General features: G+C 42.1%; 5 protein-coding genes across 10 annotated transcripts in view; 3 read left to right on the top strand and 2 right to left on the bottom strand.

Annotated features, from left to right (window-relative positions):
* Positions 1-17,311, top strand: part of crebbpa (CREB binding protein a) — a 52,138-nt gene extending 34,827 nt beyond the window's left edge. The window contains exons 13-32 of one of the 6 annotated variants that reach the window (XM_034856787.1): positions 633-845; positions 1,182-1,508; positions 1,868-2,047; positions 3,033-3,207; positions 3,548-3,666; positions 3,833-4,072; positions 4,367-4,455; positions 5,389-5,469; positions 5,987-6,043; positions 7,542-7,619; positions 7,723-7,790; positions 8,165-8,315; positions 11,366-11,512; positions 11,596-11,709; positions 11,871-12,036; positions 12,366-12,533; positions 12,928-13,089; positions 13,271-13,552; positions 13,839-15,044; positions 15,426-17,311. In XM_034856787.1, the coding sequence (XP_034712678.1) occupies positions 633-845; positions 1,182-1,508; positions 1,868-2,047; positions 3,033-3,207; positions 3,548-3,666; positions 3,833-4,072; positions 4,367-4,455; positions 5,389-5,469; positions 5,987-6,043; positions 7,542-7,619; positions 7,723-7,790; positions 8,165-8,315; positions 11,366-11,512; positions 11,596-11,709; positions 11,871-12,036; positions 12,366-12,533; positions 12,928-13,089; positions 13,271-13,552; positions 13,839-15,044; positions 15,426-16,049 (4,647 nt within the window). In that variant the 3' untranslated portion in view covers positions 16,050-17,311. Of the gene's footprint in view, positions 1-632; positions 846-1,181; positions 1,509-1,867; positions 2,048-3,032; positions 3,208-3,547; positions 3,667-3,832; positions 4,073-4,366; positions 4,456-5,388; positions 5,470-5,986; positions 6,044-7,541; positions 7,620-7,722; positions 7,791-8,164; positions 8,316-11,365; positions 11,513-11,595; positions 11,710-11,870; positions 12,037-12,365; positions 12,534-12,927; positions 13,090-13,270; positions 13,553-13,838 lie in introns of all 6 variants that reach the window. The other 5 variants (XM_034856769.1, XM_034856743.1, XM_034856760.1 and 2 more) reach the window with 5 other exon arrangements.
* A 2,452-nt stretch (positions 17,312-19,763) lies between these two features.
* Positions 19,764-30,581, top strand: slx4 (SLX4 structure-specific endonuclease subunit homolog (S. cerevisiae)). The gene is made up of 13 exons (XM_034883706.1): positions 19,764-19,875; positions 20,402-20,600; positions 20,683-20,892; positions 21,263-21,501; positions 21,745-22,040; positions 22,304-22,529; positions 23,643-23,812; positions 24,090-24,236; positions 24,694-24,863; positions 25,528-27,908; positions 28,665-28,764; positions 29,000-29,323; positions 29,979-30,581. The coding sequence occupies exons 1-13, from the start codon at positions 19,764-19,766 to the stop codon at positions 30,355-30,357; spliced, it is 4,953 nt and encodes a 1,650-aa protein (XP_034739597.1). The 3' UTR covers positions 30,358-30,581.
* Positions 30,582-30,771: 190 nt separating this feature from the next.
* Positions 30,772-36,228, bottom strand: mcrip2 (MAPK regulated corepressor interacting protein 2). The gene is made up of 5 exons (XM_034856825.1): positions 35,605-36,228; positions 35,355-35,424; positions 33,854-33,987; positions 32,803-32,910; positions 30,772-31,227 (listed from the first exon to the last, which is right to left on the bottom strand). Exons 1-5 carry the CDS (start codon positions 35,657-35,659, stop codon positions 31,157-31,159), a joined length of 438 nt encoding a protein of 145 aa, XP_034712716.1. The 5' UTR covers positions 35,660-36,228; the 3' UTR covers positions 30,772-31,156.
* A 2,735-nt stretch (positions 36,229-38,963) lies between these two features.
* gde1 (glycerophosphodiester phosphodiesterase 1) lies at positions 38,964-42,076 on the bottom strand. Its single transcript, XM_034856800.1, has 6 exons — positions 41,627-42,076; positions 40,980-41,155; positions 40,570-40,675; positions 40,067-40,159; positions 39,349-39,560; positions 38,964-39,173 (listed from the first exon to the last, which is right to left on the bottom strand). Exons 1-6 carry the CDS (start codon positions 41,876-41,878, stop codon positions 39,026-39,028), a joined length of 987 nt encoding a protein of 328 aa, XP_034712691.1. The 5' UTR covers positions 41,879-42,076; the 3' UTR covers positions 38,964-39,025.
* A 167-nt stretch (positions 42,077-42,243) lies between these two features.
* Positions 42,244-44,113, top strand: tmem186 (transmembrane protein 186). The gene is made up of 2 exons (XM_034856811.1): positions 42,244-42,471; positions 43,349-44,113. The coding sequence occupies exons 1-2, from the start codon at positions 42,469-42,471 to the stop codon at positions 44,006-44,008; spliced, it is 663 nt and encodes a 220-aa protein (XP_034712702.1). The 5' UTR covers positions 42,244-42,468; the 3' UTR covers positions 44,009-44,113.
* Positions 44,114-70,657: the final 26,544 nt, after the last annotated feature.

Raw genomic sequence — 70,657 nt, 5'->3', positions numbered from 1 at the left:
ACATTGTTGACTCTTGTTCCTGCTGACAATTATGAACCATATTTATACACACATATTTAAGCACTTATTCTTTTTCTTTCTTGGTTGATTGTCTTTTTTAATTCAGTTGCTTGTTTTATGTGTTATGCGTTTGACTATGTAAAGTTGTACAGTATGTTCCTATTTATTTCTCTAGCCTCTTGGCCAGGTCATGTTTGCAAATGAGAAGTGGTTCTCAAACAGTTTACCTGGATAAATAAAGGTTAAATAAAAATAAAAAATAAACCTAAGTTAGCTGCGGTGAAATTTGCAGGGCACTTTAAAGAAAGCACTAAGCTGTTCTTTTGTAACAAAAACAAGAATTGATAACTCTCGTGATTTCAGCACTAGACAATATAGACACTAGCTGGAAGACTGTGAAAGAAACGGGTGACACACTAAACACTAAACTTTTTTTTTTCTAAACTGTTACAAGCACTTTCATACAGTCTTATTGTAGATGGAAGGAATTCATTGTAAACCGTTACTGCATTATTATAGAACTGGAATGCCTCTAATGTGATTGATCTTTGCCATGGCCCATGCATCTGGTTTGGTCAGTGGAGACTCCTGTCACTCTACTTATAGTAACATCAACATTTCCTGCCTTGTAGATGGGCATGTCACCCTCCAGGATGCCCCAGGCCAAGGGCATGATGGCCGGGCATGGTGGTGGTAACATGGTAGGCCAGACGGCCAACCAGGGGCAGTTTCTGGCTCAGACCCAGTTTCCTCCAGGATCAACTGCAGGCGCTGCAACGGGTGCCATGAATATCACCGTGGGGCCTGGCATGGGCCAACCCCCTGCCCAGGCGGCCGTCACCCAGGTGAGACATGATGAGAGATGAGTGGTGTGGAGCTGTACAAATCCATTTGGATAACTGATTGGTTTGGCTGTTTTCAGTGATGCTCTCCTTAGAGTTGCTGCATACTGTTTGTGTGCTAATTCCAACCAGCTGCTGCGGAACTAAAATGCCAACTACTTCCACCATTCATACTACACACTAATTCTTAAATTGTTCTCGTACCAATCCCAGAATGCTCTCTAAACTCAAATTGTGTGTATGGTGTTGTTTGACTGGTTAACCTCATGACTGTACGTGGGTCTGCTAAACGTGTGTGCACGTATGTTCGCCTGTCCTTGTGTGTGTCCTTTTCTCCAGCAGCAGCAGCAGAGCGCAAACCTCCCCATGAATGCACTTGGCCTCTCGCTAGGCCCTCAGCTAGCCTCCTCTCAAACCCCTTTGCACACCACGCCTCCGCCTGCTGCCTCCTCCGCTTCCACGGCTGGGGAGGCCACTAACCTGCCACATCCCCAGCCCTCCAGCCGCAGCTCCACCCCTACCCTCCCCGGCCCTGTCCCTGCCCGGGGTGCCACCCCACCCCACCCCACCCAGCCCCAGCCCCAGTCCCAACCCCAGGCGGAGCTCCCTGCAGCAGCACAGGCGCAGCCCCCGCCGCAGCCCCTGCCTCAGCCCCCTACCACGCCGGTGAGACTGACACCCTCAGCATGCTCTCCATTCTGACCCCCTCCCTGCAAATTCCCATCCCTCTGACTGCCATGTACCAACCAGTCTCATCCACGTCCACCTTTCTGTCTGATAACTGCATCTTCAACACTGTTTGTAGCATCCATCACAATGGGAATGTTACATCTTTCAACTTAAGGGAACAATCAAATAAACATGGAAAGTGTTCATCTTTTGGTGGATTCCACCCTGCATGTATAAAAGCAATTGAGCTGATGCCAATACCTCATTTGTTTTCTCTGTCGCCACCTCTATCCCCCCCCCCCCCCCCCCCCCCCCCCCCCCCCCCCCCCCCCCCCCCCCTCCCCCCCGTGTTTCAGCTGTCTCAACCAGGGACCAGCCTGGATAACCGGGTGCCCACCCCGGCCTCAGCTGCCAGCGCTGACCTGCACTCACAGCATGTCGGAGCAGACCTGCCAGTCCAGGAGCTGAAAGCAGAGACACACCATGACCAACAAGAGTTTGAGGCCGCTGGTGGCAAAAATGAGCCCAAGATGGAGGTGGGTTGAAGCAATATGTTCAAAATAAAAAAAACATGATTTTTAATGTCCTCGGTTTTGTCATTGTTAACATAATTCTTACTCCATTACCAAAGTGTTAAATAGATCTAAACAATAAGTAGACTTGAACCTAAACAAGGCTAAAAGCCAATTATCTTTTCATCTGTGGACCATCACCCTCAGCCAATTTTAGTTAAGTCAAAAAAGAAAGTTGATTTGAAATAAATTTTGTGATTTTGAGAAGGGATGCTACGGTACATCAGATCTGCTTTGTCCTTGACACAGAGCGCTTTTTAAACAGATTGGCTTTAACCTATGGCTACATTAAATACATTTTAATTGTCAATGTTCTTATAAAGTTGCTCCTCTTGTTGTTTTGCTGGTAGTTTGCTCCTGATATTGTTTGTGAACTTCATTCATTGCGATCCTTTTTATGAGTGATCAAATTGGTGATGTTGAAGGATTTGACACAGTCACCTTCTCGCATTACTTTGACCTTGCAAGTATTGCATAATCTTTTTTTTACTGTGAAAAACATCCAAACTATACAACAGCACCGCCCTGACACACAACGCGGCTAGATGAAAATAATCAACAGTCTAGTTTTGCTCAAACAAACCAAACAAAAACTAAAAGTGGCAGATAACAAAATGAGTGCATGTTTTTCAAAAGGTGAATATTAATACATTTTGTGACATTAATGCTGTTTTTTAGCCTGTGATAGCATATAGTTATAATCCTTTATCCCTAATTTGAGAACTTAACATTGTCAAAAGAATGAGAATTTCATGGGAGTCACACTTAAGCTCCTCCGTGACCCACAAACTCGCACCTCAAGTAACCACAAGGAAAACATGTTATCCTGCACAATATCAAGTTTTTACATATTAGAGATATTTTCAGTTTTCAGTCATCCAAGCCTTTGTAGTGTCAATTTTTAAAACATGACAGTGGTATAATGAGTCATTTTACGTTTTGTCTGTAGACTGAGAAAGACTTTGCTTCAACGGTGGTGGTGAAGAAGGAGGTGACAGAGGAAAATCCGGAGCCAATGGATGTGGAGGAGAAAAAGCCGGAAATGAAGGCAGAACCCAAAGAAGAGGAGGAGGGTGGAGCCGACGGCACAACCTCCTCATCCCCCTCTCAGTCACGGAGGAAAAGTAAGTCTAATGCCAAGGGATGAATACAATCTTTGCAGAGTCTGCAATTGATCCACTCAGTAAGCAAAGAGGGTTTCTGTCATTGCCGCTAATGTTAATACAGCCAATATTTGCCAACGGTGAGACAGTCATGACTTATGACTTTCATTTAAATTTATGACAACATTTTTAGTCTGGCACTGACTCTTGAAACCATTCTTTGATCTTGATACCTGACAAGTCATGATACCCATGACTGTTTTTTTTTTTCCCTCTACAGTAAACCCTGCTTCCCCCCCAACAATCTTTTTTTTAACTTATATTTTCTATAGTACTTACCCATACCTTACCTTTATTTCAGTCTTTAAGCCCGAGGAGTTACGCCAGGCTCTGATGCCAACTTTGGAGTCTCTCTACAGGCAGGACCCCGAGTCGCTGCCTTTCAGACAACCAGTAGACCCTATGCTTCTGGGTATCCCTGTACGTAGCACACATGCACATAACCTTTTGAAATTATGAAAAGTGTTGCTCATATGATGTTGATAGAAGTTTGGTTTTGTTGGATGCACATACTCAGATTAAGGTGCTCTCGTTTAGCTCTTTTGTATGTAATAATACAACTTTGTATCTGCCCTTTTCTCTCCAGGACTACTTTGACATTGTCAAGAACCCAATAGACCTGTCCACAATAAAGCGCAAGCTCGACACGGGCCAATACCAAGAGCCCTGGCAATACGTTGACGATGTCTGGCTGATGTTCAACAACGCTTGGCTCTACAACCGCAAGACATCTCGTGTCTATAAGTACTGCTCCAAGCTGGCCGAGGTGTTTGAGTCAGAGATTGACCCTGTCATGCAGGGCCTGGGATACTGCTGCGGGAGGAAGGTGAGATTAAGCCAAATTACCAAAAACCCAATGTTTACTTCCTCTTTCACTCATGATCCTTGTTTGGTAAAACAGAAACTGTTGACTCAGTAGGATGAGCAGACATTTTACTTCTCACCATGCGATTGTAAATACTTTAGTAATGGGTCCTCATCACCCAGCACTAAGATGAGGCAGATTTAGATGCTGAAGAGTTTAATTCAAATAACTCTGGCTGATAATTTTCCTACTCCTGAGGCAAAGGATTCGTCAGAAGTTTGTTCTCCAGCTTTGTCATCTTGCTTTTGTCTGCAGTACGAGTTTTCCCCTCAAACCCTCTGTTGCTATGGCAAGCAGCTCTGCACCATACCTACTGGAGGCACATACTACAGTTACCAGAACAGGTTTGTGTGTGTGTGTGTGTGTGTGTGTACATTGTTGTTTGTCTGTGTATATCTTTGCAGTTATAGAAGTCTGTAAACTCAACTATGTATCGGGTAAAAAATAAATAGCTCTAATTGGAATTTGAATCTCACTGAATTGTCTCATGCGTGTTAAACATTTGCATGAACAGTTGTTCATTAAGTGTTTTAATGGGCAATAAATGCAGCCATTTGAACAGTATTAACCCCCCCCTGCAGCCTGGGATCTGTTCCTCTGGAGCTCTAGAGGGACCACTGTAATTCAGGCAGTGGTGTCATCCTGACAGCTTTGGCTTTATGGCTCTGCCTCCAGGTCGTGACATGGCATGAGACAACAAAATGGTTTTGCTCACAACCTTTATTATCAGCCAAGTTCCAGTGTTGCACGTACAGGGAAACACTCGGAGGACTAAACCCAAAAGAGTGTTAGCCACAGAGCAACAAAGCAGTGTGTTGATTGTGTTTTGCTCAGCATCTATCGAGGGACTGAGGGAATTCAGTGTTGCGGCCCCCGCTCCTGACAGATGAAAATATATTGCGTTGGCCACAAGCAGTGTTGCCGACCAGTGCCCTTTCCTCTCAATTGAAAGCAAACAGATGACTGCTTGCACCAAGTTCCTTAAAAGTATAAATTATTAGTGGCCCCTGCTGTATAAGCGTGGTTACTGCAATCCTTTTTCACACTTAAACTGGGCACTTTTGAGTGCAGAGCAGCACAGAAGCTGTAGTGATACAGCACAGCCTGACAGACATGAGGCTCCTGCAGCGCAGGCCATTTACACTCTCAATGGGAGCTCAGGGATTCCTCACACTGTTACAAAACAAAGAAGACAAGTGTTATATTGTGCACTCTAGTATTGGGCACACAATAGCTGAATACTAAATGAGTGTTGAATGTTAAATGTGTTTTTACAGGTATCATTTCTGTGAGAAGTGCTTCAACGAGATCCAGGGGGAGAGTGTGACGTTAGGAGATGATCCTGCACAGCCACAGACGTAAGTAAACTGCCTATTGATAAACCCACTATAAAAAAAGTTAAAAGATTGGGCCTCATTCGGTGTTTCAATTTTTTCAAATGTTAAATTTGTTAAAATATTTTTGCTTTCTTGCTTTGGGGGCCATACTTCTCTTTTATAATTACTAGCACAACAACAACTACAACGTTACCACTTTTTCCGTAACACACCTCTCGGCAAATGTATTTCCTTATATAGAGAAATAGTGGTGTAGCAGTATACTGTTTGCAAATAGTGGGCCTCTCAATTTTTGTGCACGAAATATGAAATTTTCTGCGCATGTAAACTTCCTCCCTTTTTTGCCAGCCTCAATGTTTTGTAGATGCTTTTTATCTAAGATGAAAGAATTGTTATCGAGGACCCCCATAGACTCGGCTGTCAATAAGAAATTTCAGAAATATAGAAGTACGATACGACAATAACAATAAAACGTTATTGTGTGTGTGTTGTTTATCTCACTACCGCTTATTTTTCTCATTCTTTTCTTTCACACCAGGATGATATCAAAAGACCAGTTTGAACGGAAGAAGAACGATGTACTTGACCCAGAACCGTAAGTAGACACAAACCCTACACCATCTCAGAGATAAGGACTGATACTGACATAGAAGCATGTTCTTTCTGTACTTCTTTTCAGAACTTAGTCTCATATGTGTTGAACAATCAGTTCCTGACTTAAAATTATTTTCTGCCACCCAATTCTGGCTTTGTTTTTGTGCTTGCTTATCAATTATCCAAGCTTCAGTGAGGCCTGAGGACAAAACAACAGCGCCACCTGCTGATTGGAACTGTCAAAACTCCCTTCCCAATGAGAGTTTTTCCATTAGAGATTGCAGGCTCTTAGTTCTTTGATATGCAGTGATTGCCTTCCACATTGTGACTTAGTTTAATAGGATGTCATCCTACAAAGGCACAGTTGCATTTGTTGCTTGTTGTCTGAGCAGTTAAGATAACAACATATATACAAATGATGGCCATCTAGAACAGACCGTTTTGAGAATTGGTAGTGTTTGATAATTTTCAGTTGCATTAAATCACCAGTGCATCAGTCATCCATGTCAAAGCACATGTAGAAGTGCTACATTAACAGTAACTGGCTGCCTAGCACCGCCCATAACAATTGTGATTGGTTTAACCCTGGGGACCCGAAAGGCTCGTCAACGAGCAAAAACAGCACCTCTGATTTATAGCTTAATCATTTAGTAACCATAAAAGATAGAAACTTGCCGATTGTTGCCGCTAAAAGCTAACAAGTTAGCGGTTACAGAGGTCTTTTTGGGTTCTTTCTAGCCTCTACAGGTGATTTTCTATCCAGCCTGGAACTTGTGCCCTCTTTCAGGGTCATTAACAAACTGTTACATCCGAGATTTATCCACTTGTTGTCCATAATTCATCACATTTTTGCTCATTTCTGCCGCTTGCTCCTTTCTCTGTGTTTCCTCTGTGTGTGTCCGAAGTGAAGGCAAGCAGTATGCCCATATATGAGAGACAACGTGACCAAAGAGTTCAGTGGGAAAGATATTAATCTATCCAGTCAAACTAGTCTAGTGTGCGATCAAAGATACACAGCGGACAAGATACATGTCTACCATTTTACAGAGGAGAATGGCGTCACTGGTTTGAGATTCGGCATATATTTGGGCCTTCTTTTGAAGAAATGTAAATAGTATGTGCTTTATGAATTATGTTCATTATGTTTTTTTTTGCATATAGGAGAACTGTTTTAGACTACACAAATGCTTGTGTAGCATTGCTGTGGGTGTAATATTATTATTATTGGCATGAGTCCATAATCCAGACGGACAACGAACTGTAAAAATGACTTTAGGGTTCAGGGGGTAAAAAAATGTCAATATGCCGGAGCATGTTTTTCTCTCATCCTTCAAGGCTGTGTGGATTAGCTAGACCGGTCTGGCAAAGTGAGACTAGGCAGCGTTAAATGTTTTATTTAGCTTGAAAGGAGACAAGTAATGCAAGGACTTTTTTTGAGATCTGTGATCTCTTTAGCTGATTTTAAATTCATACTGACTGTATACTTACTTTTCTTTTAGGTTTGTTGAATGTAAAGATTGTGGACGGAAGATGCACCAGATATGCGTCTTACACTACGAGGTCATTTGGCCATCTGGGTGAGATGTCAGCTTGTACTTTAAGTAGATTCACATAATTGTTTTTGCATATTTTGTCTGTTAATTGTAGCAAAGTCTAAAATCTCTGTCTTTCTCTTTCCAGATTCATCTGTGACAATTGTTTAAAGAAAAGTGCGAAAACGCGGAAGGAAAACAAGTTCTCTGCAAAAAGTTAGTTCACTTCTCAACGTTTGAGTTTCAAATATCAGGTCCTTGAATCAGCTTTCTTTGTGCTGTCTTGTGCACTTTTCAAAAAATCAACAGATTATTGCAGTTTTGTCTCTCAAACAATGAAGACTGAAGCTAATATAAACCTCCTCCTCCTCCTGCATATGTCTGTTTCTGTAGCTTTCCTGCAGTGACAACCTTGTTTTTTTTCTGTGGCCTTGTGGTCACAGATATTTTTCTTTGCTATTTGTAGCCCTGGAGAACAATGCTGAACTCTATGGCATGCGGTGCTAACAGACTTTGCAGGTTCTTTAAGTATCCCAAAAAAAAGAATTGCCATTTTTCAAACATTTCTCTTGTGTGTTTGTACACTGAAGGGCTGCAATCAACACGATTGGGAATGTACATAGAGGACCGTGTGAATAAATACTTGAAGAGACAGAACCACCCGGAGGCCGGAGAGGTGTTTGTGCGAGTGGTGGCGAGCTCCGACAAAACAGTGGAAGTTAAACCAGGCATGAAAGCCAGGTGAGAGAATCACTGACAGGAAGACGGGAGAACTGGGTGTATTTAATGTATAATTTTTTATAATTTTTCGAGAGGGCTAGAGGTGGGGGATGGAGGATGTTTAGAGGGTTGCAGCAGGTCTACAGTTGATTGCACATATCAGGGGTATACAGAATTTGAATGCAGGGAGCTGAGGAATTGGGTTTTCTTGTCAAAAATTGGTAATAAATATTAATTGATTAAATTGTACATTATGATATGAGTATGTGATGGCCATTCTCATGCTCACTTATGTTGCACAAGTTAAAGCAGTTTTTGGGTTGATGCTATATGTTAAATAGACTTGGAGTCAGGTTAAAGGTCCACTGTGTAGGAATTTTGTCCCATCCGGCATTGAGATCATATGTCGCAATCAACTCTCTTGCGCCACGCAGTTCAAGGTACGTATTACAGCTAAGGTAGCCTTCACGGTTCCAAAAAATGCTCTTATCAATACTGTCCTTTTTCTGGATGAAGAAGACAACTTCTGTTCCTGAAATTTGGATTTTTGATAACTGGGATGCGACAATACCTAAAAGCAGCACCTGTGAGTTTAACATGTGACATTGAAAAGCAGAGCAGTATATCCTATACATCCCTTGCCCGCTAATGCATTACAAGATGGCGAATGAATAGGGAGCGTCTACCCAAGTTCATGCAAATGGAAAATATAAAGCAAAAAGGACTACTTGGAATTGGTGGTGGTGGTAAATATTCATGAAAACGGGCAACCGATTATTAAAAATGAACAACTAAACAGGATACACAGTAGATAGGCCTGGACGATTCAGGGAAAAACACGCTTAGAACTTCTTAGAAACAATATCAATGTTGCCTGCTTTGATTTTTTTATTTTTTATCTTTTTACCATAAAACAAATTGGCTGTACCAAATCAAGGTTATTTTAGTTTAGCATTTTTCATTTGTTTTTATTTTGTTTAGACTCTTTGTTTTCAAGTTCAGTTTTAGTTTTTAAAGCAGGTTTGGTACTTTCTTTTTTCTTTTTGGAAAATGCTTAGTTTTAGTTTACTTTTTATTAGTTTAGTCTTTTTTTGTAATATGGGTTATTTGTTGGGGTTCAAAAATGACATAACACTACTACAAACAATGGACATATGATGAGGAGCACAGATATGTAAACAGTCAACACGACGCAGCACTAAGTGCAGAATGTTTGACATGTTCCAGGAACAAACCGAAATAGTCAACAGACTAAAGACAGACATCAACAGGTGTTTTGAACTTTAGTTTGAGTAAAAGACTATTTATACGGTCTGTTTAAAACTCACAGGAGAAAGTAGTAGCATTTGTAATGTATTCGGTTCAAAAAATTTAATTAAAACCAAAATGAATAAAATGAAACATCTTTTTAAAAATGGAAATTCAATTAAAAATTAAATTGTGAACAGGGTGAATTGAGATTAATAAGAACGATTAATCGTGAAGGCCTGACACTGGACCTTTTAACCATTTTCTACCACTCAAATTACTATTAAAAATAGACGCCACAGAAAGATCCATGTTGTGAATGGCTATAAAAAACTTTTGAAATTTGCAGATTACTGCAAGAATTAAATTTTTTGTTTGTTGGATTAGGAGCACCCATGTTCTTGGAAACTGGTCCAAAACCCCCTTACGGTCAAAATACCTAGAAAAGCCATACTTCCTCTAAATGTCCTAAGTTTCAAGTTTGTGGTTGTAAAGTTGCATGAGGCTGTGATTAACCCTAACCCTATCCTAGAACATGTTCTTTTATACACTGACAAGTTTCAGAAAATTCTCACTAAATTTGAATGGTTATTGTGGGGACTACAATCATCACATATGAATACACTTTTCATTGAATTCACTAGTCTCTCTTTCTATTCACAATACTACATGTGAAAATGCATGAATGCAGAATGCATGGGAGTAGCATATAATGGGCATTTCTGTAAAGTTGAGGTACCCATATAACTTGTTTTCCTTCTTCATTCCCATATTCATATTGAGGTGATGGGACCCTATGAAAATAGCCACGCGGGTCTTCCCCTTGCTAAAACTTAGCCAAACTTTGGAGCATTATTCTGCCACCTCACTGACAATGTTGCATGACATGGTACCATTTGATTTTAACATCTAGTTTCATATGATACCAATATCTTCAAATCTGAGCATGCTACAGCCTCTGAAAGACAAAAAGTCGGCCAGGCACGCCTAAACTAAATCAACAAAAATGACCTTGATCAAATACAGGAACAACCAAAGAGCCAACAATCGAGATGAGGGTAAGCCATAATGTTGTAGACAACCAAATACCTGTCTCCCCCCCTTCGCTGATTTGTAGATACACTAGCACAGCTCTCATTTGTCTGGAGCATATTTTATGTTGTCCCTGACACACAAAGCTGAATGCCCTCTATAAAGCGTTTATACCCACTTAAGAGGGATTGTGGAATCGGCATGTTTGACAAGATGGAGTGCACACCCTCTCTGATTACCTCAGAAGTTCGTTCACTGTTTCATCACACACGATCAAAGTCTACTTGTCCCGTCAGTGCAGGGAGGAGGCCCTTGTCCAACGACCTGTTATATTCAATTTGACTAATTTAAGGCTGTTTGCTTTTTATTGACTCAAGGCCACTTGTCTGAATTGTGCCAATATGATCTTGAGTGTTGCTAAAAGCAGCGTCACACAAGGCAATTTCTTGGGCAGCTCGTGACTCTTTATTATAGTCACAGTAAAATAATATAGGGCTTTTTAAACTGTTGACGTGAAACATGTATGTACTGTATTATATTCTTATGGAACTATGGAACATGTTTAAGATTTTAAGGGTTTACGATGTTTTGGGGGCAACATACCTTTACACCCTGTGCAAATAAGAGAAACAGTCATATCTAATTTATATCTTGACACAGTCTGCACATAGTGTTATGGGGTGTTGTGTTCGTAACAGGCCCTCCCAACATTATGACGTGTTTCAGCTAGCAATAATTCCAAGACTGACTAGAGATCACATATAATATCTGATTTTTCTTGAATACCACAGGTTTGTAGACACGGGTGAAATGCCTGAGACCTTTCCCTACAGAACCAAAGCACTTTTTGCCTTTGAGGAAATTGATGGCGTTGATGTGTGCTTCTTTGGCATGCACGTGCAGGAGTACGGCTCTGAGTGCCCATTCCCCAACACTAGGTATGTACTACATTGCAATAAAGGACTGGCACTTCAGGTGCTTTTTATGCGTGAAATTGACCATTCCCCCCCTACCTCTGCAGACGGGTCTACATATCATACCTTGACAGTATTCACTTCTTCAGACCTCGGGCTCTACGAACAGCAGTGTACCATGAGATCCTCATTGGCTATCTAGAATATGTTAAGAAACTTGGGTAAGCCTTGCTCTAATACTTGTTCTATGCCTCCCCTTTTGAAAGATAGAGGGAAGAGTCTCTGGAGGGAACTTCGTGGTGGAATTTAGTTCTAAGAAAGCAGATTTCCTAACTAACATATCGTCTCTTTGGTCTTATTTCTGATCTGTGTATACCCACAGGTATGCCCAGGGCCACATTTGGGCATGTCCTCCGAGTGAAGGAGACGACTACATCTTCCACTGCCATCCTCCTGACCAGAAGATCCCCAAGCCTAAGAGGCTGCAGGAGTGGTACAGGAAAATGTTGGACAAGGCATTTGCAGAGAGGATTCTGCATGACTACAAGGTAAGGCAACACTTTCTGACACAAGGCGTACAACTTAATATGCAGTTGTAATATTTAGAACAACGGACACATTTACATGTGCATGCAAAACGTTGATTGATTTGTAAAGCGAGACTAGTGTTGTTTAGTAAGGTTTTGATTTGCTATGACCCTTATCCCATTTCCTGGTAGAATTCTAAATAAGTAGCTTGTAGAACACTTCTGCTACTTTGTCGATATAAACAGGCAAACACATTAAACTTGTACATGCTCAGCATGTTAGATTACTGAAAACATGTCAGAAGCATCTTGAATAGCTTGAATCAATTGTGTTTTTGTCCTCCTCCCAGGACATCTGCAAACAGGCGACAGAGGACCGTCTGACCAGCGCTAATGAGCTGCCGTACTTTGAAGGTGACTTCTGGCCCAACGTGCTGGAGGAGAGCATCAAGGAGCTGGAGCAGGAGGAGGAGGAGAGGAAGAAGGAGGAGAACACAGTTGTCTCTGAAACTCCAGAGGTGCGAACATTGTGGCACGGTTTGATGTTGTGGCACTAGCAAAGTTATAGACATGCAACTCCACTTTGTAGTCCCGTTTTATTTGCCTTTGACAGCAATTTAGCACTTCAAGTGTCTATAGATAATGTTGTTCTTTCATATACCAATATCATAATTAACACTTTTTAAATAGAATTTGATGAATGTTAATAATCTTTTAATGAGAAGTTGAATTAAAATGACAACAAAGAGTAACACAGTGTAACTAAAGTGCTCATGGCATTTTGATGATTCTAAAATCCTCACTGTTATGAGTACTAACCTGACGGTTTGAGAGATTCTGTCAAAAAACAATGTAGTGAAAATATGAAAAATGTAATAAACTTATTTTTCTGTCGTTGTGTATCTCCCACAGGGTACACCAAGTGAAAGCAAAAACGCTAAGAAGAAGAACAACAAGAAAACCAGTAAAAACAAGAGCAGCGTGAGCCGAGCCAATAAGAAGAAGCCTGGGATGCCGAATGTAGCCAATGATCTGTCCCAGAAGCTATACGCTACCATGGAGAAGCACAAAGAGGTCTATTTCTATTTGATATTAAGCAGTTTTAATGATAGGCAGGCATTTAATGAACATTTTTGTATTGGATAGTGAATTAAATGTAGTAGTTTAGCACGTAAATATGTTTTAATACCAGTTTCAGATTTGCTTGTGCTTTTCTAATTCTCAATTCGGTGTGTTTTTTCTCTGTCTGCTGAAGGTGTTCTTTGTGATCCACCTCCACTCCGGGCCCATGGCCAATGCCCTGCCGCCCATCATTGACCCTGACCCCATGCTCTCCTGTGACCTGATGGATGGCCGCGATGCCTTCCTGACTCTGGCCAGGGACAAACACTGGGAGTTCAGCTCCCTCAGGAGGTGCAAGTGGAGCACCATGTGCATGCTGGTTGAGCTGCACAACCAGGGACAGGACCGCTTTGTCTACACTTGCAATGAGTGCAAACACCACGTGGAGACACGCTGGCACTGCACTGTGTGCGAGGTAAGTTACTACTGTTAGTATGCTGTTGGGTTTAACACTGGAATCACGTGTGTGTGTGTGTGTGTGTGTCTGTGTGTGTAAACTGTAGAATCAAGCATCACACAGTGTAAGATAATACAAATGAAAGTCTGTCTGTATTATTACAGATGAGGATAACTTGTAACAATATATATGTACCACATGAAATATTAAAATTCTTAACAGGAAGAGTACATTTTTTTAAACTTTGGACAGAACAGTTTTTCGGACTTTGTAATTATATTTCCCCATCTGCCCTTTTCTGCAGGACTTTGATCTGTGCATTAATTGTTATAACGTGAAGGGCCACGAGCACCAGATGGTGAAATGGGGCCTTGGCCTGGACGATGACAGCAACGGCCAGAGTGGAGAGGCCTCCAAGAGCCCACAGGAGAGCCGGCGCTTAAGTATCCAACGCTGCATCCAGTCCCTGGTCCACGCTTGTCAGTGTCGCAATGCCAACTGCTCTCTGCCGTCCTGCCAGAAGATGAAGCGAGTGGTGCAACACACCAAGGGCTGCAAGCGCAAAACCAATGGTGGCTGCCCTGTATGCAAGCAACTTATCGCTTTATGCTGTTACCACGCAAAGCACTGTCAGGAGAACAAGTGTCCTGTCCCGTTCTGCCTGAACATCAAGCACAAGCTTCGCCAGCAGCAGCTGCAGCACAGGCTCCAGCAGGCCCAACTGATGAGGAGAAGAATGGCCACCATGCAAGGCAGAACCATGCCGCTACCGTCCCCACCACCCTCAGCTGCTCCCAGCACTCCCACTTCACATGCCCAGCCTAACACTCCACAGACGCCCCAGCAGCCGCTCTCCAACCAGCCCCAGACCCCCAACTCAGCAGGCGTCATGTCTCCCTCTTTTCCCAATGCACCTCGCAATGGCCAGCCTCACACACCAGTGTCCCAGGGCAAGCCCGGGCCCCAGGCTTCCCCTCTACACCAGCAGCAGTCCCCTCTCCCCCAGCCGCCCCAGCCACCTCAGCAGCCTCCCCTTGCTGCAGTCAAGATGGCACGGCACATCGAGATGATGGCACAGGCCCAGCAGAACCAGCAGAACTACCGGGTCAACTTAAATGGCTTACCCATTAACCCCCAGCAGCCACAGCAACGTATGACCGGACCAATGCAGCCGCCCATGCAGATGGTGCCAGGGCCCCGGGGACCACAGGTCATGCAACCGGCCATGCCCCCAAGTCAGTGGTGCCCTGGAGCTGCAGGGCAGATGCTGACAGCTCAGACTCAACAACCAGGCCTTGTCCCAGGCCAGACCCCCCAGCAGGCCATGACCATGCAGCGGGCCATGATGGTCCCAGGGCAGCAAACTCAGCAGGGCCAAAGGCTGCTGATTCCACAACAGCCTGGTGCCCGGCCACAAACAACCCAGAGACCTGGGGCTATTGCACCCAATGCCCTGCAGGACCTCCTCCGCACCCTCAAGTCTCCCAGCTCGCCCCAGCAGCAGCAGCAGGTCCTCAACATCCTCAAATCAAACCCTCAGCTAATGGCTGCTTTCATCAAACAGCGAACAGCAAAGTACCATGCAAACCAGCCGCAGCAAGCAGGTCAGCAACCGCAACCCGGCATTCCCACAATGCAGAACATGTCCATGCCAGGAGGTGCAGTGCAGAGGCCCGGGATGCCCCCACAGCAGCCTCAGCAGCCGCAAGGGCAGGTGACAAATGCAGCACACACCAGCTCCCAGATCCAGGATCTATACCGTCTGCAGCTCATAAGACATCAGCAGCAGCAGCAGCAACAACAGGGGGTGATGCCTCAGGCCCATCCTGGCCAGTTCCCTGCTCAGGCGCAGGGCACAGCAGCAACGTATTCCCAGCTCCGCATGCAACAGCAGATAGCCATGCAGGCAGGTTCAGGAGTCGCTGGGGGACCCATGGGCCAGATCCCACCCATGGCTCAGATAGCCCAGCCCAACATGGGGATGGACTCCACCAAGAACTTACTGCATCAACGAATGCTTCAGCAGCAGCAACTTCCCCAGCAGGCCGTCCTCAAGCAGCAGATGGGCTCTCCTGCCCAGCCTAGCCCCATGAGCCCCCAGGCCCACCTGCTGGCTGGCCAGCCCCAGGGTGGAGCCCACCTCCCCGGCCAGCCCACACTAGCAAATGCCCTCAACAACCAGGTCCGGTCCCCCGTGCCAGTCCAGTCCTCCTGTCTTCCCTCGCAACAGCAGCCCCAGCAGCAACGGCCACATTCCAGTCCCTCGCCGCAGGTCCAAAACCAGCCCCAGCCCTCGCCGCAGCACCCACACCCACCCCACTCGGGTTCCCCCCACCCGGGACTTGGGGGGGGCCCGCTGTCAGGGTCCATGGAGCAGGGACATTTGGGGACACCAGAACAAAGCGCCATGCTACCGCAGCTTAACACGCCCAACAGAGGGGGGCTGAACAGTGACTTGGGGATGGTGGGAGATGCTACAGGGGACACTCTGGAGAAGTTTGTGGAAGGATTGTAGCGTTTCTGCTTGGAACTAAAGAACCCAATCTCTCTCCCAGGGACCCATCCTCCCACCTCTCTTTCTCCTAGTTTCCCCTCGGAATCTTTATCCTGTTAGAGGGCTTCGTTTGTTCTTTTGTTTTTTTGTACTGACATGTAAAAAGTTTCAACTGTTGTAAAAAGAAAAAAGAAACTTTGGTTGAAAAGACAAAAAAATCAACACTTATTGGGAATCTAATTGTTTCCTAAAAGTTGCTTCGTATATGAAATTTAAATCACAAAGAATATATTTTTTGGTTGAGACCAAATGTGTTCAATACTCGATTTATTTTTGGTTTGTTTTTGGTATGGTTTCATGCCTTTTTCGTTCCCTTTTTTCTCAAAGAAAATGTACAATTGCATTATATTATTCATATCTTTTTATTTTGTACCTTTGGAAAAGAAACTTAAAGCATTTTGTGTTGAAACTGTAAAATAATTTTGTGTGGGAATTGGGCCAGGTTTTTGTTCTCTTCTCAAGCTGTCATTCCTGGCTGTCATTGTGATCTAGTGTTGTACTGGGTGTACTATTACTCCAAGACGATGCGTTCAGGGACCGTTCCCCTCCTCTTTGTGTATATGAAGAGAACTCAGTTGTATTGAAATAGGACATGGACCGCAGCAGTTGTGTATACACAGGCATGTATACAGGCACACATGAAGACACTGACAAAACCCCTCACAATCACTAAAGTAATTACAGCTCCAACTGGTTTCACAGACACCAAGGACTGCAGTCTACATCTCTATGGCTTGGAATTTGGAAAATTCGTCTTGCGGGTGTAGATCATTGTTGCTTTGACATTAAAAAGAATTTGTCATACTTTTTTGTCTTACAAATGTTGTAAAGTGTAGAGTGTGCAAAAGAGACCAGTCCACTAAGCTGAATGATCACCGGTTGTTTGTAGGCCACATCTCTGATGACGCCCCATCCTCTACATTTTACACTAAGCGGTGTGCTATCTTGGGATGAAGGGCACATTTGAGATTCACCCTAAGGAAAACTAAATGTTATAATCCCTCATTCCTCTGTAACAAAAACTTGAATTTGGGGGGGGGGGGGGGATTTACTATTTCTCCTATTGTAAATCAAGTTCTAAGCAAAATACTATAAATATAAAGAAGAGAGAATGACATCACTGTATAAACTGGTTAAAAGACTCATTTCTTACTTATATACCATATTGTTAAATAAACTGTGTGCAGCAGAAGAACACCAGTACTCTGTTGACTAAATAATGAGGCATCACTCCTGTGTACTACTTTCTGTGAATTTTTTTTTTAAGCTCAGCAGTGTTTCATTATCCAGTCACAATTCATTTTGTGTTTAGAAAAATAAGTGATTGTGGTCAGGAAAGTGACTGTATGACTGCTTGAAGCCTTCTTTTTTTTTTTTAGATATTCCTCTTTATTATTTAACTTTATTATGTATCTAAATGTATGCTAGTATGGTGTAGGACAATTGATGCAGCAATTTTACATAGAGATCACAAACTGATAAAGGTTACTATTAGCCATTTTATTAGCAATGATGTGGTGGAGGGTAAATATCTTAACGGTTACCTTTATTTGATAGTCACCCACTTCTATTGTAAAGCATTAACAAATCAAGTAAAGGCCTAGAACCCAGTAAAGTTAGACTGACTGGTAGCAATGGAACAACTGATTTCAAACATACTGTATCTTTACTTATAATTCACTAAATTTTCCGGTCATCAACGTGTAATAGAAATAAGTTTAAGTAGGGCTGGGCGATAGGGAGAAAATCAAATACCACAATATTTTGGGCCAAATATCTCTATTGGTACCGCAACAACATTGTAGTGTTGACTATTGGTGCTTTCACAAAATATTGACACAATGAGATTTTTGATTAATTAGGAGTAATGAGGATATAATGACTAAGTGGGTAAAAGCAAATAATAGAACAGTTACAACAGTCCGGGGGTTCAGAAAATTTCATAACTTTAGTATAATTGAGCCTTTAAAACCAGAATAAGACACCACATGTGCCACGTTATATTTAGTCTCATCGCAAATCTCGATATCAATATATATATTGCCCCGCTCTAAGTTCATATATTTCAGTCCTAACCTCAAATTTAAGCACAGAACGTTTCTATAAAAGTACTGTTTTATGAGAAATATGTATTGCTCAATTCCTGTCTGGATATGAGGCTCATAAATACCTTTAGACAACAATAGTTAAAGGATGAAAGCAGGATTGAAGTTTGTATGTTTATGTGTCTATATACTTCTAGCTGTATTAATCTCATTTTAGTCAGACATTGCCAATACCCTAAGATTAGGAAATATAAGAAATACGTTCTAAGAGTCTGAGTAAAGTTAGCAGACACACTCCCTGTTCCCACATATCTTGAGATGGTGTGAGACACTCAAAGAAGTTAAGGCAGTATTCTATTCCACAAAATAATGGCTCGTCTTTTCTCAGTGGACTTAAAATTTACAACCTCTCAGATCATAAAGGGACTGTAATTTAGTGCTTTTACAAAACATGTACGTACGCGGTTAAAACAGAGCTGTGCATCAGGAAAAATATGGATTATTGGGGGTTAAAGACACTGGCAGGTGCCTTGGTCACAAACATTTCTCACAGCAGCAAACATGTACATTGGGTTTTATGCATGGAAGTAGTGTCATGAATCAACATGGTGCTATTGTTTCTTAAGGCATTTATAAATGATTCTTATAACAATATCAGCATATTTCCGTATATGATTTTAGTTTTACTTTATTTACTCTGTTTTTCATTACGCTATGACACCAATGATATAAAGAAATCTAGGGATAATATATCATACATGTTATATACTCCGGTACAGTAGGTGGCGGTATGCACAATGTGAGTAACGTTGCAAGCCGCAGTAAAACCGGAAGAAGAAGTTTGCTTTTGAAATGATAACAAACCCCATAGCCTTTTGGCTCTTTTATTAACCATATAATTGATACATAATGCTTATGTATTTTAAAATCAAATTCGTGAATAAGCAGCATTGAGGCGGAAAGATAAAAGCTGAATTCATCAAACCTGGGTGAGGATAACATTAGCATGACCTGCTAACGTTGGCTAGCTAACGTTGCTAACTGCTTTCTGTCCAAATGATATGTCCACAAACATAGCTACGCTTTCAAGCATTATTTGTCAGTGGGTTTATCCCGAATGCAACATAATTTGTCACTGAACTGTTCATCTGTCACAGGGACTCTTATTGGTCCATAAAACCCAACTTGGGACACCAATTGCTCCAACTTTAACCAGCTCTCTTTGCAGGCTGGTTGTTACAGCTGGGGACATGCTGGGACATGCTTGGCCTTTTAATGTGAGACAAAGTGCATCGTCATGGATGACTCGGACCAGGATTTTGTAGATCTCTGTTCAAAGCTGCTAAAACGAGTCCGGAAGAAACCAACTGAGTCCAGACAGTCGCGGAAAGCAGAGCATCAGCCCTCGAGTCAGCCAAGCGATGGAGACAGAAGAAAAAACAAAAGAGCTGCATGCGCTGGGTCTGCGTGTGCTGGGACCCAGCCTGGTTGTACTGAAGCAGAGGCAGATGGTCGTGGGGTCTGTGGAGGGACTGGACATGATTCAGGAGATGCCGAGTCGTCCTCTGCGCCAGCAGCAGGACCGAGTTTGGAGAGGGGTTTGGCGGCGAAAGACAAGGTACTGCAAAGGATGCAACAGTTCAAGAGAGAAAGTCCACAGAGAATGGTGCACAAGGACAAGAGCAGGACAACAAAGCATGAGAACGACCGTGTCCCTCCTCCGCCTCTGACACATAGACAAGGTGATGATGCTCTTAGCACAGGTGGTTAGTATGTAGCAGTGTTGCCACATGAACAGAGGGAGTACAGATGTGGTTTTCTCTTTCTGCTTTTTCAAGGCTTATAAAAATGTCATTATCATCCATGGCTGAGTTAATACAAGTTGCTTTGGTGAAAGCTGGGGGTGTGGCCTTGACCAACTGCCACTTGAAAGCCATGTCTCTCTCTGGGTGGGCCAAATTATCTGGGCAGAGAAAGGGGAGGTAAACTTTCCCCTTATGAGGTCATAAGGGGAAAGGTTGGCCCGTATTAATTTTCTCAAAGGCAGAACAGGATACCCAGGATCCTATCACCATTTCTAGCCACTGGGGGGTCAAAGGCATGCTGGGGAAACTCATATTAATGTTTAAAAACCTAAAAGAGAAAATTTTCATGCCATGGGACCTGTAATATATAATCATTCCTAGTTCTAATATCCAGTCCAAATGTAAGTTTAGCACATCCTTGTATCCGTATGTGACAACCCCCGTCTGTACCCACATACTCCAGAGTCTTTCAGCCCAGATCTCCACCCTGAGTCCCTGGACAGCGATGAAGCTCTGGCCCTGCGGCTGCAGCAGGAACTGGACAGGGAGGCCGCAGAGGCCCAGACAGTGGACCTGGAGGACGAAGGCCTCTTCTTCTGTCAGATCTGCCACAGAGATCTGTCACATATGACACCTGAGGGGCGAACACAGCATCTCAACAGGTTGGGACATATATATTGTAGGCATTTTGAAAGGTGCTTCTACCAGCATTTGAGCTTTTTTGAGCATGATGCCTTTTTGCAGGTGTTTGGATGAAGGTGCCCCAGCCCCCCCTCCTCTGCCTCCTGGTGTGCCCGACTGTCCCATCTGTGGCAAGAAGTTCAAGTCACAGAAGAGTCGCTTAGCCCACCTGAAGCGCTGTTCCACAGATATGGGTGTCGCTCCGTCTGTGCTGCTGCAGGCTCTGCAGAGACAGACTGAGGAGACCCACAATGTCCCCACTGCTAACACACTGTGAGTCCGCCTCGGTGCTTCAGTCCACCAAGTACCTTAATATACTGTCTGAGTATACTGTCAGTGGCAACAGTTGATGCACCTGAGCTGTGAGCATTTTTAGGATCAAAATTTGGTTGTTGATGATGATGATGATGAGGAGGAGGAGGATCATCCACACATGGTCCAAGTTAATCTGATAGCCTGGGTCTAAAGGTTGCATGTGATTATATTAGAGAGAATGTTGAACTTAACCTGATCATGTTTCATTGCTTGCCAATCTTTTTGCCGTAAAAGTAATAGCTTGCCTATTACCTCTGGTCAGTAAATGTGTACTTACAGGGCGTAATCACACCTCTTTCTAGATTTTGATTTTTTTTCTTTTCTTCAGCACACAGACTGGTGGCACTAAAAGAAAATGCCCATCCAAGCCGGGCCTACCAGTGAGGAAGAAGCCCAGGAAGAAGACTGCACCCCTGGACGAAGACACCATGGTGGCCTTGGCTCTGTCCTCCTCCCTGTTGGAACAGGAGCAGCAGAGCAAAAGGGAGTCAGAGAGGCACTCACAAACAAATACGGCTGCTTCTCACATCTCCATGAATTCAGCGTTGAAGGGGAAGCCTGACACGGGTACAGTAACATCCCCATATTATCTGTGTGTCTGCATGCATGTGTGTTACCTTTGGCAAGGCCTGGAACAGTGTATTCACCACAACATAAAATGAAAGGCACAAACTATTGAAATTATTGCTTTGATTTTTGAACAAAATCCACTTATTCAATAGACAAAGAATTTAATGAGTATATTTCTCTGTGAACGTCTCCGGGTACATCATCTGACCTCCTCACTCTCCTCTGTTCATCTTGGTACAGGTAAGCAGCGTGGAAAGAGGAAAAAGGGTGGCATCCCTCGTCCTCCTCCGCTCCTCCTTGTTCAGGATGCTGAGGTGGCTCTGGCGAGACTGCAGGAACGCGTTTCTGCTCTCCTCCTACACAGTCGGCCCCCCTCTCCCCCCACCCCGACCCGCTGCCCCAGCTGTCTGCCCGGCTGGAGCGGTGCTGCCCCCCTCTGGCAAAAGAGCACACTACAGGACCAAGCCTCCACCTGTCTGTCTGATTTCTACACTCCAGAGCTCAGAGAGTTCATTACGCCTTGGGAATCAGCAACGGTAAGAGAGACCAAAGACATGTTTGCATACTCTGTTTTACTAATGCCATTCAAGATAGAGAACCGCACGCTGTCTGGTAGTTCTGTCCTATCCTGGGTGTGGGTGAGGGGCGTCTTTGTCACCTTTTTCACCCCAGATGAGTTTGCATCCCTGAGGTAACATGTGTGAAACTCTAAAAGGGCGATAATCAGTATCAGTATCAGCTGCCGGTGGATCAAATCCCACAGCCGTGTTTAATCAATATTGTTCTCCTCCACTTCTAGACGGAGGCAGCCACGTCCAACACCATCAACAAGCCTGCGTCTTCTGTCCAACCTGTGAGTGAAGGAACTCCTGTCCCAGTGACCAGGGCCTCCATGATGCCCTCCTCCTCTCAGACGGCCCCCTCCACCCCAGGGACCGGGCAGCTCCTGATGGACCTGATGGAGCTGGCTGAAGACAGTGTGACCCTCACCCAGTATGGTCACATTGCTTCGGACCCTGACAAAGGTACACACACAAATCCGTACAAATGTATCGCAATGGTAAATCAATTTTCATTTTATATTTAAAGGTCCCATGACATGGTGCTTTTTGGATGCTTTTCAATAGACCTTAGTGGTCCCCTAATACCATATCGGAAATCTCTTTCCCAAAAGTCAGCCTTGGTGTAGTATTACAGCCGCTAGAGCCAGTCCCACCATGAGCTTTACTTAGGACCATTTCTGTGTCTGTAGCTATTGAGGAGGAGAGGGGGGGCCTTGACCAACTGCCACTTTGCTCGTTTGAAAGACATGATGTCTCTCTCTCTCTCTCATGGGCTGGCCAAATTCTCTAGGCGGGCAAAGCAGAGAAAGGGGAGGTGACCCAGGGGAAGATTCCAGATCGGCCCATCTGAGTTTTCATGTTCTTGAGGGACAGAGCAGGATACCCAGGGCTCGGTTTACACCTATCAACATTTCTAGCCCCTGGGGGACCATAGGCAGGCTGGGGGAACTCATATTAATGTTAAAAAACTCATAAAGTGACATTTTCATGCCATGGGACCTTTTTAAATGCACAGGCTGAGAAAACTGACATTTGCTAACTGATTTCATCTGCAATGTTTTAATGTCCTGTTGCCGTGGTTGTAGACCCTTAACCATGCATCGAGAAATGTTTGCCATGTGCTTGTCTTACGAGCATAGTCAGTTAGGTGTCAAATAATCCTTTTCCTAAAAGTTATGTATTCTTTGGTATATACAATACATCTAGTGTTCATTTTTGTTTGTTTATATTTGTACCCTCTGAATATTGTGAAGTCCGTGTTTATTTTGAATATTTAAAAAAGAGTGACTAAGTAAAACCCATTTTTTTGTTTTCACTTTGTATTACAAGAAGCATTTCCTGAGCTGTACTTGACACAAGAGGATTACATTCAAAGCCTCTGGAGAATATGGATGAAAATCACTCTAAAACAGCAAACCTTGATTATATATCCCTCTAAAATAATGTATTTGTAAATTTCAACTTTTGAATTCAAGTGTACTGCCACACTGCGACCCATGGGAAACTCACCAATCCAAGTAGTTAAGTAGTGACTTAATTGATCAGTTTGGGCCCTGATTGTCTTTGTTCCCACAGATGAGCATGCCCGTCAGATCACAAACATTCGTCTGAGCGGCTTCGTGGGGGAGGAGTCGGAGGAGCAGGCTGACCTGCCAGAGACGACACATTTAGAGGCCGCTCGCAGCCGAGCGACGAGGACGCTGGATCAGCCGGTGGCAGACAAAGAGCGAAGCAGCCTCCGATCAGTGAGAGCAACCTCTGTCACACTTATTCTGACATTTTGAACCTGGATCCCGATGTCTCATCTTTTATTTCTTTTTTATCAGTTGCATTTCTGTAAAGTAGCTCTTGTCTTTTTCAGTCCTGTAAGTCCTTTTGTGTTCTGTGTGAATTTAAATTTTTTCTTAGGACGGCAACAAAAGTTTTCCAAACAGAGAGGACACATACAGTATAACATGTCTTGTCTTGTGCCTTTTTACGTATTAATTGTGCAGTGCACTGAGCCCAGTGTTTCCCCTGTAGGTGGCACTAACCAGACTGGCAGTAGAGCTGAGCAGCATGGTGAACAACGCTCAGCTCAGTGACCTGCAGCTCCAGGTGGACAGTGGAGAGATCTACTTTGCTCATTCCTTCATGGTGTATGCTCGATGCCCCCTGCTGGCAGAAATGGTAAAATGTATTACTGTGCGTGTTTCTAAGAACAGCCCTGATAATATACGAACCAGGACTGCATACTTACTGTATTTAGAAATCAATTAATTAATTAAATAATAACAGGAAGAGGATGTTTTAAAAAGATATAAATACCAAGATCTTTCACAGTACTGGACAGCCAGTAGTTCAGCTTCTCTAATTAAGCCAAGCAGAGGCTTTCCAGCGGATTTGTGGCTTTCCAGTTTTGTTGAAAGGATCTTAGCAGTGATTTGTGGACCTGTTAGTTTTCATAAAAGGGCAGTGTTGTTTTTTGAGAACGTTGTACTCAAAGGACTGTGTAATGTACGTGTTTGTTTTTTTACTTACCCCAAAACACTTTGTAATGGACAAGAATGAGTTTTTTTTCCAAATCCTAGTTGAAATACTATTTTTACATGATCTACATCATCGACATCCTCTGCTTCTCTCACAGGTTCATGAAAGTGGTTTTGGGGTGCAGGAGGCCGGCGCGCCTGCAGCCCAGAGGGTGCTGATGAATGACGTCCCGGGACAGGCGGTGTTTGCTTTACTGCAGTATCTCTACACAGCTCGCTGCTCCATCCCCGAATCACTTCGGCCTCATGTACTGGAGCTCGCCTCCAGGTGCGTACGCAGTATATGAGCCAAGACATTTATACATTTTAGTCTTAGAACTCAAAACAAATTTGGTAAAGCTAATTGGCAGACCTTCAGTTGTCTGTGCTGATGTTTTGAACAGCATAATGTATTGCTATTGGAAATAAATCACAGCTATTACTTAACAGCAGGGCCGGGTACTGAATTGTCTGCTTTTTAGGCACATCATCAGTTGTTTTTTTCAAAAATTGTGAAGCTGATTTATCTTTGCTAATAATATTGCAAACTATATGTTGGATTCATGTTAAGATATTTAAATTTTCTAGGGAGGTGAAAAGAAAATCATTTTGCCTCGTGCAGGAACTCTAAGAAGTAAATCTCATTAGCATCAGTGAGTCAATAAGCAAGCAGCGGGCTTCTGCCAAGATCGTACACTGCTGGTGATTGGCTGTCTAACGTTACATGTTGTAGACGCAGGCTATGTTACGCACAGAGACACATTGTAGGAGCTGAAAATATATAACGTAAAAAAGTATATTGAATAAAGTATTTTTCAGAAGCCGGTATCAAAGTCCCGGTATTTGTATTGGTACCGGTATCAAAATATACCCAGCCCTATTTAATTGTTCATAATAGCTCAAGTTCCAGATATATATAAAAAAATTGTTGCTCCTTTTTTGTGTTCGTTAAGGTTTTACTTACAGGAGCTACAACAGCTTTGCCGGGACGATGCAGCGACTCGGGGAGACGCGGATGATCACACGAACCAGGAGGAGAACATGGACAAGCAAACACAGCAGGCCCTCACGGAGCTGCTTCGCTCCATGTGGGACGAAGAGGACGAAGACGGTGAGGGCGCGGATACCAATGGAGGAAGGGACGAAGAGGCAGAATTGGAAGGGGATCACCAAACCGATGGCCTCGCATCAGGTGACGGGGAGATCCGCGAGGAGAAAGTGAACGAGGAAGAGCTGGAGGAGATCTATGAGTTTGCCGCCACGCAGAGAAAGAGAGAGGAGGAGGAGGAGGAAGACAGCAAGGAGGAGGAGGAGGAGAAGGTAGACAGGGATGAAGAAGTGTTCACCAATCCCAAAAGAAGCTCAACAGGCTTCAGTGGAAAAAACCTGCAGTCGGACCCCGGCCTGGACCCCAGCTACACTCGCCTCTTCTCCGACTCCTGGGGGGTCTATGAGGAAGAAGATCCTTCCTCTTTACCTTCAACTTCCCGGCCGGTGAAGACACACACCCCTCAATTCCAAAACCACCAGTCCCCTGATGAACGCGCTTATAAACCTTCGGGCAGAACTTTGCTTCATTCCTCAGCGAGCGTAGTTGACGAGCTTTCTCTCAGCCCTCCACCCAGTCCATCCAACCTACCTCTCCCGGGTCAGTCCCCTGGTCCGATGGGTGACTGGGGCGGCGGTGGAGACAAGGGAACAGATGGTCTGGCTTTGAAGCGAGACAGCCAAGGACCTCGACATACTTGTGTCCCTCTTTCTCCCGAATCGCCTCGGGAAAAGAAGGAACCCGAGCTCATAGTTTTGTCCGACTCAAGCGACGAGGTAGTTCCTCGTTCTCGCAGTCCTTCGCCACATTCCCTTTCTCGTGCCGTCCAGAAACGGCAGAGCTACACCCAGGTCAAACCTCAGCCAATCCCCAAACCTACTGAACCCACTCTGGAGAATAAACAGTCCAGTAGCTCCGAGTTGAGTCCTTATGATCCATCTGCAGTGCCGGTTCACAGTCCTCAGGGTCCCTGGTGTGAGCAGGATCCAGCAGACTGTTCTCCAGAAGTGTCCTGGCTGATCCCCTCCACACCGCTCCAGCCCGCAAGAAGCACCATGACAACCAGCTCTACTCAGACTAAAAGCAGCATGTGCAGGACACAGCTGTTCCCTAAAGGGGGCACATCCTCACCGTCGCACTCTGTTTTCTCTTCTCCTGCTTTACCGTTGAACAACAGACTGCAGACATCCAACTGTCCAGCCAGAGTTCCTGCAGAGGACAGTGTCCCCGAGTTAAAGCTGGACAAGACCAGTAGCTCCAGCTTGGATCGCAACTTTTGTTCTAAAAGAACAAGTAGTTGTGATGTCCAGAGTAGAGGGAGAGGAGTTTCTGCTTTCCCCCCGTGCCAACCTAACGTCACAAAGAAGGATACACCTGTCCACATCCAGCCCCGTCCTTACAGCAGCACTCCTCTGCACACAGAGCTCCACAAGGCTCCCGTTCTTTCTGCCACCTCCCCGCTCCACAAGAACCTCTATAAGAGCTGGACAAGTCCAGGAAGGGATGGGGCGCCATCTGAAAGCCCAGAGAAGACCGAGTTCGGGAGCTTTTATCTTTCCCCCATGTCTGACCCTTCAGATCCACCCTCGTCTTCTTCTCACAAAGGTCTTCAAAGTTCACAGAGGCTCAGCGTGTCCTCCAGTCACAGCCGCCGCTCGGTTGAGTCCAGCAGTCACAACAACTCAGGGCCTGAGCTCAAGAGAAGGGCACTGAGAAATGAGAAAGTAGGAGAGATTGAGTGTGAAAATAAAGACATGGGTGATGAAGGAGGGAAGGATAAAGGGGAAGTTGCTGAATCCAGTTTCCAGCAAAGCTTCATGGCCATGGACGAGCCTCCCATAGCTTTCAACGACTCGTGGGGTTTCGACGGCTGTGTAGACATGGCGGCAAACCCAGGTTGCTTCAGCCTGAGGCTGGAGGACAGCGGCGCGTCCAGCCAGCACGGCGAGCGCAGCCTGGGACACGGAGATCCTGCCGGGTCATCCTCCTCTACCGGTCGCCAACCTTCCCCATCCCGTCCCAGTGTCCGTTTATTGAACAGCCATGGCGCTGTTGCGGCCTCCTCTCCATCCAAAGGCCACAGTAGAACACCCCCCACCAGTGTACAGGCTCTTACGACCCCCTCTTTCCCCCCTCCACCACCTGACCCCCCCACCCACACCACACCAGAGAGGATCCACAGCCTCCTGGATTCCAAAATATGGGACAGCTGGGAGGAAGAAGAGGAGGAGGAGGCTCTTCCTCTCACTCAGAGGATGAACCCTGCCACCCAGCTCAAAACACCAGGTAAGGAGTTTGTTACTCAGCTGTAATTAACTAGAATGCAGAATCTGAAGGTTTTTAAAGCGACATCCTACTAGGTATGTATGGGTGTGTGTATATATATGTGTATATGTATATGTATGTATGTATACATGTGTATATATATATATGTGTATATGTATGCATGTATACATGTATACGTATGTATATGTGTGTATATATATATATGTATGTGTGTGTGTGTGTGTGTGTGTGTATATATATGTATATATGTGTGTGTGTGTATATATGTATGTATGTGTGTATATATATATATATATATATACATACATACATACATACATACATACATACATACATACATACATACATACATACGGAACAGTCTTCCCACTTCACTCATTGAGGTTTCTAAAGAACAGTTTAAACAGTGAGTCAAATTGTTGCTCCTAAGTTGTCTGAATTTTCCATATGGGTTTGTGCTCTAAATGTAATTTTAAATCTTTTTTTTTTCATAATAATATAGAAATTGTTAAATGTAATTGTTTCTATGGAGATTGCCACTTATTAAGCCCCTTGAGGGTTTTTCAGCAAGTGTTTTTTGTGAAACATCTAATACAGTTTCAATGTTTTTGTTGTGAAAATAAATCAAATCAAACCTAATGATTTCCAGATCCTAAAGCCTTTGAGTAAAACTGTAGCTAATGGAGTCCCATTTCCTTCGTTAATAGGCACATTCCTGTGGTCTTGACCAATGTCTTGCTGTTTGTGTCTCATCAGAATCATCACACGATAAAAGGCGTCGTACCTTGGTGGCCATCACCCCGCTGCCCCACTACTCTGACATGGACACACCGGAGCTCAAGAACAAGCTCACCAGGTCAGTCGGTTAACCTCCATCCCCGACGTCAAAGAGAGGCTGAAATAAGGGCCACATGTTTAGTTTTTTCTTCTGCTAATCAGGGCTATTAACCAGGAAGCTATCCAATGACCTCCCACGGCGTCGCTGTCGACGGAGTCCGTCCGGCTCGGCTCTCTGTCTCAGGCTGTTTGTCTCCCGTCCATTTGTTCAGTACGTCTGTCCTTCCTGACCCCTCCTTCTCATCCCTGTGCAGGTTTGGTGTTCGGCCTTTACCAAAGCGCCAGATGATCCTCAAACTGAAGGAGATTCACCAGTACACACACCAGCTGGTCAGCTCTGACTCTGATGGCGAGGCACCCCCGGCGGCCCGTACAGATCGGACGAAGCAACCGCACACCGGTTCAGAGGTTCCTGGCAACAGGCCGGCCTCCTGCGACCAGAGAGTGACTTTTAAAGAGCCCAGAGCGCCCGCTGCCGTCTCCCCTCTGAAAGCCCACAGAGAGGAGGAGGCAGAGCTGCTGTCGGCCTCGCAGGGCTCCACCACCTCTTCGACTGCTGCCAGTGAAGAATCTGAAAGGTATGTCTACTCAAGTGGGTGGATCATCACAGCGGTTTCAAAACGGCACACTTCGCACATGCGTTTTGTTGCGTGACATATTTTCAGAGGGCTTAATCAATATTTTGTACATGCTCAAAATGACAGCATCACTAAACATTCTGTCACACCCGCCCAGGTTGGTCTGTGATGCTTAAAAAATACATTGAGGTTTTTATATATATATTTTAATAATAGTCTCTAAATCTTATCTCTAAATTTGAGTATTTTCAGATTTTTCTTGGTTGTAATAATTGTTTAAAAATTTTGTTTTGTTCTGTTGGTCAAACAAAACAAGATCTAATATGCAAATGTTATGGTAGGCTCTGGGAAATTGCGATGGTAATTTTTCACTATTCTGTCATTTTGACCAAAAAAAATGGTTATAGGAACACAGTTGGATAAAGCTGTAGTTTGCAGCACTCATTTATGATTATGACAATTTGGAATAGTTTCTATTTGTCACTTGTTTTTGTCTATTTTGTAGAGCATATTTGAGATTTAGTAAGAGAAACACTCGTTCCAGCTTCATACTGATTGGGGTCAAAAGATATGTTGTTGTAAAAATATGGTATTTTGAAAAACAAAAACTTCCATAGATTGGTATGTGCATTTAAGCGCTTCCCTCTCTCTGCAGGTCCAACCCAGAGCTGTGCCTCTCCTCCGACTCAGACAGTGATGGCGGCATCTCTGCCTCCCAGGCAGTGAACCGCCTCCAGGATCGACTCCGGGCGGTGCGCTCCTTCATCCTGTCTGACTCCCAGCTGTACAGTCAGATCCTCGAGTACCAGCCGCTGGTCTTGTCCCAGCTCCAGGAGCGACTCAAAGCAGCAGGGATCCGCCTGGGTGCCGCCAAGCTGGTGGACTACCTGGACTCTCAGTGCATCACCTTCACCACAGCCAAACCTGGCCAATCGGCACCCAGCCGCCGACGGGGCAAGAGGACAGCCAAGGGGGCAAAAGCAGCAGGGGACAAAGGAGTGGGCCGGAAAAGAGTTGTTACAGCCATGATTTAAAAGAAAAGGTCTACGTAAAAACTGGGATGAAAGGCGGCAGGTTTTTGGCAGAAGAGGCCGGAAGAACATTTGTGGTTGTTCTTGGACAGCTGGCACTCGAGTGGACTTTAGAACATTTTGAACCACGTATAATACAAATGTTTCTTCAGGACAGGTTTTGTAATTTTACTGTTTTAAATGTTGCGTTATAGCCTTCTGTGAAAATAAAAAAAAGGTACATGTTGCTGTGGTCCATGTTCACAAATAGTTCTTTTTGATAAAAAAATGATTTGGGGCCTGATGTGTAAAATACACTTATCTTATGTATAAAAATAATCCCATTGAATGAACAGAATATACACTTCAATCAAATCAGGTTTCATGGAAAAACTCTATAAATATATGGCCTAATTAATAATAAATTCCATCACAAAAACATTTTTTTTAAACATTTTACTTTTTTGCTCTTCAATAGATCTGTATCCAAAGATCAGCCAAGACGTACATACAGCCGAGAACACTTGGGAAAGAATGCAGGGTTCTCTCAGATTCTATCAGATACGTCGTTCGTGTAGAGAGAGACGGCTCCTTCACAACAGCACGACCTCGAGTCAGCGCTGTCCCAGTTCAGTTCGGTCACTGTTGTTGCATCTACAGCAGCATGAAGCACAGGGCATCAAATCTGATTCCAAATTACGCACGACCCTTTCGCCCCGCAGATACTGGAGTTTTGCTGGCCTCTTCTCCTCCACCCACGTGACGCCCTCACGACGGAGCATCAACGCCGTTGCTTCGTGTCCCGCCTCAAAGCCTCAGCCAGTCAGGATAGGTTGGCAATGTTGGCAAGGAAACGCTGAGCCCACCACTCCTCCAGGTCAATGGGCACAAAGTCTGTACAGAAACAAAGATGGAGGGGACATGGAATTAAAGCGTAATCCATGTTCTATGATTGATTGATTGATTGATTGATTGTGTTCATTAATTATTTCGTCAAATGGGTCCCAAATTCATTTTAGAAGAGAAACAAGGGATGATCTGTGCAACCAAGTATGGAAGAGAACTCCTTTACTGAGTTACTGATCGAGTTACGTATTCCTGAACGGTTACAATTGGTGTTATTTTGCTTTTCATCTCATCCAAAAAAGAACTGGACATTTATATTAGTTTAAAGAAAGTCTAAAGCCATGCTTGCAGCTCTGTTAAGCGTATTTGCTAATTAGCACCAAAAAAAAAAAAAGACAGCTGATGGGAGTAGCATTAGTCATTCACCAAAGTATTGGACTAACTGAATTTCTAACCAGATGATGCCACATTCAAAATCAAAGGATCATCAAAGTTATTAGAATTCTTTCCGAGGAGAACATGCATGTTTGTACCAAATTTAATGGTAAACCATAATTGTCAACCTCATGGTGGCACTGGAGTTAGTCATCATTCCCTGGGGATCAGGAATGTCTGTACAAAATATTGAGGCAATCCATTTCTTTTTTTTAACCTTTATTTATTCAGGGAAGGTTCACCTGCCCCTCTTTTGCAGTAACGCCCTGATCACACAGTTACACACACTGCGGTCCAACCACAGTCTGATCTGCTGGTAACTGAGCAGCTTCACTTGAGTGGTTTTGAGGATAAGGGCCTTGCTCAAGGGCCCTTAGGTGGCGGTAATGAGGGAGGGACAAGCACTGCTCTTTCCCCACCCAGATCTTTATCTTGTTGAACCAACGACCTCCCGGTCACAAGCTCTCTTCTCTAACCTCTAGGCCACCACTGAGTCCATGCAAATGTTATTGCAATGTTTCAGTCTTGGTCCAACAGACAGAGCCGTCCATAGAACCACAATGTGAGAGTGGCTAAAAAAATTAAATAAAAGATGACCAAAGTACCGTCTATAAAAAGTCAAGATACACATATATTTTTAGATGTTTCATTACTCATATTGTAACTACCATTTATAAAAAGCAAATGCCTTAAATCCTCACATCAAATCTGTCATGACCTTTGAGGGCAGGTGTGTGTGAGTAAAGACGAGACACACTCCCATCAGCAGTCAGGGTTGGTTTATCTAGAACAGCCTGGTCCTCAATAACCAAACAAGAGTTAACAATTAAAGTGGACCATTACAGTCAACCTCTGGCAGTGGCTACGGATAAAGTTGAGCCAAAAACATACTGCATGTGATTAGTGCGGAGAGATGAAGGCTGCAATTCTTTTTTTTTTTTTTCTCTGGTCTTTTAATAACCAGGAAGGACGAAAACTTACTGGATTACTAGTTCAAAGTTCACGGGGGTTAAAAAGGCAGGAGGGAGGTAATCTGTTTGGATGCCATAAAACGGAGTAGTGAGATCAAAATTTGATGAGATTTACTTCGGTGTTGTATTCTTTGAAGACTTACTTTCAGCAGGTGAATGAATGGATGGCACTCTAAACAAAGTGATACCTGTGTTAAGTGGAGATGCAGGTACTTACTCTTCATCGCAGCACTGGGGGTCTTCTCAGTGTACTGAACGGGCCCCTGGCTGCCAGTTGCCTCCCCACCTTCCCCGTCTCCCATCTTTCGCTCCACCTCCTGCCATGCTGCATGCAAACATACACACACACACACACACACACAAAATATACGCTGAATTAACTGCAATGCATACTCTAACAGGAGTCTGATTTAAATTGTTACTTCCATGTAGGCTTTTATTAAAAAAAAAAAAAATAAATAAAAAAAAAGGTATAAAAACTAATTCAGTTCTCTTATTTTTCTACATTTGTGAACTTAGCCCTCACACTCAAACATTTCCAAGACATCACTAAAGAAAGCTCCCACTGCAACGCAGCTGACTTTGACCCTGTCCATTTTTAAAATAATGTAATGATGAAAGTAGTGAGAAGGCTAAACTGGTCCGTGGCGTGTGTTTTATTTGCTGTGGGTGAAGGTTTTCCAGCTTCACCCTGCGATAAGCCTCAAGGTTTCGGCTCGGTCTAAGGGGTTTAAGGGGTAGTTGTGTTCAGCTGGAGTGAGACACTTCAGGTTTTCCATCTTAAAACAACTGGATAGAATGTGCCGGAGTTTTTTTTTTTTCTTTGGGTGCAAACAGCACAACATTCACAGAAAAGTCACAAAAGGACGCCACAACGCAGTCTGTCCTGGCAGCGGTCCAATAGTAACACAGATAACTAGTACATGCCGATTCAGCTCTGCAAGTCATTCATTCCCACCAGGGCATGAAGTATTGGCTAGCACTGAGGTATGCTGGGTAAACTTAGACAGGGTGAGTGGTGCACAGCTGGGATTTTCAATCATTGTTGGGTTTAATGAAGTACTGTCTCTTGACAGTTTATGTGAAATTCTTGCAATCGTGCCACATTTTATTTCTTTTGTGAGGCTGTTGTTCACAGTGTGCCGGTATAAATTCAGTCTTATATCCCTTCTGAGGAGCTATGAGGGTGTAAACTGTGAGTTAATATGAGGCTGTAAACAAAACGTGTCTACACTGTATCAAAATGTGCACAGAAATGCGGCCCTCACCTTCATGCACAAATCGGACGTTCTCTTCATGTGCAGGAGTGAATCCCTCGGCCGGGCTGGCGGTCTTCTGTGTGGCTGCGCCGTGGTAACGCTTCCCATTCAGACGATTGAACACGATCTTTGGGGGCGGAGAGCTGCAGAGATCAGACCGAGAAATAAAGATATATTACAAAAATAAAGAAATATGTCAGCTCGGGGACTAAGGTAGCCTGCATCACAACAAAACCCAACGAGGTAAATCTCATCGTGAAAATATTAGGCTGGTTGCCATTTTTTAAAACGTCATGGTTGACAAAAAAAGATGATCTGTGTAATCGCTTTAAATCTCAGATTTAGTGTTTAGAGGTTTAATAAAGATACATTCTTGCTTTAGCTTGTGCATAGATGTGTTGGTCCCTTGCCTTGTGTGTGTGTGTGTGTTTCTGCATGTGTTGTTTTGTCTCCCTCTTCCTCGTCTTTCCTCTCTATGTTTTTTGGCCCTGGGACGCATTCCTGAGTCTAATTGTTTGTCACCGTTTATTTTTATAAATATAAAATATAGTTTATAAATATAAAAAGAAAAAGATACATTCTTGGTATTAACAAACATTACTCAAAGCTTTGTCAGAGATTGAAACCGGATTGCAGTCTTTCTCATCAACACACTGATATGATTACTGAAAGACATTGTTAAGTTTTCACTTTGTTTCATTGTGCCCCGATGCTTCCTTCTTTATCCCAGAATGTTAATCTAGAACTCAAATTTGGAATATGCAATAGTAGGACCACAAGAGGTTGGAACAGTGGAGAAAAAGCCAGACTTGCAACCTTTACTCAAAATGCAATTCCTCTTGTCGTTGCAATGCAATTTGCCTTTTCTTCTTCTAGAATGGATTTCATCCTGCAAAGCCACAAACTCACTGTTGATGCATTACCTTAAGGTAATGTTTATCCCTTACCTTTCTTTACTTGATCCTCTGACACTAAAACCTGATAGTAACGTTTACTGCTTACGTTATAAAAAGCAATTAATACTTTCCCTGCTGTCAAATTCACCTGAAGTAATTTAGTACTGGAAATCCACTAAGTTGCCAGTGTTAAGGCACACCAAGCAAAACTGTTTAAGAGGCGTTGATTCAACTGTTTATTTTGGAGGGTGCTGTTGGATTGTTCTGCATTACACTGACAGGGGTGTCTAATAAATTTGTCCAACTCATTTCCATAAGTGAAGTAGAGCTGCAGTAATAGACTTAATCGGTTTTTGATAGGTGCCCCTATTAAATGGCAAGTGCGCGTAATCTTTCGGGGTGTTGCTGGTATTTCCCAGCAGCACATGAAGGCTGGTTAGGTGTCCGATAATGGATGCACAGACGTTACCCAACTAACCGAAGTGTTACATGACCGCACTCCAGGCGCACGTGTTAAATACTTTGGGCCAAGTAGCTCAAACAGCCGGCACAGCCATTCTTGCAAATTCCTGATGAAAAACTACTCTAAAACAGGACTTCGAGCAGATACTTACTTCGATGAGAACCAAGACGTTGGCTTCAACTTCAACTCGCTGAATTTGCTCTCGATTTGTTGTGTGGGACCTTTTGAGACAAAAGTCAAGTTAAATAGTGTCCCTGCTCTGCGCAGGTTACCTTCAAACGCTGCGTGTGAACTCTGAACCCTTTTAACTGTTGCAGTGTCCCTAAACCTCCCTCGTGGGCCTGAAGGCGACCTGATGTGATATTACATCATGCTTAAGATAACGAGATTCATTCACTGACCTGTCCGCCGTTGTGTAACAAGTTTGCTGGGACCTCTGGTGATTGTGTACATCATGTGAACGCCAAGATATTCTGTAGGGTCTGTGTTTGAGGACCTGTCTTGTCTTCTTATGTATCAGGTGCGCACATTGACTCTCAACTCCAACTTTTAGTCCGCTGTCCGCTCCCCCCCTGACGCAGCCACGGTGTGGAAAAGAAATTCGCGACGGGTCTAATTTTGTTCCCCAGATCAGCCACTGCAGAGTCGGCCTGACGCTTACAAGACACTCGCTTTGCCTTGTTGTGAGTTGTGTATTAACACGCAACCCGCTGAACCTCCTATAGCCAGCAGGTGTTCAGCTGTACGAACCGACGGCCGCTGCTCCTGCGAGAGGTTGCGTGTAGGTCATCCAAGGAGACAGCGGCTCCACGAGCCGGGGATCAGTCAGTCAGTGGTACGGGACGTTCTCACTCCTGACGTCCGATGACAGTGACACTCCAGGCCGGACACTTTAAACTCTCTCTCCGGTACTGACTGCGACACCTCCGCTCTCTGACAGAATACAAGGACACTGCACACAGCGCACACTTTGCTATTTTCATTAGGACGTGAAAGCTACGGTGCTTGGCTCACCATCAAGCACGCGACAATACGGAGCAGTACTTCCGGTTCAAATTTTCAAGATAACGTCTTGTTGCCAAGTTGACAGTTGAGATTACAAACGTTACATCACCGAGCACCGCTTAAAACATTTATACGTCTAGTCTTTAGAGTAGCCTATATGTAATCTTCAATGTTATAACGCACATTGTGCTATTATTAATGACAAAACTGGGATTTATTTATGTGCTATTTGACATCCTTTAAATGCAAATACAATGCACATAAACTCGAAAAGTTGAGCTTCTCTTTAAAAACCAATAAGGTGTGGGATAGGAAGTGAGTGCTACATTTCATTTACTATTCATTCACTATGAATATTTTATGGTGTTCAACTTTCACTACGGATGTTTTGGTCGATGTGATATCTTAACAAGTTTTTTTTTAATTTCTTCAGCAGGCAGTAGGTACAATCAAAACATGAAGCATCTAGAGTGATGATGATGATCTTGGCATGGCAAACAAAATGTAATGTATCATATAGAGTTAGGTGTTCCAAGGCCTAGGCAAATGAAACCCACACTTTTTGTATTACTTAATAATGAGTCAAAATATACAGTATATTCTTACTTAGTGTGTGTGTGTTTTGATTAAATGTGTAGTGTGACATCAAATTTACTTATTTATGAGGCACATTTTTAATTTAACCATGCGAAACGACAGTATTTTACAACGTTTTTAAAGTTATTTAGAAGATGCTAGTTTTCGTGGCTTTTACTTTGAAGTTAGTCTCTCTTTAATTCCGCTCTCGTCGTCTCCATTAGTCTGTGGTCGGTGGCTTTACGGAGCGGGGCAACCCCCCTTAGTGACGTCACTGCACGCCCCTCGTGCAGGAGTGATCACCTTTCACCTATTAATCCGAAGGCGCAGATAGATATAGTGTGGACAGTACATGACATACAGTTAAATAAAACTGCCCCTTTTTTGCAGTTTGGAGGAGAGCCTGAGGAGAATGTACAATTTAACACACATTTCTGAAAGCGCGCATGGTGTGACACAACTTATAATAAAAGTATTCTTTTTTTTTTTCTCAGAATTATTACAGGTAACCTTTGTCTTTCAAGGGAAAATCACCTGAGTGACTCCACGATGTGAGCTGACAGTCCGTGTTTAGTAACTGAAGATCAGCCGGGACAAGAAGTGGCTCAGACAGGCTTATCCAGGGTGACATTTCACACTACATCTCCCACCCCCCCCATTCATCTGTACTATCTGGGTCAATCACCTGAGACTCCAGGCCACGAGGCTAATCATCAACCGCCCACACTACATAGGCTTAGCTCTCGACACTGACAAAGATGAACCAAGCTGAATTAAAAGCACAGGCCAGAAGTGTCACATAAGTGTCCTCCTAACAGAATTACTTTTAGTGTTGATCTATTGAATAGTTTCAGCAGGTCCACCATCAGAAATTATAGGCAGGGGGACACAGTTTCCCAAATTGGGCCCCTCCTCCACGCTCTCCAACAACCATAGACCTTTGCATGGGCCGCCCCTGGGCCTCGGACAACTGACAACAGGCCTGAATGCAGTCCTGCGTAGCTGCAGAATATCAGCTGAAACAACATGGTCTTTGGTGACCCCCAGCATTTTTTTTTTTTAGGATTTTAGGCCTTTATTTTGACAGGTCAGCTGAAGACAGAAAGGAGAGAAAGAGGGGGAATGACATAGAGCAAAGGGACGCGGGTCAATTCGAGCCTACGGCCACTGCGTTGAGGAGTAAACCTCTAGTTGTGGGCACGACTTCTACCCACTGAGCTACCCGGGCGCCCAACCCACGGCATTTTATACGTAGGTCCGTTCCACCACCACATAAGGTATTCAATCAAATCTTCATAGTTCTATTCTTTACACTTTTAAAACTAACAGTATAATAAGCTTTTTCCTTTTAAAATACTTTTCAATTATTCTTAAATTGTTATGTCTGGTTAGATTAAATAAAAAAAATTAAAAAAAGCAGATGAGGTTAATATTTGAGTCAAAGAGTTTATAAATTAAATGAATCTAGCAGTCTTATCTACATAGTTCAGAGAACTGTCGAGTCTGAAAACCTCTCCGATGGTGAACGTGCCTCTGGTCAAACACAGATGCCAGTAATTAATAATAATGGCTGCATTTCATTTAGGTTTCCCGGTCCAGTTCATCTAATATTGCAGATGATGCCTCACTGGCTTCCACACCTAAATGCAACAGAGACATTCTTAGTTTTATTAGTTTATTTTATGTTATTAGTTCATTTGGTGGACTGTACTTCAAGCAGCCATAGCTTCTTTTCGGAACCTAAAGAACAGTAAGTCATCTGTATCCATCTAATTCATATTAGTTCTAAATATGTATTCATTTTTTATGAGTGACCAAAATCATTTCTAGGTGGTTTACCTAATCGCTTTTACTGAGTAAAAAGCAGACAGTATGATGCAATATACATATATTGTAGGTCTAAGACAGTAAGACAGACACAATTATAAAGAAAACAAACATGCAGTCCTGAGTTGGTGAATACAGTACACTGATTAGGATCTATTACAGACACTTATTGCCAAAATGTCAATACATGGCATGTCTTGCCTCTTGTTATTAAGTATGGAAACCAGTCTGGTCACGTTGATTGGCTCAAATAATCATACACACATTTGCAATAATGCATAGTGCATGGGAATAAGAGTGGCATTTTTATCTTACCTGAGGCCCCATTATGAGTGACAAGTAGACAGTGAAATGGATTTGATCTTTTTAATGACTGTATGTGGGAACACATCCTGTGCTGGGTTTACGTGGGTCTCAGTAATGGGGTTCACAGTCTTCCACAAGGCTGTCTGTGATGTAGTTGACTTGCAGCAGTTCCTGGTAATACTCTTTCTCCACTTTTGTGTTGACTGTCCAGGCCACCACTTCCACCCCCCTCTGGGCCCAGTACTGCACATAGTCCCTGCAGACAGCACACGCAAACACAGTTATTCAGTTACTCTTGTTCAAGAAATTTGTAATGTTCTTCCTGAGCAGTTCAAAAAAGGAATTTCAATTTGTTAAGCAAACACCCTGTGATCCCAAAAACTATTCTCAGTCTTCTGATGAGAGAATATAGCTGTATGGTCTCAACTCACACTGAGACAAAGTTCTTCTGGATTAGGCAGGCTGAGATGCCGCACAGCTTCCACAGCACGTGATGGTGCGCCCAGTCAAACACTATGTCCATTAGTGTCATCCAATTGTGTTTCCATAGCGATGAGAAACGTGGGGAGCCATCTCCTAACCGACTCAGGCTCCATGGCCGGTGGGTCAGTGCTGTGACCACTTCTGGGTCACTCTGCCTCATCTGGGCCGAGAGTGGATCCGAGATGTAGATAAAATGATGGTGAATGTTAGCAATGTGAAAGATACAATGGCAATGCCACTCAAGACAGGGATATAAGCCAGTATTTTTGCTTATTTAATCAGAACCAGTGTGTTAACTATGAGACAGTTGGGAGAGAAAAGTGACACAAACACAATAGACATGTTTATACTAATGGTATAAAATATGTAATTTACGTTTTTGCTCAATCACTGAAAACATGGACATTTTGCTTATGGCCAAAGTTCTTGAGCCCTGCTTTAATTTAGTGTTGGAAAGATTGGCCCAGAACAAACCATTTCATTTGGAGGTTTTTGCAGCAATGTGTGCAGGCTGGTTCCCCTAATGAAATGTCCACAGTCTCATAGAGTAACTGTCTCCTTTTGTTCCACAGCAGTTTGACAGTCAAACAGCGCAAATCTGACTTTGTTCAGTTACAGTATACCACCAAACACTCACTTCCAACAAACTTCCAAGAGCCCTCTTACCTTGTAGATAACTCTGGGCTCGAAAGAGCAGACAATGCTGCTGTTGTAGAGGACTGGGTGTTTTTTATACAATTCTTTGAGGGCTGCAGCTGCCTGGGAGGACATGAGAAACACATGGTTATTGTAGGACAGTCCACTGTTTAGAGTTTGTGTGTGTGTGTGTGGGGGGGGGGGGGCTTAAAATCATTGTGTGTGTTCCTGTCCAACCATTTGGTGGTAACTAGCAGCTGTGTGTAGATGTACTGCTGTGAAACTCAAGAATTCTACGGCCTAAGACAACAACGACAACTGCAGCTTTGCATTTCTTACTCATCGAAAAATGTGCTGAGTAAGGAAAGTACACTGATGGACTAGGGGCACAGTAAAGGCTAACTTTGGACCGTAAATAATCACTGTTCTCTTTATCATGCAATGCTGATTAACTAGGTACACGTTTATTAACTATGACAGACAGATTGCACATCATTAACAGTTCATTTGCTTGTTAGTTTTGTCGGTTGCACCTCATCTGGATGACCTTTGACATCAAAATAGATGGTGAGCTGCAGCTTAATACATTCCTCCACCGCCTCGTCAAGAGTTGGGATCTTCTCTCCAGCAAACTTGTCCCTGGTGGTGAAGGACACAAATGTTTTAAAAACTAATTTACTGTTTTGTACAGGGGAAACATTACACTCAACTTTGATCAGAGATACACCTAACTTTTCCATGCCTGGATTATGATAAAAATGCATGCGATAATGTTCATGACTCTTTGTATATAAAGGCTTCTAGCATCTGTCTGACACTATATTTAGATAGCACACATTTTTCATCTGTAAGGCTGGGTAATATAATAACTACAAGAGCCCCTAGGTAATATGCATGTACAAGGGGTGCCCGCTCTACCGGGTGACCTACACCCATTTCTTACTTGAGTCGATGTTTAGCAGCTGCATCCAGTCTCCCCAGATCGGACAGTGTCATCTGACTGAGTGGACCCGAACCGTTAGTGGTCCGGTCCACAGTCTCATCGTGCATCAGTATTGGAACGGCATCTGCAGAGAACTCCAGGTCCAACTCCACGCCCGTCGCCCCATTCTTACTGGCCTAAAGCAGAACAGCTGTGTTTAAAGCTAAATATTTCAGAAGGGTTCTCCTTATGCTCATGGCCAGAAATCTGTCAAAACCTTCATTTAAAAAGTTAAAAGTCAGACTAAACCCTAACTTTAACCTCTATGACTTTGACTTTATATTAAACAGATATAGATATACTGGGTTTATACTGGTGTATATGCTGTTCTATAAAAGGAACAACAAACAACTCAAATATAGCCTCTATTATGTAGTTTTTCACTGGAGAGCATAGGCACATTTAACATTAAGTTTTCAAATTAAGAACACCCTGTTCACTACACATTATTTGAAAAAAACAATCATTTCAGAGGCCTTAAAAATACGGTCGGACCAAGGTATGTGAAACAGTCACATACACTTGCCTGCTAAGGCAGTTGAATAAAAAACAGTGTGGGATTTTAACTTTAGCCCTCCAACCCCACCATCCTCTCTCTCTCTTCTCACCTCCCGAATGGCGACTATAGTGTTCTCCGGTGCGTCGTGCCCACCGCCCCGGTGAGCGACCTCCGACACGCCCTTGGCTGGGTGCAGCACCTGCCGGGCTCGGCTGGTCGGTACCTGGGGGAACCGAAACAGGGCCAGAAAGACGTAGAGGGAGACGGTGAGGACGGTTGTCCAAATTGGGCTTCGGGTCCCCAGCAGGACGACCACAAAGACAACCGAGTACAGGGTGACTTCATCTCCCATCTGCAGCATTGTTGCCCTGGTTACGCCGTAATTGAGATAAGGTCATGCTCCGTCTAGCTGGCTAAATCGCAACATTAGCTACTTAAACCGATCGATAAAACGCTTAAAAGACGAAAACCTGTAACAGCAAGCTGTCAATTTTCAGTTCTTCATTTTTCTTCTTCAATGAGGTGTATTGGCGGGTGGCAAACAACGATTTGGTGCTTAACCGCCACCAACTGGTATGGAGTGTGGACTGTGGATCAGAATCAGAATAGCTTACCTGTACAATAAATCCAAAATAGAGAGAACACTAATGGCTTGAGTTCTTTTGTAGAATATATATATATTAGATCACACTGTACTCTTACGTGTGTGATGTTTTGAATGAAAGATAAAGTTTAGGTTCAGAGATTGTAATAAAATAGCAATGTTACATATCTAAAGTGGCAATTTATGACATTCCCGCAAGGGGGCACACGCGAGCAAACAAAACATAAACAAAACACGGTTGGTGAGTATATCCGGGTCAGAGTGAGGACGTCTTAAAGTGTTGCCTTTGAAATGTCTTTTATTTCTGAAAAAAAAGATTCGTGTTTCTATGTTTTAGCTGGTCTGTCATGGTGAGTCTCCTTCTTTCTCAAACCCTTAACGCTAGCTATATTGCTTTCAATGTTTTGCAAGACATGAGAAAATAATGTGAAAAGTTTAGCTTTAGCCTAGAAGCTAACTGCCTTTGACAGCTCAGTGTGTATCTTCTTTTTATCAACTCTGGTTATACTCCCACACTTGTTGTTTTTTGTTAGTTGTGTCTGTTGTGTGCTAATGCTTTATTGCTCATTTCAAGGCGCTCATACTGGCTGCAAGGTGGATTTCTTCTTGGGTGCTGAACCTGAATTGAAAAACTGTTACACAACAGCATCACACAAAGTGCAACTGCAGCCATATGATGCTTATTAAACACAGCGTGGCCAAAATAACTATTTATGTACATTTTTTTGCTGCATTGCATTACTTTGTATAATTAAGTGTAAAGTTGTATTACCTTACTTTCACTATTTATTTATCTGCAGGTAATTGTTTTGCTTAATCAGCTGTTCTTGAGAAAAGTCAGAAATCAGTTAAAAAAAAGATTAATATGACATAAGTTTAGTCTTTTCCTTGTTTTACAACCTGCACTACAGTAAACAAATGACATTTTCTGACCTTACCAGACTGTTCTAAGTCTTCTTTATTTTCCTTTACCCACTTAATTAACATTAGTGATGGTCAGTTATCACAAATCTCATTCTCAACCCTACAATATCGTCTCATTTTCAAAGTATTTGGTCCAAAATATTGTGATACTAGATTTTCTCCATATTGCCCATCCCTAGTTTACTGTCCTAGAAGATTAAGAAAAAAAGCAAATACTTGTATTTGACATACTGAAACTAGGGATGTAATGCACATTGTTTTGGCTGGAGTAAAGTGTCACACAAATCTGTTCTCTTATTACAGATCAGGTCAGTGCTGCTGCGCAGGTTATCCTCCCACATCCTGTCCAGTACAAGAGGATCGTGTCTACTTACAGGTCGGACACCCAATGGCGTGCACCCTCATTTATCAGGTCACACTCCCATCCAGCAGAGCTTCCATGGACCCCTCACACCAAAAATCACAGCCCTGGTCAGGTACTCTGACTTGTCCACACAGAAGTACACCATGATTTACAACCTGCCACACATTAAGCTCCTCAGAGCGTTATCCAGGATCAAACTGCTCCAAACTGCAATCACCGTGGTCATCTTGCCCCCAGTGTATTTCCTCTACTTTCAAGGAGACCTTCCCTTCTTTTTTGTCAGCTACACAACAGGGATAGCGCTGTTCGCTGGTGTCATGCTGTACACTGCCAGTCACGTCTTCAGGAGGGTTGTGGGGATGATGTACCTGGACCCTTCCCAGACCACGCTCAAAGTGTCCCACCTCACTTTCTGGGGCAGGCGCCATGACATCTACATGCCTGTGTCAGATGTTATGACCATTGGGGATACAGGAGACTCTGTAAATGAGACAATAGTGAAACTAAAGAGATACAGCTGTCCGGAGACGTTGTATTTTTCTATTAATTATGGACGCGTGGTGGACAAACAAGGTTTTGAGAAGGTGTTTGGAACATAAACATAGTAGTTTTGTTTCTTCAAGTATTGGGACAGTAGTCATGAATCCTTCTCATTCTTATGTTCAATATATAACTTGTTATCATGAGAAGATTTTGTTCTCTGTAAGAAATAAAATTAGGCCTTACAGTGGAAGACTGTCTCTGATATAATGTGTGACTGAAATATCTTTGCTGTTATCGGGCTGATGTGTCCACCGTGAATAACGAGCTAATTAATTGTGTAGGGAAGCTTGGGATTGAAAAGTAGGGATTTGTATATTAGCCGGCCCTTTACTGAGCTCTGGCCTTCCGAGTAGAACAACATGCTAAGTGACCATTGTTGGCAGTAATATGTTAAAAGTACTCAGGTTACGTCTTTCTGGTAACAAATGTCGTAATGTGTGAAGCAGAAAAAAAGTTAAATAAAATCAAAGTCTTCTCGCTACAAGCAATATTGTCCTAATGTTTTCCAAGCAGAAATAGTTTTGTTGCCTCTTAAAACAATGAATGAAAGTATTACAGTGGCATTAATCTTTGTGATCAAATGTTTTTATTTAAAGATTACAATATACAACAATATGGTTAGACATGAGAACGTATCCCAAGACCACAAAAAAAAAACAGTGGGAAGACAGGAAGGAGGGAAACAGGATAAAAACACAACAGTACGAGTGATGTCCGCAGCTTACAAATAAAAAATACAGAAACAGATATACACAAACACACATAAGCAGACACACACACACAGACAGACATAAGATAAGGGACCAAACACATGTGCATGCAGATGGAGGTTAGAAGGCTGTAGCACAAGTCCACAGCATGTGTGATAAGGATTCAGTAATGTTGAACCAAGTGTCCACAGCTTTTTCTGCTGCTCCAATTGTACGAGTTCGGTGGCATTCCTTTACTAAAAGATATTTCATGGTAAGAAATAAAGCACAGCACGGGTCGTGTCTTTATTCATGTGTTTCTTTATTCTTCAGTTCAAGACAGAAACGATATTTCTGTTTAGTCTTTCATTTGTTTAAGAAAAACAAAACTACTAATCTGCCTGGTGCATCATTGTCCCCCACTCATCTCCACACTCTGGACTGTAGTCTGTTTGTTGGACCGCTAGATGTCACTAGACTCCATATCATGCTCATACAATTTTATTTTGCGGCTTGCAGAGTGTCAGTTGCATCAATGCAGATGGAGCAGTGGGCTATTAGCTCATTTTATAAGCTGTACTGATGATTAATATACAGCCAGTAGCTGTTTTGCTTCCTTTGCCTTTGCTTGACCAAACTCTGCAACTACTTCCATTAATCATGTTAACCCTCATAATTATTTAACCTTATTTTAACTTAACTTATTTTTTTTTGGCAACCAGATAGCTCAGTTGGCAGAGAGGGCGCCTATATATACAGAAGTTTACTCCTCAACACAGCGGGCCCAGGTTGGACTCCAACCTGCGGCCCTTTGTTGCATGTCATTCTTTCCTCTCTCCCCTTTCATGTATTCAGCTGTCCTGTCCAGAATAAATGCTTAAAATGCCCCAAAACTTGTTATATCACAACATTAGCACAGATGCAAAAACACATCCTGCTCTGGCACAAACTGACAATGCATGGGAACTGTATGGTTTACTAATATGGTTTGTCTTCCTACTGCTTGCAGTTTGCATTACTCTGTTCTGGTAATCTACACATCTACTCAGCCTGAGACGTCCTGCAGATGGGGATTGATCTAGATGTTATTGTGTGGTTGCAGTCACACCCTAGATATAGAACACCCTGAATTCACCTATGTGCTCCCAAAAGAACACTTGAGAACATGAACAAAGGAACAAAGGTCCTAGTTTGGAGTTTTTGTTCCTCTGCAAAACCTCTGTGTATTGAAAGGGATTCTGGCAGCCCAGAGGCGTCTTTTATGTCCTGAAGGGCCCAGGAGAGCCCTCTTTCACTGTAGGAAAACCCCACTTCTACTTGTCGCTGTCCTGCTCCAAAACAGCCAACTATAGACCCACCTCTGTTTGTTTTTGTCATTGTTAATAACCAAGACGAGCTTCCTATGATCAACAATATTGCATTGACCTCGACTCCTTTCCTGCCCGAGTGATTTTGCTTTTATATTCAATACAATTTCCTGTGTTTCTAAAGATTTTGGCTGCTTTTCTCTGAGTTATTAGTCATTAACAATATATGGGAAGGCACATGCAGCTGTTTAGAACAAATGTGTAATACTCTTAAGTATGTCTGACCACTTGTGTTTTCCCAAAAAGGCATTTATCACGACCTGGATACCATCATGTTTGTATCACTCCCTGTGAGTGCTAAACTAAGGCCGATAGCTCTCTGGGGTTTACATGACGCTGCTATGATCAACTGTCCAGCCATGCCAGATCCTGGTTATCACACATCTATCATGCAGGCAGTTTGTTCCCCTACATTGTTTACCACACCGGATTGTTTTTGCCACAATATTTTGGAAATGTATTACACAAAAGGGAAACCTTCCTGTCTGTGAAGGATTTCCTCTTGTTTTCAATAATCAAAAGGCTCGGGGTTGAATTATTCATAGTGGGATTAATTTTGGCTTGGCTACCGCGTTTCTCTTTTTTCCTTTTACCTTCAGTTGAGGTCGTCATTCAAGGCATACGTGTCCCGTGGCAGAGTGCTGTCCTCGTCCATCCTATCTGGAAGTTATTTACTATGCAGCCCAAAAACTATGGTATGGTATCCAGGCTTTATCAGTTCTTGGTAATATCTGGCCTTTTTGGCCTTCCTATTGAGAGGATGTGGGTATGCGATTGCCCAGACCTGAGTATTGATCTTGACTGGAATTATGGATGGTTTAACATTTTAGAAGTATCACACAATCCAGCCCATCAGCAGATTCATTACAATTTTATTCATAGGACATATCTTATCACCTTGAAAATGCCCCACATGAAAATAAACAGCCCTTTATGCATGTTTGCCCACTAAAAGCTCAAGATGTATATCTTCACATCATCTGGAATTGCTGTCTTGTTGGTCAGTTCTGGAACAATGTTTTTTTTTGCTGAACTTATAGCGGCCAAGAGAATGATTGCAACCCCTTGGAAACCACCTCATGACTTATCTATTCGTACGTGGACCCTTTCCTTTTTGGATGTTATATATATGGAGCTCTCCACTGTTTGCATAAATGGAGCCCCAGGAAAGTTTGGACACTTAACTCAGCATGGCTGAATCCTTGAAATCCATGCTGAAGACTTGTGCTAGAGCCTTCTTGCCTCTGTCTGTCTGTGTCTGTGTCTGTGTGTGTGTGTGTGTGGTCCCTTTTGTCATATGCTGGTCTCCCTGTCAGTGCCTCATGTGTTTCTGTGTCTGTTTCTGTGTGTCTTGTTTGTAAGCTGCAGACATCGTTCTTGCTGTTGTGTTTTTGTTGTGTCTCTTTGTCTTGGAGTGAAACATTTGATAACAAGAAATGATTGTGGAAAAGGTGCACTGTGCCTTCTCTGGTGTGTGTAGTCTACTTTTCTGTATGTTTTCATCTGAACCAATGTGTTTCACTTTTGTTTGGCTGTTTGAATATATACATTTTTTTTTTAATCTATGCACCTTTGGCATGGTATATACAGGCTTAGGCAAAAGCAATGTTACGTTAGATGGATTACTAAAGAAAAGCCCACAGGAATGAAGGCATTAAATTGCCCCATTTATCTAACTAGAGTGCAACGAGCAGATTTGTTTTTTCACCTCCTGCAGCATACAGCGCATCGGTTTGTGATAGACTGGCAGCTACCGGCCATATTTTTCAGATTTATAGCCACAGAAAGTGAACAGCTTTGCGTCTCTGATGGGTTTCAGGGATGGAAGCCTGGACCTGGCTACCATAAATCCTGGTGGCTGTGGTGGCCTGCAGAGAGTGTGCTTAACCCCGCATCAGGTTTATAATTAGAAACACACCTCCCTGCGTTCGGCTGCAGGAAACAGCCCAAGCCTCTATGTGTGTGCGAGGCGGTGGGCTAACAAAGAGAGGAAAGTGGACACATGGGGCAGGCATGCGATGTGATCACAGACTGGTATTTGAGCCCTGCGATCACCTCGTTAGAATGTGCAGGTGGATTGGAGGCCAGGATGGAGAGAACCTATGAGACAGGGTAATGAGGAGGGAAATGAATAGTCATACTTTTACTGTATGTTTCAATTAGACATCACTGAACTGTGGGGTTATGCTACAGACAAAGCTCTGCAGGTTGACTCATAGTCTAAAGCAATGGGATGTTACTATTGGCACACATTTGCAATTATTTTGAAAGAGTGCTGTTTTAAACACACCTGTAAGACTAATACTTTTACTTTAACATTAGCAAACATTTAGTCAAACAGAACTTTGAATACAGACCTACTACAAACAAACTACTATTTAATTTATTTAATTAATTTTTTGTGACTGTTACCCCAACTCTTTATTCTAATCCCAACCGGTCGTCAAACACCGCCTACCAAGAGCCTGGGCTTGACAGAGGTTTCTGCCTAAAAGGAAGTTTTTCCTCGCCACTGTTGCTTGCTCTGTAGGAAACTACTAGAATTGTTGGGTCCTTGTAAATTCTGGAGTGTGGTCTAGACCTACTCTATCTGTAAAGCGTCTTGAGATAACGCTTGTTATGAATTGATACTATAAATAAAATTGAACTGAATTGAATAGAACCATTTAGCAGTACACCTCCAATCATCATAAATTTATTTTTGTAACCCAGAAAGTTGTATAGTTATGAGGAGGATACTCTGCTGAGCTTTGCAATGTAGCATGTAGTTATTTTCACCCTCAGCCAATCACTGATCTCGTTTATATCTGTCATCCAATGTGTCTCCAAGGAAATCTAAAACAAGAGGAGATGGGGCAGACCTTAAGTCTGATTAGAAACCTTATATAATAGTTATGAGAAATCATGTTTTGTAAGTGAAAACAGTTACCATTGGTCCAAAGCCACAAAAGACGGAAAATTATTATCTAACTGATCCCTGCTAACACATAATACACCCGCTCTTTATTTATAGGACACTTGGATAAGTGCAGCTGTCTTACAATTGACATTTGAATACCAAACAATTAAACCACAACAAAACTGAAAACATACAGTAGTATAAGAAATGTAAATAGCAAAATGTCCATGCATCTCTACAAAATCATGGCACCTTCGAATATTTGAACCGAGACCGACAAGGTAAATAAACCTAAATCTAAAACTTACTACACTACTGCTGTAAGTATGTGCTACCTCTCAATTTTACTCTGCAAAAAATGGGAGACAATTGATCTCATCAAGTTGTTATTGTTACTTGTATTTCTTTCTAACCAGACATACTATACCAACCAGTCTGGAGAGCTAATAGAAAGTGGGAAAGAAAGGGTGCTTTCTTTTTTTACAAAGGCAAGGAAAAAGAGGACTGGTAGACATGCTTTGTAGGCCCCACTTGTTTGAGAAGCCATGTTCTTGGACATGCTTCACGCCATCTTCTGTTTCATCAATTGTTTTTTCGCCCCCACCGCCCTGGCAACGCAGGCTGGGCCAGACAAAGATCTCACTAGTGGGGTGTTTTTGAAAACAAAAAGAGTTAGGGATTCACTGGATCACCCTATGTTTTTTTCAGTAATAGTGAAGGGGATGTGTTGTGGGATAACACAGGGTGAGGCTTGGGGAATCTGACAATGGACAATGAATAATCTGCACCACAACATCCATTGTGTTCTGGGGTGAAATGTCTCATAGTTTCATTCGCGGAGCCCAAATATTTCCTCCTGTGAACCAAACCCAAAATGTTTTTTCCTTTTTTGTTTTAAAAGTACATCATTGTTTGAGCTTGGAATCTACAACAAAAAAACGTATCTATTTTTATGTCTGGGTATTAGTGTACACTTGGTCTTCCATACTTAGTATTTAGTATTCCCAAATAACACTAGATTCAATAAAGGCTCAATTTGTCCTTATAAGGATAATTAAAACTCATATGTAACCTGAATGCAACAAAGCGCATTAACACCCTCACAGGGAACCCAGCAAAGTTCATGGGTTAAATGTACAACGTTTGCACCAATTTGACACACTGAACCGTACTTTCCCCATTTGGACTGAATCTTTATCGTATATTTCCCTCCCTAAAGAAACACATTGAAGCCAGCATGCAGGACTGGTTCTCACACCCGACCAATAGAGAAAAGCCTTGTGGGCCACGCTGCACATTTGAATTCTTGGAAAGCGATCCCTCACCCAGTAGGGGGTTCCTGCTGAAAAAAGAAACGCGACTCAGCCTCGGCCTCCATACAGGATGGAGGGAGGAAGAATGCTCGGCTCCCAACATTATGCCCCCAGTGTTCCCAGTGCCAGTCCTAATCCAGTTTTACATTGCGGCTGATAGGTGAGAACAGCCTGGTCCCTCATCAGACAGGTGTCAGAGACTGATCGGTTGATTAAGTGTATTTACCTTGGCAGCGCTTGCCAGACTGACAGTCTCCACTCAAGAGCTGCGGGGGATTTCCTTAAGGTCAACCTCATCAATACTGAACAATGCCACATTACTGGAAAATGGACGGAGGTAAAAGGAGGGTGTGAGTGTGTATTGAGTTGGAGTTGTAGGTGCCCTCTGGGTGTTGAGTGATGTAATCTGGTCAGTTGTTGCCTTTTGAGGCTTTGAGTACTTACCTTGAGAAAAGCACAATGACCAAGACAGGAAGTCAGTGTTTTGGTGTATATCAACGGTTGGCAGGTTTATAGCTCAATCATACCTTTAACAGCAGCTCCATTGTGTAAACTACAGCTTATGAGATGCAGTATACAGCATGTACAGTTTATATAGTGACAAAAGACTGAGCTATTCTAGATGTAGAATAGGCAATGAAACACAGTGAGAATGCAAACAATGTCTGTGATACCATGACAGCATACATTGTTAGCAATAGGGGCCCTGGAGGAACTGTAAGTATTCCTGTTTTCTTTTATGTTGTACTGTGTACTCAATGATGTGCTATTTCCTGTATTTGTTGTCTATGTTTTTATGTGTAAATCTCACTGCAACCATGTCTAATTTCACACTTCAATTGAACCCTTTCTAACCAAACCAATAAAAAAACAAGTAAATAAGTAGGCAACTGCTTGCTAACAAGTTCACCATATCAACCTAAAAGATGATGTGTCAATGACTTGTTACCACTGCCTCTAAGTCTCCAACAACCCCCCCCCCCCCCCCCCCCCCCCCCCCCCCCCCCCCCCCCCAAAAAAAAATATTCTGGTTAACAACAAATAGACCACTGACTCATATGTTGCACCCTATATTAGACTACATTTTGACAGCATATGAGAACATGTTGTTTGGAGGATATGAACAGCTTGCAGGCAGTGTCGGTGGATAAAACTGCTGTCTGGGTTTCCTATTAAAGAATCTTCCACTATTTCTGCTCCAGTAAGGCAATTTACTGCAATACATTTTAAGCCCTCATTGGTTGTGCGGAGTTCACAGTGACTTGGTCAAGTTTTAATGTAGACATTACTTTAAACTCTGCTTACTGTTAGTGATCTGACATCCCCAGAGAGAAATAGAAATATCTGCCAGAAAATCATTCCTCAAAAGCATGCCGACGTTCCCAGAACCACACTGTTTAATGAGACAGTCCAGCTGATCGCTGTAGGGACCGTATGGAAAAATCAAATGCTTTATGTAAAAATGTAAACCTCATCGTTTTTTTTAAGAAGGCACCGACACATTTTTATCCCTGTTCCCATTATACTGAGAGAATGCTGTTGACAAATGAGCTCAGTATACATTCATTTTTCAGCATCATCTCTGTAAAATAACTGTAGCCCTGGGGAAGAAGAACATCAAGGTAATGTAGAGACTTTACAGCAATGATTAATGTATGCCTTCAATACCTCTTCACAATGCTGTGCATGAGATGAATTAACCTAAAATTAGCTATAGCTCATTTAAAGTATCTGTTTTTTCATACAGTCAAAATTATTACGTTAGTAATTACACAAACACACAACTGCCATGAATAAACTTCAAATCAATAGTCCAGGTTTCTTTTTTTAAATTTCTGAGCAAAAATAATATCAAAGGCACAGATTCTTTATGCATGGTAGATGTTAAAAACAGGGTTGTGGGTTAGGAGATATATTTGGCATGTTGTAATGAGAGGATCAAGTATTTAAAAAGACTTTTACTCCGAAATCAGAATCTACCATTCAATACTTTTTCAGAACAGAGGATGGCTTTGAAAGATTAGAGTTGCTGATAATGTGGTCATTCTACAATTGCTGGATAATGCAATAACTTGCATTATCTTAACAATTTTCTTACATATTGTACATAATATTAATAATCAATATTATCACCATATCTTAAATAATAAGTCAACATCACCAGTCAACCAAAAGACCAAAGATTGGTTTAATGTTTTGCTCTTGTTTTCTTTTCAGTGTTGAAAGTTTTCCTTTGTCCATGTTAGGAGAAAACTAGGGAGTTGATTTCCACAACCTGATGTATTTTTAAGGATTTCAGATACAATCTTGGTATTTCTGTACAAACTCAAGGCCCATTTGTTCAGCACAGCCTACACCCTGACATAACTATCAACTGGAGCCTGTCATTCATTATTTCCACTATGAACTGACAGTTTTTTTTGCCTGGTTTTTCCATCTACACCCACGTGAACATGATACACACAAGCATACCTACTGTATGAGCGTGATCCACATGCATAATTGTTCTACGTTTTTTTGTGTTTTCTGTCTTTTCTTTTATCCGCAAGGACCAGATTTAGAAATTTACAAATATGGATTGAGGTCAATAAATCAGTAAAGTTTTATTAACTCTTGGACATGCTACAGGTGTGACTCCAGGGTGAAACCAAAGTTACCTAACAACTATTGGATGAACTGCCATGGAATCTTGTGCTGACATGCATAGTCTCCAGAGGATGAACGACAATGACTTAGATGTTCCCTTGACATTCATCTAGCACCATCATCAGCTTCAAATTGAAATGTGCTCAATACTTTGCTTTATGAACAAATGCCTGCAAAACTCACAACATTCTCATCAGCTTTCGGTGTCCAGCTGAACAACATACAGTACCTGCTAATGTTATAATGTACAGTATAATTTCAGGAAGTTAGCATAGTTATAAGCACGTTGGCATACTGACTTTAGGATTTATAATTTGATCATTAAGAGCTAAGTTCATTGCTGTACCTTGAATTGGTCTGATGTTTTTTGGTGTTGGCACCCAAAGACACACACATGGGCTCAGTTGGACATAACATGGACTTTGTACTAGGAAGCTGGCAGGGTAAATCCCTTTAACGTCTTCTCCAACTGATTCAGACATTTGCATCTCACACACAGCACGGGTAATGTTTACATCATTTTTGGTTTGCAGTGCATGTGTGAAAGGGGCTTCAGCCTCGTTAAATTATTTTGGAATTAATCTTCTGAGCTCTTGTGCAAGGTACATTAGGAGCTGAAAGAAACCATCATTGTATCCTAAAATATCCCTGTCTCATTTCTTACGACTCTATGGCGCTCAAAGCCTCTCCCTTTGGGACCACTGGCTAGTAACAGCATACAATAAAGGGTATCCCTTTTTGTCATATTAGGGCATATCGAAAAAGGGAGAGAGAGAGAGAGAGCAATGGAACAAGAGAGAGAGAGACAGTTCCTCCTCCAGATTCTCAGGCCTCTGCAGGTCTGTCTCTCTGGCAGAATGGACAGTTCCTGTGTTTGTGCCTGTTCCTGTCTCCCGCTGTCACCCTGAGGCGCGTCGCCATTGTTTCCGCATTGATCGCCGGAGGTCAGGGCAGCTCCCTTACTCGCTCGCTCTCTCTTTCCCCATGACCTCGCTGCCCAGCAGAGGGAGGGGAGCTGGGAGAGTGCGGGAGGCCAGGCTCCAAACAGAGCTGGTCACACCTAAACCAATCAGAGATGCAGTCAGACACACAACAAGACAACAGGCACACACACACACACACACACACACACACACACTAGCAGCTCACTTGCACATGCACACGTCCACCTTTGTTGTTTAGCAGGGGGATTCCAGGTTTTCTCGTAAACATCGCGCAGGTAAACAGACTCCTTGTCTCGCACACTAAGATTAGAATCGGGTGACTTTATTCTACTGTACTCGACTCTTCTCTGCTGAACTCAAACATACACTGCTTGACTCAGTTTCATTTACTTTGGTCTTGTTGTGCATTGTACTGCTTCTCTTATAATAATTATAATAATTTCAACTTTATTAATCCTGCAAGGGAGATTTCAATGTTTTGACTCTGTTGTAATTACACACAGGCCTGAACTACACACACATGCTCAGTACCCATACATGCACTAAGTGGAGAGGTGGCGGAGTGAGGGGGCTGCCGATTGAAAGGCGCCTTAAGCAGTTGAGGGTTCGTTGTCTTGCTCAAGAGCACCTTGGCAGTGCCCAGCAGGTGAAATGGCACCTCTCCAGCCACCAGCCCACCACCATCATTTGGTCCGTATGGGGACTTGAATCAGCGACCCTCTGGTTCCCGACCCAACTCCCTACTGACAGAGCTACTGCCACCCCGAATTACACTTTTACATGTGCATAATATTTTAACCAGGGCTACCATAGTATCACTTACATGTATCATTTACCTTTTTGAACAGATCGTCAAACAACAGCAATTTAGTATCCGTCTCAAAGCCAGTTTCCAACAACCACTCTGACATTGAAATACACTAAAACAGTAGAGGACTGCACCGATTTTTGAAAATAAAACATGTAATTAAAGTAAAGGTTACAATCACATCTCATCATCAAGCTGCAGCTTAGTTTATGGGTTGCCATGGAGCAGAATGTTGAGGTGTCACTGGATTTGTTGCATTAATCAACAGTACTTATGATAATTGAGGAGAAATAGTAGAACATATTGATTGTACATGTTGCAATGCGAGAGTGCCCAATTTTAAAGATTTACATACAGAGCCTGTCTTGCTGAATAACGTCCTTTTCAATAAAAGCAAAAATTATTCCATCTAGAATATTGATATTAATCAACTCTGTCTATGTCAGCTTGAAACATGTTTTTTTTTTTGTATGGCCAAAAGTATGTGGACACTCATCCCCACTGAACAGCTTGAAACGCTGACTCAAGCCAGGCCTTAACGCCCCAACATCAGTCCCTCACTTGTCTCGTGGATCCTCCTCCACAGCCCAACAAAGAAGGGTCTGGTCCACACATCATTCCGGGATGGGAAAAAAAAACGTACTCTGGTTTACTGGCATTACTTTAAACCAATTACAATTGTCTTCGGTGGTACTAAGCACCGGACGGAGCAGTGGTACCACTGTAAATAGCCTTGTAAATAGGCTTGGGAAGGAACCTGTTTTGGCGGAACATGTGATTGTTCAAAGGTTGTTTTAGTTGTGCAACAGAAAATTCAGATTTAGCAGATAATCTAGCTAGCTGTCTCGATTTACCCTGCAGAGATCTGAGGAGCAGTCAATCATATTTGTCATCAATCTACCGAAAATTTGAAATGCCAACACAAAGAAAGTGGAAGGTGACGGACATCCAGAGGAAAATAAGGGACTTCCGGTGGCACATGAACAAACTGAAATGAAACGTCCTCAATGTAGACTAGTACCTCACTAATCTCACTAATGCTCCCGTGGCTGAGGCTCAGGTTCAGCCAGTTTCCAAAAGAGTGTTTTACCAGCAGATGGTTTTTGAACGAAATGTTCCACAATCATATATGGCTGTAATGTTGTCCACATTCCTTTTAATGTGTACCGTACACACTCACAACACTGCAGACATTCCTTTCATCCATCCATCTTTTGCATCTCTTCTAATGCAAAACAATGCATAGAACCGTTCTTTATCTCTCTCCACATCTTCCTCAATTTTTGACCCTCTGCTTTGCTCCTCTGGTGTTATTTTCTCAGCTGGCAGCAGACGCCTGGACTCTGAGCTATGTAGACACAGGTCCCCGCTGGCTTCATATGTTATGCTGATCAACATCTAAAAGGATCTTTTTTTGTCCTATACCTATCTAAGTGTGTTTTAATATTTTCTTTTACACCTTCAACACACATTAGGCTCATTTCGCTTCCCCTAATGGCCCTGGTCCTTTCATGTGTATATTCAGCATGTCTAAACAAACAGTTCAGACTTCGAAGTCAGGTAGCTTCAGGGCAAATCATCCCAAAGATGATTACTAATCCTATAATAAACACTGTGGGGCATGAATATTTCTTCTATTTTTAATATTACTCAGGATAAATAGCATCTGTGTTGCATTGGCATCAACTGCAGGTAGCTAAGGCACATAAGTCTGGGAAATCCACCATTTTCCAGCTGAGATCAAGCTCTTAACTAATGGCTGATGCCATCTGGTCCTGATGAGGAAAGGAAACACTCCATAAGCCTTACGTAAAAGCTTGTTATTTTACCGTTCATTGCAGTATGACTTTGTCCTAACAGAGGCAATGTGTTAGTGAAAGATTCCAGAGATGATTGGGTGGTTTGTTTTTAGTATGACATTAGCAATCTTCTGTTGGTCTCAAAGCAGACATGAGCACCAATATGTCATCTTTTTGAAGGGCCTCTGGTCTTCAGTGGACATTACTGTAAGTATTATTCCTTATCAAATACACACATATTCTGATAATCCTCATTTGTGAAATAAAAACATCCATTGTTATATATAATGGTATCCACCCAGGGTGAAAAGGTTAGCACAATATGCCAGGAAAAGGGGAAAAGATGAATATTCCAGTATCAAACTGACCAGTAAGATTTTATAGTCATATTGAATTCTACTCCACTTAATAATGAACTTCACCCACACAAACACAGAGCAGTTTTTAAAGTAAATTAATTAATTTTGCTACACTAAAACAACTGTTAAATTGCCGGAGCAACAGACTGATAGATTTTTGTCATGTTATTTGGGCATTCGGTTTCGGGACAGCTTTACAAACTCACTATAAAGCTCCGTAAAGCCGAAGGGGAGCTGCACATTTATTTGGTAATTCTCCTTGGGTTCATCGCTACAAGCGACTGTGTTAACATTATTTTCACATTGTCATTGGATACAATTATATTGTTTTAAAATACAGATTGTAGCTGTTTTAGAGTGAATTAACCTTGCCAGGACGCCTGGGTCTCTCACCTGGGACCGCAGGCGCCCGTATACTCCTCAACGCAGCAGCTTCAGGTTTGACTCCGCTCTGCGGCCCTTTGCTGCATTTCCTTCCCCCCCTCTGTCTCCCGTTTCATCTCTTCAGCTGTCCTGCTGTCAAAAAGTAATCATTAAAAATAAAAATTAACCATGCAAGTGCAGATTCCCTGCTTTTGTTCCTTTAGCATTGACTTAAACTTCCTATTATTCATTCTGCTGCAAGACCCCTATTGGGTACCACTATGTCTTGGCCTTGAGGGTAAACAGGACTTTTTCCTGAGTCCTTACAACTGCCAGCACTGAGCCTCAGGTTACCTTACATCAGTCAGCTCAATCAGGAAAAGTCAATACAACTGACAGGAATGTACAATGATGATTCACTCACATGCTCACTCATTATACATGACGACAAATATGCATTTCTGCAGTGCATGTGTTACATGCTGTCAACAGAACCGCCTCACTTCCTCTTAAAAGTCCTTAGAAATTGCTCTCTAATTTAATTTGTAACAGCTTGACCCTTTTTAGCCTTGAGATTTCTTTGTGTCCAGAAATGGCTGTCAGGGACTTGAACGTGATGTATCTGTTGTCGGTGGATTTGAGCCTTTGTGTGAATGAAGTGGTTTTACATTAACAGCAGGGTGCAGCACTCCTGGGGGACGTAGGAACAATGGCTGATGTGTGGGCAGGCTGTTTTTGTGAACCTAACTGTTTTCAGATCATGGAGAGGAAAGTTAAGGTGGTGCTCGTAATTATTTAAAATCGTGTTAAGTGCAGAATTTAACTGTCCCAGAGTCAACATGTTATTCCCATGTATTGGTATATACTAAAGTTGACTGTAAACTATTTGCATAAATGTAGATTTGAAAATGAGATCCATATAAGTGTGGGATTTCATGGGACGTTAAGTAAATTGGCTTATCTGTGAAACTTAGCGAGTAAACAACATCTATAAAAAAAAACAAAGATTGTTTATCTAGAAGCACGGATTCTGTGTCTTTTTTTGCATGTCTTGGTAGTATTGACACAATTAATTATACAAAAGTATATAACACAGTACACATTTTCGGACAGTTGCACCTCCAAGCCCAGGCGTTCATGTCAAACAATCTGACAAGAACTTTGTTTTACCCTTAGAGGCTTTAAAGTGACACTATGCAACTTTGGCTGATCAGCGGCCAATGTGGCCACCACGTGTGGCAGTTAAACATTAATGATGAATGCTTAAACATAGCATAACAGTAGCACAAGTAGAAATGAGTCCTATAGTGTACACAGCAAGGTCTGTCTAATGTTTGCTAACATTAGCTAACAGCTAACATACAGTATGCTACTGGTCATGTGTTTTTATTTTTAATAAAGCCAACAAATTTCTTCTTTTAGAAGGTACACTGTATCACTTTAAAGGGAATCAAGGTGGCCATTCTCTGCATTCTCATTTATGTGAACAATTACTACCTGACTTGTGTAATGCTGAACAATGCTGATATTATTTGAATGCCAAATAATTTTACCTATGCGTTTTGTAGAAAAACCTAACATTACAATCCAAAGGGTCTCCCATCACCATAATGTAATACACCGAATTAAAACCATTATTACCAAACTCTTAGACTTAGTATGGTTTATGGTACACTGCTACTAAAATGTTTGTTTACATAAGAAATCAATTACTTGATTAGTTAATTAAAGTTAGATTTGAACTTATACACTATTAAAATAGTTTAATTGCATACAATATTGTGATACAAACGTAGGTCCCCTCAGGCTCACCAGTGGGCGTCTCGGTGAGGGTGACAAAATGTCCAGAGACGGCCCTGCACTCAGCGGTGGGAGTCTGAGAAAACTCATCATGTGATGTCAAAGCCAAAGTTTATTCAGCAATTATCCCAAAACTCTGGGTCCTTTCCTACTTACATTTGATACTGCATAAACATTGAATAACAACAAGAAAGAAAAGGAATCTGTTTAAATATGTATCTGTTTGATTTAGTAATAATAAAATCACTCATTTAATCTTGTTAACATGTTGTTAGCAGGTTTGAATTGACTTCTTGAAATATTTATTTGAGAGGCCTGTGTCAGGAGTGCATACTTACTTTGGCGCAGCAACATGGCACAACTCCTGTGGGTAAAAATTAAGCAAATAGTACACCGTGGTCCCACGAATGGAAACACCAATGTCTTTTTTTTTTGTGCCAGAGCATTTAGCCCTCCTGCACCTCCATTCATACTGCAACATGTCTCTAGAATATAGACAGCCTGTGTGTTTGCCTCTGTATTTTAGGCTTTTTTAACTTGTGCGGCCAGCAGTTGCCAGACCAAAAGGCAGCTTTTGGTTCTGCTCATTTAAAAATGAATAATCACAAAGATAGCTAATCAAGACTAATTACTTTTTAACACAGGGTTTTCTCTTCAGAGGTGATGGCTCCCTCCTCAGTCAACAGATAAAATGCAGCGTAAACGGTCATGCTGTGTTGACAGTGCTGTCGACAGAGACACCGAGGCCTGGGCAGACACCCAACAAATGGCTAAATTCCCTGTCATGCCCCCCCCATATCTTTACCCACTCAATCCCTCCAGACTCATCATTTTGGATTAGGACACCAGAAGACATGAATCACTGTGTAATTGGCCTGGGAATAAGAATTGGACAATGCAAGCACGGCAGCTCAGAGTCCTAGGGCGGTTCAGTAAAACACCAAAAAATTGTGGTGCTCCTAGTTTAACATAATTTATTACCTTTATGTACTGATATATGTGGCTTTATTTACAACATTTTGTTTTGTGATGATACACTTTTTCACAATAAAAAAAACTTTGATGATACTGGTTGTGTCACCCATTTCACAATAATTTATTTTTTTAATTTTTCAGATGAAGTTTTTGGGCATTTTTAGGCCTCTATTGTTGATAGTACAGCTTAGCTTTTTAAATTCACTATGTCAATAAAAAAGTACATTTAATTGATAATTAGGCTAATATTTTCTAAGAACCTCTCATTATAATCCAAATCATGTGGATAACTCGGACGCCGTGTGAATCCCCTGATCGTCTCACAGCATCGCAGCTCCACCTTTGGCCAATACCTTGTGCCTCAGGACTTGCATCTGATGTTTCCCAAATCCCATCCTCAACCACTGGCAACCCAATAATTGGCTTGTAACAAGCATGCAAGGACTGGTTCCAACATCTATGTGCAATATAATACATCTAGAATATTTCATTGGAAGAGACAGATTTATGATCATAATTAGATATAGACAATACAGCCCTATCTTGGAACCAATAACTCACAGACTTCCAGATCTTTGCTTACCACACATAACTTCAAAACGTCATATTTCTCCAACAAAGAACAAACTGTTTTAGTTTTAACGTTTGGCCATGGCAGCCATGATCCAAAATTCTCATTTCTCATTCAGATTTACATCTTCATTCACTGTTCCCAACATAATCTGGTCCTCCCTTGAATTTATCAAAGTGCTTTATGTGAGGCGGCAGTGTGCTGCGACTATTGCTGTCTCTGTCTGGCCCCAGTGACGGCCTGTGCTCAGAATTATGGATCTACCAGCTGTTTACAAGTGGATATCTGACCATCTAGTGGAGACTAAAAGAGGACTGAATGGCTGAGGAAAGCACCAGAAGTCTTTATTTTGGTTTAGTGGCCTCTTGTGGCCTTTTAAAATCCCCCTCAGACCACCCTTACCTTGCCTACAATCTCCTCAATATCTGAGCAATTGTCTGGTAATTGTTCTGTTTATGTCCTGTGTTCTCTAAAAAGTACTTCGTTGTAAACCTGTGTTGTTGAAAGCACATTGAAAATACATCAGACATGAATCGGTTCATGTTCACACACACATACATACACATGCACATTCACATACCAAGGCAAACCCCACAGATATGAATTGTAGGAACCCAGATTCCCATTTCTAGCCTTACACAAGCAGAATATATTTTGAGTGATGCACATTATAATAGCAAAGGCTATAGTCATTGTCATCGTTTACCACAGTATTTGTTATAGGGATGGGTTTACACTAAACATACAAAATGCACTACTTGTACAGTATGTGGATTGGCTACATTCTTCTACAGAGTTGCTTCACGTTATTTTGAAAGAGGACAAAAGAGATTTTAAAAATTCTCTTTGCTATTGCATGTCAACTATTGCAACTCTGTCTAGGAGTATGTAAGACACTCAATCTACCTACAATCTACACTAGCAGCCCAGCTGGAAAATATGACATCAGACGGGTGTAAAGTAAGACGAACATCAAAGCCTAACAGTGACAGTAGGAATTTGGATACTTGTCTGTTGGGAGCAAAGACGGAAGTGATTTCAGTATTTTAGAGCCACCAAGTTGACAAAGGTAGGAAGTCGAGGTGTATGGATGGGTCAATGAATCTTAACAAAATTAACACGGGAGTTGTTCCTGTCCTGTTACATAGGACAGTCAGCATTGGTTTGTTTTAGGGTTATCTTCATGAAGTAGTGATTTTAATCCAAACCATGATCTTTTCTTAAACATAACCAAGTGCCTAAAAATAACCAAACCTAAACCATAGCTGTGTAAGATCAGAAAATGATATTCATTTTGAAACAGCAATGTTGTTTTGTTGAACCAAAAAAGCTTTGAAAGGCATGGACTGACGATGTGTTTTGTCATTGTTAATTGTTGTGCAAAGATGGCCCCGACTTTTTTCTTTGATCATTGAGAGAAGTGCTTCTCAGCAGATTGCCTACCGTCATCCTGTGATAAACATTATTAATACCTAAGCAATTTAAAAGACTGGGTTCAATGGAGGACTGGAAGTATGACTGAAACAGAAAGCTATGTCAATGAGTCAGAGTCAGCAAGCAAAATTTACAACCACCTCAAACCTCACCAGAACAATTGTGTTCTTCATCAACTTCCGATATATCAAAAGAGCAGAAAAAAGAAAAGGAGGAAGCGTGTGTAATGGAAGAATTTTAACAAAATGATCGTTTAAACTTTGTTCACATCGGGTGGATGTGCCCTAAAAGTCTCCCATAACTACATTTGCCTACAAAACCCCCAGCTGGGCTGCTGCCTGCTCTAAATCTATACACTCGTCATTAAAATCTCTCACCAGCTCTTTCCCAGTGTGCCCTGATGTTTATCAGGGGAATAGTGTGTAGATCTGAAGTCGCAGCGGGGCACTGAGAGATCAGCATGCGTTCACATCTATTATAAGTCTCCTCATGGTTCCCTGAGGGAGGATTTTGCAGGGGAAAGCAAAACCATGCCACCCAAGGTAGTTCCACAACCTTCGACCTCTGTGACATCCCTCTCTGGCTGTCAAATCATGTGACCTGTCTCTTCACAGGAGGTAGTCACGGCTCAGCTCTTTTTCATTGCAGCGTTTTATTGCACTTTCCCACCCATAGTGAGCACTTTGAGGTATGTGTTCACAAACTGCAAATTGATAAACTCCACACCCAAAAATTACACTGTAAACAGGCCTCTGTATTTGTGAGTGTGTGTGCATGCTAATGTACATTACCTACATCAACTGTATATTTGAATGGGTTAACAAATGTTCCTGATGAAGAGGTGTTTCTATGTAATTAATCAAATTTGACTAAACGTGGGGCCAGCGGTCAATGTATTTCACTTGTGTCAGTTTAATGTCTCTAATATAAAGCTGTCAAGCCATCAGTCCTGAAAAAAATTCTCATGATTGATGGAGGGGGAAAAGCTCTGTTCTTATTTATAGCTAGCATTTCTTGTAAGCCATGTAAGGAGGTGCCTTTGAATTGTTGCTGCAAAGCCAAAAGACAACACTGTTGCCAGAGAACATTAAGATATAAGAGTTAAACCCCTCTATGGCTGTACCCTGTAGATGGAGATTACAATGTGTATGAACAGTTGAAAGTTGACCTAAAAGTGTCATCATATTTGTTTCTCTTATTTATTTTTATTGGTCCGCTCACAGTGTAACGTATCCTTTGGCCAGCAGGTAACACTCTTTTTTATCTTCTCATCATCAGTGCTATGTTGAGGCTCTCGCTCCAGGTAAACAGTATACTGTCCAGTAGTTCATACAGACTAGGCAGTAAACCCAAATGCAATCTTTTAAATGTATCCTATGGTGTCATATTCATGGATGGTATTGTCTTTCCTCAATGTTTTGTAACAGCACTACAATTCATGGTTATTTTTATATATATATATATTTTTTTTAACTCAACCTTTTGTTTAACCAGGTTAGTCTCATTGAGATATAAAATCTATTTTTCAAGAGAGACCTGGCCAAGATGGCAGAACAAATTAATTACAACTAAAAAAATGTACAACCAAAAAATAAACACAAAAGAGGCAAAGACAACTCAAGTGCGTTTCAATTATTTTATTTTGTTAAAAGCAACACAACAACATTCATCGATAAGAAGTGATGCCTTCACCATCCTTTTTTTCCAGTACATGCACACCTGGAAGCTTCCCTTGACAGCACACACATTGGCCTCTGACCAGCTCTGCTGTACGAGATGGGGGTCAAGAGAATTGTTGATGAAGGAATTGAGAAGTGTCAGTGTGTTTTCCACCCACATTTCTCAGCCAGTCGGGGGATTTGAACTTCCAACCTTAGAGTTAACAAGCCTGCATCTCTAAAGTAGATGCTACCCTGCTTAGATTAACCAGATCACAGCAGTAATACCAGAGGAATCATCCAACAGTTGTGCATTTGCATTATTATGGTTCACAGAGGAATAAGCGGTCAAGGCATGTCTGAATTCTTGGCAAATACACTGTGTGACCTTGCCTCCAGCCTGAGCCATGAGAATTTCTGTCCAGTGTCTGCAACATCTAACTCTTGATGTAAAGCTAAGCCTATAATACTGTGCCCAGTGCTATATTGTATGTGTTGAGCTTTGATTTGACATGATTAAATAACTGTCACTAATATTAAAAAACAGTATATCAGCACGCTAGAATTTATCTTTATTTGGTCACTTCCTTTGGTTTTTGTGTCCAGCCCATGTGTCCATACAGTATACTTAACATCACACCTGCAAAATTAGGCCATATGAGACAGAAACTTATGAAACACATATCATGATTTAACTTTGCCCTTTTCCCATCTAAATCAAGTTCACAATCGGGACTCCATACTGGGTATGAGAAAAACGTAACCTCTCAAGGGTCAGCCAAGTCCAGTCCAATATAATCTGATGTCTTACTCCAATAACCACATTGAAAAGAAATTGTTGGGAGCTTGTTTGTGTTCTACTTTGATCCAGAGCCTTAGAAACTGAATGCACAGGAGGGACCAAGCTTGTCGTTACCTTGCTTAAATTGCCAGCTTTACAGGAACTGATACATTTGGAAACATTATCATTCATTTAGCTTGGCTATAAACCAGATCTAACCGGAGACCAAACCACTAAAAACATTACCCTTGAAAAAATATTTTGAAATAGCAATATTTTTAAAACAACAATTACCTGAGAAGGTTTTGGAGGGGAAATCTGAAAAAGGATGCTTTCAATGTTGTATTTAGGTTTGTACCAAATAAGTATTTTATTGAAAAAAGTAAGAGGATATACCTGCCGAAGCAAAAGATTTATTTCCTCAATGCATTTAAACTTTACCAAAATAAGGTTTTTGAATACGGTGTAAACACATTTTGTAAATACTAGGCCAACTAAAGGACACTTGTTAAAAGTACTTTATTCTTCCATCAATAAGGGAAAAGGTTTTTTGTAACAACATGGACATTGTTATGTTTATTCTCCAACAGCACCTCTGTGATGAAGGGCTTCCTAAATCAGCAAGGAGAAAATTCAGTGTCTCCTTTGTCACCAGAAAGTGTTACAGATGTGAGAAAAAATCAACAGATGACACAGCAGACAGTTGACGTAATACTACACTGAGAATAATGGTAAACAAAGAGAAGGATGAGCAAAAGCAACAGCCAAAAATGTTCAGACCGGGGGAGCGAATTACGATGTGCTTTAGAGAAATGTTGCCTGAACTCTCCCTGGTTCCCTTCAAAGTCCTGGGTCTCAAAGTGCTCGTATTATGCTTTATGGCTTTCCCCCTTTCCTTTATTGTGTTATATATCTTTTTTGTTTAAGTTTACAAAGTGAAAAAGCCCAATGTCCACCCCCAAGGGACTCACCATCTCCAACAGAAAACACTGTTCACAAACTGCTCCAAACAGCTCTATTGTAGTCCAGCCTGTACTTCCGTGACAAACCTGCGTCACTTTGTAACACATGTTATAATGCTCGCCCAGCTGCATGCGTGGCATGCTCTAATACTCTGTTTTTGACTGGTTTATGGTGCTGACCTAGGTGCTGCGCATGTGCGACTCCCAACAAAGATGGGATAGAAGTGTAAAACCTCACTCTGTAGCTAAAACAGAGAGTTAAACACACGGGGTGAAAAGAGGATCTGCAGCAATGTGCAGTAAAACAAAATATGGTGTTTTTGAAATTGAAACCGTGCAAACCTATTCTGAAATAACCTACAAATACAATTATGCATTTTATGTGCAGTTTAAAGGCTCATGTGTGGAGTTACACTTTAAAAAGTGTCAAATCATAGGTTTTTATCCAATAGTCAAACCCACAATTACTTAAGGCAGTTCTTAATATAAAAAAAATATTCTTACTTGATTTGAAAACTTGTTTCAATTGTATATAAAAGGATGATGAAATGGAACATACTTTTGTAATACACCTGATCCTGATAATTTATAAATTTTATTTACACTAACATAAACAATTGCTACTTGGTGACATGGGTTTGCCATGCGTCATATTTGAACGGTCATTTTGTATTCATTATTATATATCAAACTATTGCTTATCTGATTATTTCCTTAAATGTGAAATTTTAAAATTCTTCTGGCCGCCCCTTAAATAGTGAATATATTGTGAAACTGTGTGTCACGTTTTACAGTGGAATCAGTGGGAATTCGACTCTCCAATAACGTTAATGATGCTTGTCTGTTAAATGCCAGCAGAGGAGTCTGATAACTAGGCAACAAAGACACCGTCTGCCGGTCCGGCATCACATTAGAATGACTCATTAAATGGGGATCACTGCGAGCCTTTTGTACGTGACGTCTTTGAAATGAGCCGTGAAGGATGACGTCCCTTTTTTCTCTCTCAGACCTTTCTCAGAAAATGCAAATAAACAAAGATGAATTACATCCTTTCTCTGTTATGGAACAATTGGGCCTCATTACTGATAAATGATGATATTCCTCTGTTTTTCCCCCATCTTTTCCGTTCAAACATGAGGGACACGCCTGTATAGAAACAATTATCAACCTGTTTTCAATATTGTTAGTCATGACCCCTTTCTCTGCTAGTAGGGTTCACGTTAGATACTCGGCCATGATGGATCTGAGAACATTCAACAAAATAAAAACAGAACTGTTTACGCTAACAGCTGTCGGTTTGATAGAGAATAAGTGTCTTGTGGGAAATGCGGTTTCAGTGACGGATTGAATTGTTAACTCTTTCATCCTTATATCTCTCCCTTGACAACGACCCTGCTTTAGACTCTCTTCTTTCTTATAAAAAAGAGTGATCACTGTAGGCAGCTCAAAGCTCGTCTGTCTTTTTGAGCCTGTGTTTGTTGATGGTCACTGTTGATAGTGTGTGTGTGTTTAGGCCTGGAGCTGGACCTATGGGGTGTGAAGGAATGCTGAAGGAATCAGAGAGTGTTTATAGATAGATAGACATAGAGGTACTTTATTCACCCTGAAGGAAATTAAGGTGCTCACTAGCTTATACACATCATACATACACATGGGCACACTTACATACCACATAACAGCATACTCCACGATGAGTTTAATCGGGTGTGCTGTTTTTTACCTCTGCACTTTTATTAGCCATCGTGGTTATCCATGGGGGGCACTTTTAAGTCACACATTACACAGAATGTGCATCTTCATATTTTGAGAGTCACAACTTTATTTAGGCCTTCTTGTGATTCTCCTTTTCTCAATTTGTTGTTTCTGTTAAATTGTCTCAAGAGAACTTTTGAAATGTTGCAAAAAAAGAAATGCAAATTAGGTGTGTTTCCATGAACTGGGTTGCAGCGAATAAACTCAGCTTCAGTGTGGTTTGATCAGAAGTTGGTGCTGTAGGCTACACATGGCTGTGATCACCCAGTAAACAAAGTGAAAGAAAAAGAGGAGAGAAACAAAAACAAATTATCAATTGGCTGCATCTAACCCATCTATGACAGAAAAATGAGTGAGTGAGTGAGTGAGTGAGAGTGTGTATGTGTGTGTGTGTGTGTGTGTGTGTGGACTAGGAAACATGATGTTAGCTTCTCCGTTCACTGGCTTTATTTTCATTATGTGACTTTCTTCAAGAACCTTAAGGAATTAAGCTCAGATTGTAAAATTTCACTACCCTATCACACACACACACACACACACACACACACACACACACACACACACACACACACACAGAGCCTTGTGTGGTTTCGCCACATGTTCAGCCAACATGTTTCCAATTAACTCCTATTCATCTGGCTGGTATTACATTGTTCAAAGATGTACAGTCGAGAGCCTTAAATCACACCGGATTACCCACAGCCTCCAAGACCAAATCAGCCGGGCAATTTGTTGTCCAACCTGGTTATTTTCTCTGTCACAGGTGATTTGAGTTGAAGGCTGCTGTATGCTGAGCTGAGCAGTTTTGTTTTCATGTGATTTCTACTTGTTTTAGGATGAGATGCACAGAAAATATCTCTTTACTATTTAGGTGTTTAGTTCACCATTCTGGTCAGCGCAGGTGCACAATAGAATACGTCTGGAACATGATCAATATTTAAAGCCATCAGTAGTGTAAGTCAACAGATACACATTTTGTCATTCCTTGAATGTGGATCTGAAGTATAATGGAAACACAAAGAGGTGAATTTTAATTCTTTGTTCCTCATTTCCTTTTAATTGTCCTTTATGTGTCAACAAAGTTTTGACAGAACCTAAAAACTTTCTTACACTAAAAGCAGACTGCGTTTAGAAAAGTCTAAGGCGGTGGTCAACAACCCTGCTCCAGCAGAGCTACTGCATGTTTCAAAGTATCTCCCGGCTCTAACACACCAGATATGATTGATGTGCTAGTTGTCAAGCAGCTGAGGCTTGTCAAGGGCTTGATAACGAGTTAATAATTAGGATCAGGTGTGTTAGAGTAGGTAGTAGCTCTCTAGGAGCAGGGTTGGTAGATTTAGTTGTCACCCACTCCCCCATGTGAATAATCTTTGTTAATTGCGTCCACATGTAAATACATACATTTCATCATCATCATGACACTGTGTTCTGATATGAAGAACAGTGATGATCCCCTTGGAAGTGCTTTGCTTAAAAGTCCAACTCTCTGTCTTTGAGAAGTTCAACACCACCAATTTCATTTTAATGAAAGATGAATGAATGAAGATGATGCATCATGTTGTCAAACAGCCAAAGAGTCTCTGCATTACCTTTTGACCTGTTGACTGAAAGTATTCACAGTGTGACCGATGATACTTTGTGGTTTAATAAGTTTGTAGAGGGCAGTACACTTACACACACTTCATCATATGTGACTCTCCGTGAACGGTGTGTGAGGTCCTGTACCATTTGTGTCAACATTTACTTCACCTGTTGATATCTCCGTCTCTTCATCAATCTGTGCTTTTATTGTTCTCCATTGGACAGCATACATCTGATTTGGACTCTGATGAGCCCACTGGACTTATTTTCATCAGTCACAACTGGCTTGTAATGTTTTATCTACTTTTACATATTTCTTATAAGTACATTTAAACACTGACCCAAGGCCTTTCTGTTTTTGTTAAACCCTCTAAATTCCCTTTGCTGAACTGGATTAGAGAAAGGTGTCAAAAATACATATTGAAAGAAAGTGTGTACATAATGTCAGCCACCTCAATCATGGTCAGGTCTCAGCTGAGTAAGCACAGTATAGATTCCCATAATCATTTCTGAATGTGCCCAAAAGGCCCAAACTCTCACCCTCTAAACTGCTTGGTCCACGTCCAAAACCATGTCTCATGTTCCTCGTATATATCTACACACGGGTCAGAGGTAGGAGCTGTACCATGAAATGAATCTGCTCTTCATGGTTCCACTTTATTAGAGCTGTCAGCCTTATAAAACTACATGGGCTCCCTGGTGCTGCGGACGGGAATTGAACCAGCACAAATGAATACCTATAAAAACCCTCAGGTGTTAGAATATCAGACAGTGGTGTTAATGGCCATTACACCTGCCTTTCCTCTTTACTTCTTTACTGGAAAAAGCTTTGCTGAATAGGTTTCAGTTCTAAGGTGAAAAATGTCAAGTGATATTCCTGTTGAAATATTCAGTGGGCCACAAAGTGGTTGTTCTTCTACAATGCAAGCCTGTTTGCGTGAGGTTTTAGCCTTTCTGTTTAAAGCTGGATCATTTTAGTGAACCTGCGGCAGGAAGTCTGGTATCCTGTGATTTATTTCATTCTGTGGAAAATGAGGTTGCATTGAATGTAGAACAACTTATCCCACCTGTCTGAGGTGTAGTGCTGCCAAGTTTTTGTTACCATCAAAATGAGTGTGTAACTCCTCATGACAGTTGAAAGAGACACATTTCTTCTGCTTGGTATTTTCCCATTCAACACTACATCAAGTGCCATTTAGGTATCACTAATAAACCAATGAACTGTGAAATAGGTTGCTGAACACTCTTAGAGTCAACACCCAAAAAACGTTTCTACATTATTTTGATGAGAAAAAATGTATTCAGTTAGTAGTATCATGTTTTACTTAAAATGTGTTTGCTGTTGCAGATTAGTGACATAACCTAATTTCTAGGCAACAGTTCACCCATATATTGTGTGTGCCCCATAGTTCCATGCAAACCTGTAGACAGCTTACAGACAAACTGACTGCAGATAGACAAAATAAACCAGTCACTGGTGAAGACAGTCAATCATCTGACAACCTAAATACAGATGTTTTTCTCTGGAGGAACAAGTTAAATCTAAAAGAAAAGTGAATACAGGGTGTCAGGTGGGCAGGAATTCAGATCCAATGGTGTGCTCATGTTGCTCCATGTCTAATGGATGTGAGGGTAGCCATTTCTTTGCTAACAAGCCAGGCAGGGCTGTAGTCAAGTCCACCTCTGTCAAATCCAAAACAGGTCCAAGACCAGGACTAGTCAAGACCGAGTCCAAAGAGGTTCAAGTCCAAGTCAAGACTGAGTCCAAATAAAAAAAAGATTTCTCTTTAAGGCCACTTCTTTGTTTATTATTTATGTCATGTGACAGACAGTATATCCTTTATTAAAGATGATAATTTTTCTCATTATTAATAATAATTAATATTTGTAATAATAAAAAAGCAAGTGAAGAGTAACACCATATAGGCTCAAATTAGGCCATATTATTTACTTAAAATGTAAAATTGAAATGTTCCCATTCTTGAACTTATTACTTTTCCTAAA

The sequence above is a fragment of the Etheostoma cragini genome, chromosome 2 (genome assembly GCF_013103735.1).
Source record: "Etheostoma cragini isolate CJK2018 chromosome 2, CSU_Ecrag_1.0, whole genome shotgun sequence".
Taxonomy (NCBI): Eukaryota; Metazoa; Chordata; class Actinopteri; order Perciformes; family Percidae; genus Etheostoma; species Etheostoma cragini.
The sequence above is the reverse complement of the archived record's forward strand: the minus strand, read 5'-3'. Positions and strand labels throughout refer to the sequence as shown.

Excerpts from the sequence above, each read along its gene's own strand:
- mcrip2 (XM_034856825.1), bottom strand. The coding sequence starts at position 35,659 with ATGATGTACACAATCACCAGAGGTCCCAGCAAACTTGTTACACAACGG. Across the intron at positions 35,425-35,604 it reads TGTTACACAACGGCGGACAG|GTCCCACACAACAAATCGAG; the intron begins GTCAGTGAATGA and ends TTGTCTCAAAAG. Across the intron at positions 32,911-33,853 it reads CGTCCGATTTGTGCATGAAG|CATGGCAGGAGGTGGAGCGA; the intron begins GTGAGGGCCGCA and ends GTTTGCATGCAG.
- gde1 (XM_034856800.1), bottom strand. The coding sequence starts at position 41,878 with ATGCTGCAGATGGGAGATGAAGTCACCCTGTACTCGGTTGTCTTTGTG. Across the intron at positions 40,160-40,569 it reads TCAAAGGTCATCCAGATGAG|GCAGCTGCAGCCCTCAAAGA; the intron begins GTGCAACCGACA and ends ATGTCCTCCCAG. Across the intron at positions 39,561-40,066 it reads AGCCCAGAGTTATCTACAAG|ATGAGGCAGAGTGACCCAGA; the intron begins GTAAGAGGGCTC and ends CTCTCGGCCCAG.
- slx4 (XM_034883706.1), top strand. The coding sequence starts at position 19,764 with ATGCAACAGTTCAAGAGAGAAAGTCCACAGAGAATGGTGCACAAGGAC. Across the intron at positions 21,502-21,744 it reads GAAGGGGAAGCCTGACACGG|GTAAGCAGCGTGGAAAGAGG; the intron begins GTACAGTAACAT and ends ATCTTGGTACAG. Across the intron at positions 28,765-28,999 it reads CTCAAGAACAAGCTCACCAG|GTTTGGTGTTCGGCCTTTAC; the intron begins GTCAGTCGGTTA and ends ATCCCTGTGCAG.